Genomic DNA, 72,089 nt, shown 5'->3' on the forward strand with positions numbered 1-72,089 from the left:
TCAGAAAATAGCTCTTGACCTTTAAAATAACATTGCTTGTTTATTCATTTGGTCAAATATGCAAGGAATGCCCTCTTCATTAATGTTTCTGCTGAAATAACTGAAAGACAATCTGCTTTGCAGAGATGGTGAACTGAGCCAGATTATCCAAGGCAGATTCCACAATCTTAAAACAGAACAACATTAACGTCTTCAGTTCTCGATGGTTCAATACAGAGCAAGTTGTTTTATATATTTTAGTCCCTTCCTTTGCGACTTATATGTCCTCTTTTTTATGTGCTTTCACTTCTGATTCAAGTCTTCTTGTCCCAGGCCTTTCGAATGTTAGCTCTGAGACGCTACCCTGCGTGGAGGGAGCTATATAAGTGCAAGTTGTTATTGCTACAAGCCTCCATGTTCTGAGCCAACCCAATATGCTCATTCTTTGCACTGCTCTTTTGAAACACTTTCAGCTGTTTTGCTACTATACCTGGAAGCCCTACTTTGCTTCCACTTAATCTCACTTTCCCCCTTGAGGGGAAACCATCAAAAATCCATGGAGTCGCCTCTCCATCACCCTATAACTGAGAATACATCTTCCTTCCACATATATGTATAAATCCTGGTTATCGCATCTTCAATATATGAAACATAAAATAAACTGGAAGCGGCCAGCTGATGCTCCAATAGTTGAAGGTATTGAAGGTAGGGAGAGAGAGAGATAATGATTATTTTCTCAACTGGAGATGTCTCACAGCCATTGGTACAAGCTTTTTTGAAACAACTATACAATTTTTGGTGACCGATTCAAAATGTGCAGTTCTTAAAAGGATTGAAAACTTTCTTTCTAAACGGCACTTGAGCGCACATACAAATACGAAGCACGACAAGGTACAAGGGCTGGCGGGAGTTACCATCACTGAAAAAACAACTTTTTCCATGTTTACTGACGACTTCAGAATTAACAATGTTAAACACTGACTAACCTTGTAGTATTGATGCTCAGAATGGATTGACAACACATGCTGATCACGATCCAGCGGAACCTCAAAACGTACATGTGTGGAGAACAGGTTATTACACAATCCTGTTCTACTCTAGTGCCTCCCTCACCCCAGTTGAAATTGAATGCCAATGCTTACTGGTAAGGAGGTACAGGAAGGTTGACACTGTGGATCAGTATACCACATGATTCAGTGGCTTAAGGAAAGGAGGTGAAAGAAAGAATAGAATTGGCAAAAACAAAAGTTTGTCTCAGTTTATTGGAGGCCTCAAGCAATTGCACATGGCCCACATGGAACAATAGTAGTTCAGTGAAGCGTACACAGATACAAAACCAATTATCAGGCGTGCTTTACATTCAATACTTATGAGAAATGTGCATTGTCAGGTCAACATATATGTATATAAATAATGGATCTCATTGCTCAAGGAACACTCTTTTACAAAAAGTTTATTTTGCCAGTAATCTGGCATGAAGTTACTCTTCATTGCATGACTCCCAAGCCATGTTCTGATGCCAGTTTTGCAAGAATAATGCAATGTTTGTTGCAGTTTGAACCAAAGTCTCTCTTCGAAACCTTGACTGGGAATAGAGTGTTCAGTGTAAACAGAGTTCTGGAGCACCATTTGGTTTGGCTCTTGCACACGCGAACCACCAGTTGTATTTTTTAGAATCACAAATGTCAGACCTGGCTGATGATTTCTTAAACCATGCAGAGTATTGTTGAACGCTGAAGATTTGATTACTTGTACAATCTCCTGATCTTCCTTTCAGGTATTAGAGGGGATTAAATAGATGTGGGGGCTCGTGTGGAGTATAAACATCGATAAGGACTAGCTGGGCTGAATGGCCGTTTCTGTGCTATATCACTCTGTGTAACTCTTTGTGTAATTCCGCGATTAGGAAACAAATCGCGTAGAAAAATACATGCACTAAAATCCTGATCGGTTGACATTATGCAGCCAGTAACTAATTCATCATGTAGCATTGCTGAGCTCCACGTGAGAACATGTATTTGTTCCAGAGATGCGATTACGAATCTCCCGCCTCCCAATGTCCAGGAGGGCTAATCTAGTGACCGAGGACAGCATCTTTCTTGGCTGTAGTGAGCCTCAAGATCAAATGACCTTTTGACACTCGCCATCTCTGAGCTCAAATTGCAGTATTACCACATGGGTAAGGTAGCAGAGGTCGCCTGTGAAACTTTACCCACTGTGAGGCAGTGCCTTTGGGAGAGGAGGGTTGCAAATTGGAAGGAAAATGAAAAGCTCTCGCCATATAAATATATGCATTAAGACTCCAAAGGGCAGTTATGCGAATCCCTTGGGTTCTCCAGACATTGCAACCCATTTGAGCTTCACAATGAACAATTTCATTGGGACCTCTTCAAATCTGCAGCTGCCTCATAACTTGCTCTTAGCCTTTTATTAAAAAAAATTGTGTCTCCTGAACAGTAACCATTAGCTGTTAAAGAGTTACACCAGTTGTTCTTTGGAAAGCTTAACATTTTTGAGAGGTTTCTTGTTCCATGGAGAGCATAACAGACTGCAGGCTACCCGTGATGCTAAATTCAATTTCTGTTTGTTGCTGTCTACTCAGCACGTATCTATGGAAACAGAATTCCTCCATTTAACTTGGACGAATGCCTGGCCAAACCAAACACATCTAAATCTGCCGTGCTGTAAGGATTTTTTTCCTAAAAGAAAAAACAGAAATGTAAAATATAAAACATACAAAGTTATCTTTTTCATCAGTTTAGATATATAATGCTAATCACCAAACTATTTATAAAAAATAAACTTTGCCAGAGCTCTGTGGTGTTTGCTTAAAGGGATGTTCATAAACCTTTGTCCTAACCCTCAATCTCCGAAGCAGAGCCACTCTATAAACCGCATATGGTTTCCATTAATGTTCCTGGTATTTCACATTTCAGAACAGTGCTCAGCGCTATTTTGAAGAAAAAATTCACTCTCCCTTAATGAGAGGATGACTTGGCTGAAGAACAACTTTTTGCACCCCATGTTCAGGGAAGGCTAATCAATCAGATCTGCCAACGCAGAAGTTGGGTGTTCTTTTCCAACCCCTCATTCCTCCCAATTGTGTTCTCTCATCCCTTCCTCTTGTGCAATTGATCCACTCCTTTTACTTTCCATGGCCACTTGTTCTCGAGTATACTACCCAAACCGCTGTTCTTTATGTCACTCTTGTGTGGTTATAGGATAATTATAAGTAGGCATCATTGCCAAGATCGATTCAGTGACATGTATCTGCGCAGAATCCAACAAAAGGTGGACAGATGGGGTGGAACCTGATCAGAGACCAGGAATTGCACAACCCAAGGAGTAACTGATAAGAAGATACCGAACTTCATTTTAGCCAAAATGCCAACAAAATATAGAGCAAAGTTATCAATCTGTTGCAAATGAAGGGATTGAGGATGCCACCACAGATATATTGGAAAAGCATTCAAAAAACACACAAGAATGACAAGCATTTGTGATAGACAGGAAGGAGCGGACTGCGAATGGAGATTAGAATGAAAAAACAAAGAAGTGTTTGTAAGAGTAAAGGAGTGTTGATTGGAGGAGGCTGAGTTCCTGGAACAGCCTGCTCGAAAACCTTTGCACCCGGCCAGTCACGTTAGCTGGTGGAGCGAGGCTTGCAATGTGTGCATTTGAAATTCAACATTAGAATTCGCAGCATGGCAATTAGTGCTTGTGCAATGATGTAACCACATTCATTCTCGGAGCTCTACTCCCTTAACAAACCTATTATGTTAGTTGCAGGGCTCGTTGCAACTAATAAGCAAATTGCACGTTGCTGTGTGCAATTTGACTGATGTGTTCACCTACAAATATAGTCAGTAGACTTTAAGTAATTCCTGTGAAGAGCTTTGAGACATCATAATGAGAAAAGGCACTGTATAAAATTTAAGTAGTATTATTATTTTTAAAATTACAAATGAGGATTACTTCTCCTACTAAATGCTCTCCTTGAGACAGTTAGCTACTTGAAACACACTAGGCAAGTCCAAGGCACCTACCAGTGCAAAGATACAATTCTATACATAAAGGCCAGCCTCCAGTATCACATTTAGGCTGAACTTGGGTACTTAAGCACTGGCAGGCTCTTCGGTCATGATGGTTATGGTGGCCCCTGTCATGACCAAGTCTGATGCTGTCTTCACCTGATGCCTAGTTAATGTAAGAAGGAGCAGAATTGTGGAAAATTCTTCCATTCACTCTGAATTCGGAAGTCAACAGAAAATCATCTTCCAAATTAAAATGGAATTTAAGATTTTTTTCACAGCTCTGCACAGTCTTACATCTTAATACAAGATAGTCCTACAGCCTGAGATGAGAATTTCAGACTTCAAATGTCCATAGAGGCAGTTGTCAACAGAGGTGATTGGATATGGGATCAGGACAGGGAATTCTGGCAGATATTCCCTTCCCTCGACTTGGATACAAAAGTTAAAAGCAACAATTCAGCTGACTATCCATGTTGGGGGTGGGTGAAGGTGATGTAAGTGGGTCTGTGGTTTGATATGTTTTGGCAATGGTATGTCAGAATCGAGTCAACCCTCTGTGGGGGTCTGTGCTGTCCAGTTCCTGATCCAGGTGGGTCTGCAGTACTCCAGGGCACTGCTGATGACAGCACAGTAAGACTTGGCTCATCAGTAAGACTTGGAAGGGCAGACGTCACTGGGGGCAGGAAATCTTCCCACTCAGCTCCTGTTAACCCTGCAAGCCAAAGCCCTAATGGGTAGGTTGGTCCTAGCTGAACAAGCAACGGGAAAGCTTGCCCGATGGTGCTATCAAAGGCAAGCTGTGGGGTTTTAGCTAGTTACACTCCGGTAGTATCCCAACGCACACTCTGGAGTCCCTAAGCCTTGGCTCCTGCCAACCTGCGCCTAATACTTTCCAGAATTAAGTAAGTAGGATAGGTCCCTCCAGGGACCCTTCCATTCCAATAATCTATCTCTGAAATTTCCATGTGTAGGTAGGATGCATGGAATTCTCGGCTTGGTTTGGATACTCTTAAGCACGGTGATGAGTTTCCGCATGTGTCAGACACCTGGCTGACCAAAAAAAAATAACAGTTCAGCTAATTCAGCGCAGACCTGAATTTAATTTTGGATCCTTCTGGAATGTTTTACCCGGTGCTATAACAGGCTGTGTATATTTTTTAAAAAACGACTCAGCCATCAGGCTTATAAGTGGAGCAAAAATAGTTGCAATAAAATCTATTAATTGAATCAAACCAAGTGCTCAACTTAGGCTCCATACAGAATATTTTGCACAGACTCTGATGGAATTCAAATACTTTGAAAAATTTTGGCATCAACCAGCATGAAGAAAAACCTTGTGCTTATGGAATGCATTAACTTATCTCTGTTTGTGTGAAAGTTCAAGGTGGCTCTGAAATGAAGTCTCAGAAGACAGATGTGTCAAAGTCACTCATTGATTTTATGCCTGAATTTACTCATTTTTCTCAACCCTTGCAGCTTGACTGGCAGATGGGAGTGAGCTATAGGTTATCAAAGGGTTTTGAATCCTTTGCCGACACTCTGTGGGCCTGACAAGAGGAATGCTGGCTTCAAGCTTTGTTTGAAGCATAAGGACTTGAGAATAATAATAATAATTGCGTTTGATATAGCGTCATATCACGTTGTTGAGACGACTCAAAGCGATTCACGGAATGTGCTGTAGAGTGAATAGACTGTATATTTCATGGGCAAAACGTTATACTCACTTAAATTGAAGGGCTGCCTGACACTGAAATGGTGGTGGCTGTGTTGTGGGCTGCGGTGAGGAAATAATTAACCTACACCAATAAACTCCGCCACTTTTGCTGCTCTTTGTGAATGATGCCTCCTCTCTTGGAGGTGCTGATCTTTTGCTAGAGTACAGTTATGTAGGAGTAATGCACCTCACCTAACAGGTCATTCTTCATGGTGATCGAGCCCTTTAAGTATTTGAGAAGGTGCAAGACCATAGATCTTTTCCTCCCCTGAATTTTCTATCAGGGATCAGACTGGATAGCAAATTAGGAGCAGAAAGTCTGGCTGAAATTTCCTAATATTCGTCTCAGCATAGGACATAGAAGCCACAATAGCCCGCTGGCTGAAATAACTCAGCACAAACCAAGGATCAAAACTAAATTTTCCCTGGTCCATTTGCCTAGGTTTCACACTGTCCAGCAGTGCAACAACCAAGTTACCAGGGTGCACTGTGAAAAGTTCTATACATTGGATATCATCACTTCAAAGAGAAAATTACTGAGAATCTGCATACGAGACATCTTTAACAATGACAGAAAGTTTAATTACCATCAGACAATGAGGCTTCCCATTTGGAGAGGCTGAAAAAAATCTGCAGCTTGTAACACTTCATGTTTATTCCTCCTTTGATCTTTTTCACCTTCCTCACCACGTTTCTTCCTCTTCTAAATGGCCAGGCCTCCTTGCATTTCAAAGGGTATGTTTCATTTCCATCAGTTATGAAGTTCCAAAGGCAAACCATTTTATAAAAAGTTACATTCTCAGGGTTTTAAAAAGAAATGCATTACTTTGCAAAGCATGTGTAACTCAATATGTTTCAGCAACAGGCCTACAGAATTCTTCAAAGTGCTTTAATGAACCCCGAATTGTACTTGCAAAGTTTTGGAGAGCTTTGTGAAATGTGATATATAAAAAAGAGAGCATTTTTGTTAGTGAGCAACTCAGCATGACCAGTAGGAGATTGCCACAAGTATGTATTCAATTCATGTTGCAGTTATGTGGAGCTGAAGATCTATTAAAAAACATGTGTTCTAGGTTGTGGAATTATGAAATAATTGCTACTCTTTTTGAGCTAATGGAGCAATACATTGAACCTCACATTATATTGATAAAGAACAGACAATCTCCCAAATGATACCGTACTTACTTGTCTTGGGGTATTGAAAAGAGCACTGTACTTGTGCTATTGTGCTGAGTTTCACTAACCAGCGCAAGATGCTAGTTTTAAACGTTTATTACAAAGAAGCAGTGCCACGATCTCCTAACTTTAAAAGCTTAAGACTCTCCACAAGCGGTTTCAGGAGGAGGGCTCAAAATAAATAATGCAGAAACCACATCAAATTGACATTGACTGTGCAGCATAAATGGGCATATCACTATTGTGATACACTCCTTACCGTTTATATAGGAGTACGTTTGTGATAGCCAGATAGTGGCTCCATTATGAAATTATTGTATTCACAACCTGAGTTTTGGAGAGCTTTGTGAAATGAACTTTTTTTTTCCAGTTCTTCTTAGTTCCAGGGACCAGCCAGTCTTCTATGGGATGTGAATAATTTGATGGCATTGAAGCACCATCTGATTATTCCAAAACATACTCCTTTATAAACAACAAGGAGCTAATCACAGTAGGCATATTGTTCATTTGTACTACTTACTCAATATTGATTTGAAATGGCTTCTGTAGTATTACTACTCCAGGGCAATTCCATTACAAGACACTTCACTAGAGTACGAGTTTGCTTATAAAATGGATTTCCTGTGAACTTGTGATTACTGGAAGTCCAGGATGCTTCCGGTGGGCATGTTCAGATAGTCAGCCGGTCACCAGAAATAATTGTGAAAGCAGCAACAACTAATTGACTGACTTCCTGAATGCAAGAGCAGAAAGCCAGTTAGCTCGCTCTTGAAGCGATCAATGGTGACCTAATCACGCAGAATCCAGACTGACCATCTTTTCCACTGCAAATAGGCCCTTTTGTCCCCACAGACCGGTTAAAACACAATGTTATTTTTACAGACAGGAAATACTGTGTTATAACAAGAGTCGCTGTGGGTTCATTTCTACTTTTTGTCTTTTGGCTGCTTTTTTCAGGAGAACATGAGTTGGACTTGGGATTCCCCCTCGTTTAGGGTATGGGGGGAGGGAGGGGAGGGAAGTATATTTCCACTCTATATCATTAGCCAGTCAGGCTGACTGAAAAGTGCAAACATGGAGACAAAAGGTGAGGACAGAATTGGACTTCGCTACGATGCTGCATCCTTTAATGGTTGAAAAGCTTTGGCAAAAGCAAAGCAGGGCACAATCAGCTATGACTGGTTAACAGATTACATTCCAGAAAAGACTGTGGATGCGGGGTGCGAGAACGGAAGAACTGTTTGCCAAATGGGCAATGTCTTTTAGCATAATATGGGCCCATTGGAAGATTGAGATGCTTTGAATTTAAGAAATATTAAAACTCGGTAGAAGGTTTGAAACATTTAGCTACAGAGTTGGTTCTTGGGAAACTGAAGATGAAAAGAATCAAGCACTTGAATGCACTGCGTTTGTAGCTTTCCAGGAGGCTTTCAACGGACAATTCTTTGGAACCAGAAGTATTTTTAACATTGAAATAAATTGGAGCAAAATTCGGACTTTCAGAATGCAGTGATCTGGGTGAGGATGCATTGTTACAAAAGAAGTATAAGGCAAGATCATCTGGTGGTTCTTGGATGAATGTAGATTGGTTTAGCACAAATCTGCAAACTGACTTGAAATGACTGACTCTCTCTTTCCCCACCACATACATATGCAGCACCTGATTTTATGGGTGTGGTAGATGAATATTGGATAGGTTGGTTTATTCAATGTTGTAGGTGATTATCGTGAGTCACCCACAAGCAAATTATTTATCCAAAGTCAGCTGCTTTCCAGACATATGACGCAAACTACTGGTATCATCGAATGATTGATGATTTCCTTTATGCTTATTTTGAAGAATTCCATCATTTTTAGTCACTTCTCTCAAAAGACTTGTTTGGTATAATACAATACCTCAGATTGCATCCCATTCTTGAAAATGAGACATTATCCACTAATCTAAGCTAATAATCAGTCAGGACCCATTTTTTACTTCAAACGCATAAACCAGTGCTTCTCAATCTTATTCAGTTAGAGTCTACCTATCTCATTTAATTGATCTTCGCCAGGCTATGAGACTACCTAAATACTGTTTCTCAGGATGCAAATGTCATTGATTTATCTCGACTTTATTCATACACTGTCTTTTGTGTTAATCAGAAACTCAGTCATTGTGACACAATTCGCTGGCTTGAAATCAACACAAATGCTATAATAAATGAGAAGTAAAAACTAAACAGAAACATAACGTGCAGAATAAGCAGAATCTCCACTGGGTGAAACACAAGAGAGTGGCTGGCACAGGGAGCAATATGGTAAGACGGCAACTCCTTCAGTAGGTCTGCATGGTATTCAATCAAATACCATCTCAGCAGGCAGCAACCACAGACTTGCAAAAGCTGCATATTAGGAATGACCTCATCCAGCACTGAAACAAACATAATGAACCACATTTTATCTGTGGAACTGAATGCCAGCAAGAGCCACTTTCAGGTCCCTCCCTCCCTCGTGAGACTGCGTTTCAAAAACACCCAATTCATGACCCACTTTTCAGTGGGAGTTGATTTTGTTTTGAGGCCATAATTAACAGCAGGGAGGGTCGTGATAGTTGCTTACTGGTATGTTTCTCACTAGCTTTATTATTCTCAAAGACAGTAGGTAAATACTACTGTACATTGAGCCTATGAACTAAGCAGGTAATTTAGTCAAGTGGTGCTGCGAGCAAGTGAACCTGGCAGTGCTTTGGAAGTTACACCATTTCTGAATCATACTGATGATTAATCATAGATCAAATGCCACAGGGACACATGAAGGACAAAGAGAAATGCGTTTGTTAATATCTTGATCGTGCTCAGGTTCGTAGCTAAAGTTAAAGCCATTTGGAACTTTATAAAAAAAAATGAAAAAAAATTGCCCTATCAAGGCAACTCATTCCTTCCACACCCACTTTCGTAGAGATATTTCTTGAACACCAAAAGATATTTAAGCAAAAACTCCAGAATATTGTTCCGTTCTTACACAGGGTCAAATCTCATCTTCTTTCCTGAAGACACATTTTTCCACTTTCCTGACATCCCCGCTTTAGCAGAGAAGAAATCATTGCGGCCAGTGGAGTAATTGTTCATTTTAGTCCATGTTATTTTTGGTCTGAAACATGCTGGAACCATCAACGTGCTTTAAAAATATCCAAACAGAATTCTGCATATTCCATCTATGCAATCTATAAATTCAGTTATTGTCTATCCCTAAATCCCTCAACATCATTCAGAAACAGAATCTTATCCTGTTTCAGGTAAACAAGATTTTTATAGGACCTCATCAAATTTCAAAGCACTCAATAGGTGATTACAATTAACTGCAGTATTTTTTTGATCAGCCGGGTGACTGACACATATGGAAACTCATCACCATGCTTAAGAGTATCCAAACTAAACTGAGAATTTCATTCCTACCTATACATGGAAATTCCAGAGATATATTGTACGGAATGGAATGTGCACTCTCTCCCTCGAGGGACGCATCATGATTACCCAATTCCAGAAAGTATTAGGCGCAGGTTGGCAAAAGCCAAGACTTGGGGACCCCAGAGTTTGAGTTGAGGTACTGCTGGAAGTCTAACCAGCTAAAACTGCATAGCTTTCCAGTGAGAGCACTGTCTGGCAAGCTGGATAGATGAATACTGGATTGTTCAGCTCAGAATAACATACCGGTTAGGAGCTGAGTGTGAAGATTACCTGTTCCCAGTGACTGGTCTGCCCTTCCAAGTCCTGCCGATGAGCTAGGCGGGCTGTGCTGTCATCAGCGATGCCTTGGAGTTGTAGACAAATGCAGCAGCAAAGAGTTGAATGAATAATGCTGCTAGAACTTTGCGACTCAGAACTTGGGGACATCTGACAATGCAAAATTACCCTGGTACTGCACTTGAATGTCAGCCCAGGTTATTTATTTAGGGAGTTCATTGATACCACGTCAACTAATTGTTGGGAGTCTGTTTTACACATATTCTGTTGTCCAGATTTAGAACATAAGAGCATCATGCGGGCAATAAATATAGTGCATCTTAGCATGTGAAGAATTGGTGGGATATGGTACTTGTCTGAGCTGCTCAGGGTGGTCCCTGTAAAGGAGTATGGTGGTCAAAGACATTTATGTGTGGGGAAATATTTTTCCAGATGCTGCCAACACAAACAACACAGCGATACAGATTGCATCATTAAGCGATGCAAATGTTTCATGCAAATATTTGTAGAATCTCATTGCCATGAAATCAACATGCTTCTCCGTGGCGACAACACAAACTATTCTACCCGTGGGCTACATTGACGTCGATAAATTTCAATGCAGTTTTCCGTATCCAACTTCGTAATTATATCGAGTGCAAGGATTATTATTTATAATGCAATGTTACTTACACGTCAAAATTTGAGGACAGAAACGCACAGAGACATATTCGCAAGTCACGAGTGAAGTAACTGTTAACCCACTATCCACAAGTTCACTTCTTGGAGCTGATAAGACCACAACAATGGCAATGACCATCTCTCTGGGAGGATTAGGGCTGTCAACTTGTTGGAAGGCAGGATTCAGAGCGAGATTGAAATCTTTCCACATCAAGTGATTTAGCACCATCCTCTGGTACATTTAAGTATTGCGACAATGTACAGTACAAACTTCTTTTTCCCAGAACAATGATTCATTACTAATACATGTGCGGTATGTAAAAAAAACAAGTTGAAGCAACACTGTTTCACCAGCAGTCGGTGATATTAATTAACCATGAACCCCCTTCCAGCAATGAATGGCTCAGTGGCTTGGATTTTCTGAGCCTTTGCACCCATTTTCCAAGTCATAACCAGTGTCTGTTGGCATTCATCTCAGTGTTAATTCCATTGCAGCACTCTTAATAAAAATAATAACAATAATAACACTTACATTTCCAAATAAATGAAGGATGTCTCCCAAAAAGTTACAGGTATTTTTTTAATCGGGTTTGTTTAATCTGATGATGTTTAATCTGGCTATTCTTTGATGTCTTTTTTTCCCTCCAATTTTCTTTCTTGAAGGCATTGACATCGGCTGGGATTTGGTGACCATCAGAACCCCAATGACAACTGTTACTGTAACAAGATCATAGTCACAGACATCTCCTACAACAGAGAACACGTCATCTACAAATAGTCCTGGTGATGATGACTATTCATAACTTTTGGTTGACCAAATCTGTAATGTTTCACTACTGCCGAAGGACTTGGATTACATTGGGTCCTTTTGCTTAATGGAACCCCATGTAAACATTCAAAATTGCAGGGTTTATTGAATACGTTATGGGGAAAAATCCCCCCAAAAGGAACTCTACACTCATTCATTTGGTTTAGTGCCCTCTGCTGTTCAACATGTTAATGAACTTCTAGAAAAAGAATGTTCTGTTGGGCCTCCTTGTGACGTTCACTAGCGATTGAATGACTGATGTTGCTCTGTGATGTCCAAGTCTAGTCAGGAGTAACTACTATAGACCTTTAATGATGAAAATGCTGAGATTGATTCATGACTGACCTCTTTACAAACCTATTTCTCATCCCTCAGTATCACAAACGTTGCCCCTTAATTACTCCATCATCCAAACGTTTATACGTCAGGATTATAACACAAATGAGTCATTTTGCCCATTAGTGAGATCATGAACTACTGAAAGACACAGTAATAAGTTTTGATTTTTAATGTGTCATAGAAGATACTCTATTCAAGTGAAAGGTCACCTTTACCTGCTGACAATTATTATCCAGGCTTCAATGGAAATAATTACCACTCGAGGGAACTTGTGGAATTATGCACCATTCCAAGTCAGAGCTTTGAGGGAAATCATAATTTCCAGTTACCTAATGAATGTTCCACTTGTACAACAAATAGTTTTTCGAAACTTAAAATTAACATACAGAGCTATTCATTTGCCAGGAATTGAGTTCTCCCCAGCTGTATCAGTAAACTTAACCTTGCACCGAGGACATCAACACCTGAAAAACCTGGCATATCAACCATGACATCTACTGCCAGGAACGTAACCTTTTATTCAGTGAAAAATTAGACATAGCAACCAATGTATGAATGAATTAAAAATGGATAGCAGGATCGAGAATAGGAAAGCTGAAGCNAAAAAAATTTAACCTCCCATGCACGACTTTTTAATCTTGAAGCAAATTCTCCCCATCCACTTACACCATATGATTTTGTGCTGGAACGCTCCCTGTGCTCTCTTCCGATTCCTCCCAGTAATCATGATTTTCCAGTTAACCTGACAAATTGATGAGCCAGTCAAACAGACACAATATAAGATTACTCAGAGAATAAGGAAGACTTAGAGTGGCATTCCATCCTGAGACACTCTACATTTGGTTATACCTCGCTCAGTAAAACCAAATCACAAATAGACATTTGCACCTGAGCTCTTTACACTCAGAGCATCTCCTGACAAACAGTCGAACAATGTGCAATCAAAGCAAAGAGAAGCAAGAATCAAACCACAAAAGTATCACTGTGCACGAATCCTCCCATGTTATTAAAGTCTATAGGAAAAGTGTCTGGGAATGCTGTGCTTCAAGTACATAATACCAGTGTAGACACCGCAGCATCCTATGAATCAATATATGGCTACATTTTTCAAAGCACCTTGAAAGTACATGTCTCTGAATGATTCAGAAATCCTTATCTGCCCCAACTGCAATTACCCGTTTATCTCACCTTTTTTTAAAAAAAGTGCATTGGTTTCAGTTCCTCAATCTTATCTTCAAAAAAGTTATTCCAAATTCTGAATTAAATCCGACATCTGATTCAAGATAAGATCCACCTCTGAACCATCAGACAACGGAGCAGGTCCCACTTAGCAGCAATCACCACCGAGCATCTCAGCTGAATGACCCCCTTCCACCTCATTTTTTAATTAATGATTTCAATTGTTCAATTCAAACCAACCTTTGCTCCTGAATCCTGATTAAATCTCTCAGGAACTCTAGGCCATTCGTTATCTGACACTTCTTAGCTCACATTCGTTCCAGTCTCTGCTTCCTTCATAATATCAACCTCCCTCTCTTCCTCAGAGAAGCTGATTTGCACCCAAAGAAATAGTGGGTCAATCACAACACACAAGTAAAAAATAAACAACAAAATGGTTACTTGCTGTTGACAAACAGTTGAAGCTAATTAATTTTACTAAAATTTTACTGCAAACGGTTGTGTAGTATGTACTCTCAACTGTTTGTTGTATTAAAAGCAATACGTTTACTGCTATAAGTCATCTTTACTTTAACAAAACGCATCTGTTTGCTGGATTATACTTGGTTAACATATCTGAAATTTGGAACAGAACTGCTCAGATCTGAATACAATAGTGCTGCTGGTCTGAAGCTTTAATTTATTCTCAAGTGGCAAGGAGAAATTTCCCAGAGCTGGTCTTCAATCTTTGCTCGTGGTTAATACTTCCTTCGGGAGATGATACAGGTTGTCCCATTGCGGTCAAATGGACTTGATGTGCCATTTACCCTTTTCTTTTCCTTTCGTACTTTACTTTAGGTTCTGAGAATAATTCTTGACGTCGTAATTGATAAAAGAATCAATGTTTACCACCGGGGAACACTCGTGTTAAACCTCTTATTATTTGATGGTTCTGAGGAGTGGATCAGTTTGACAATATTGCGGTGTGATGCCGTCTTTCCGGTTTATTGGGATCTGAGGTTGGCCGACCCCATTGCTGAGGGGGGCTGGGGTATTGGGGGGTGAGGGTGGGGTATTGTGCGGGGGGCGGGAGGGTATTAGGGTGGGTGGGGTATTGGGGGGATATAAGGTTGGGGTGTTGTGGGGGGATGTTAGGGTGAGGGAGGGTGGGGGGTATTGGGGGGTGAGGGAGGCTGTTGGGGGGTATTGGGGGTGAGGGAGGGTGGGGGGGTATTGGGGGTGAGGGAGGCTGTTGGGGGGGTATTGGGGGTGAGGGTGGGGGGGGATTGGGGGGTGAGGGAGGCTGTTGGGGGGGTATGGGGGTGAGGGTGGGGGGTATTGGGGGGTGAGGGAGGGTGGAGGGGGTATGGGGGTGAGGGTGGGGGGGATTGGGGGGTGAGGGAGGGTGGAGGGGGTATTGGGGGTGAGGGAGGCTGTTGGGGGGTATTGGGGGTGAGGGAGGGTGGGGGGGTATTGGGGGTGAGGGAGGGTGGGGGGGTATGGGGGTGAGGGTGGGGGGGGATTGGGGGGTGAGGGAGGCTGTTGGGGGGGTATTGGGGGTGAGGGTGGGGGGGGATTGGGGGGTGAGGGAGGCTGTTGGGGGGGGTATGGGGGTGAGGGTGGGGGGTATTGGGGGGTGAGGGAGGGTGGAGGGGGTATGGGGGTGAGGGTGGGGGGGGGATTGGGTGGTGGGGATGGGGGGGGTGGAGGGGGGTTTGGGGGTGAGGGAGGGGGGGTATGGGTGAGGGTGGGGGGGTATTGGGGGTGAGGGAGGCTGTTGGGGGGGTATGGGGGGGGTGGGGGGCATGGGGGTGAGGGAGGGGGGGTATTGGGGGTGAGGGTGGGATTGGGGGTGAGGGAGGGTGGGGGGGTATTGGGGGTGAGGGAGGGTGGGGGGGTATTGGGGAGTGAGGGTGGGGGCGGATTGGGGGGTGAGGGAGGGTGGGGGGGATATGGGGGTGAGGGTGGGGGGGGATTGGGGGGTGGGTGGGTGGATAGGGACTACATTTCCCAGGGTGCACTCGGGCGCGGGCGCAGGCGCAGTGCAGCGGGGGGAGGGGGGTGTCCCGCGCTGTGGTGATGGCGGCCCTGAAGATTGGCGCCGCGTAGTGCCCGAAAACAGCCTCCGCACAGAACAACCCGCAGCCGCCGCGGCTCTGGGTCCTGGTGCGCGGGAGGGCGGGGAGGGGTTGGCCCAGCGGCGGGAGGCGGGAGGCGAGCCCCGGGGATCAGGGCCTAGAGCCTGGGCCTGGGCCTGGCGGGGGCTGAGCTGAGCTGAGCTGCTGCCCGGGATCGTGTCGGTGTGGACCAGGTGCGGGAGAGAGGGAGACAACAGCGGAGTCTGACTCTTGTTACCGTTTAATATTATGTTTTGTTTCACACAGACTTCACAGTCGGTCCTTCTCACTCACTCTCTCTCTCTCTCACTCACTCACTCACACACACACACAGAGACCCTTAGAGCTCGGCTCCACCAGTCTGTGCTGGTGTTTATACCCCCATGTGAGCCCCCACCCCTCCCAATTAATCCCCCCTCCCCTCCCCCCCCCTTCTACTTATTCCTTTTCCCTTACGGTCTCTCATTAAGTCATTCTTATCAAATACGTCTGTCCGCTTCACCCACTGCTTCCGTCCGTCCGTCACTCAGTTCCACATTTCTCACCAACCTCTGCGTCAACAACAACAACAACAATAACAGGATTGTATTTACAGAGCGCCTTTCACGTCGGGAGGACGTCCCGAGGCGCTGGACAGTTGGGTCGGGACCCGAGCATTGGGGGGGGGAAATGGTCAGGGTGAGGGGAGGGAGGGAGCGAGGAGGGGGTAGAGAGTCGAGAGCGGAGCTGAAGGCTGAAGGTCAAAGAGAAAGGTCTTGAGACCGGCCTTGAAGGAGGAAAGGGAGGAGGCGGTGAAGGCACTGGGGATGGAGTTCCAGAGCCTCGGGGCTGAGAGGCTGAAGGCGCGGACACCGATGGTAGGGCGGTTGGGGCGGGGGATGTGGAGCAGACCGGAGCCAGAGGAATGGAGGGTACGGGCAGGCAGGTAGGGGGATAGTAGGTCGGAGAGGTAGGAGGGAGCGAGGCCGTGAATGGCCTTGTAGGTGAGGAATGGCCATGTCGGTGTAGGTAAAGAAGTCTTAACCCCCCACTTCCACCCCCCCCCCACCACCCACTCCCTTACCCTTTTTATATCTGTTACTGTCTTATGTTTATGTGCTTTAATGTACGGCACAGCAATTTTTTTGTGTTTGTTTTCCGTACTGTACACGTAGTTCGCTCCACGCCTGTTCAGCGTTGCGTTGCTGTGCGCACACTGACCTGCCACGTTCACCCACAAAATACAGTCAATCCATTTTACAGCATATCCCGCGAAGCGCTTTGAGATGCCTCGACACCCGTGATCGGGTGCGATATCAGATGCAAGCATTGTTATTGTTATGTTCCCCCACGGTCTGGATTCCTTGTGGAAAAGCTGGAGGCTGTATCGCCTCGAAACTGGCCATTCCGCCCCTCTTCTCTGTGGAGATGTTTATGCTCCTCTTGAGACTCCACCCCTCCACTCGAGAGAGAAATGAGCTTTCTTCCTCAGTGTCATTGTATTCGCCCTTTCATTTTCAGTGTAAATCTTCATTTTCAGTGTAAATCTGGAATCCATATTCTGTCTGTAACCTAAGCCTCCAGCTACAGGTGCCGCCTTGTGACCTGTTTTGTGCTCACTTCCTGCTCATCTATCAGGGTTGTGGGCTTTGTTTGGTTTACAGGAGTCACAATGGCACAGCGTGAGATGACAAGTGTAAAGTGAGAATAATGGACAGCAGTCAAGTGTAATTCGGTCACAGAGCTTCGTCATTGTTTCTGATCAGAAACAGAATTCCATCTGTTTTCATCATAACTCTGTTCACTACTTTTTATCATTCCCCACTCCACCTGCCTTGTATTCTTTTCATGCTTCCAAGTCTCACTCTATTACCAGGCTGAGAGCAGCAGAAAATCTAAACTTTTTCACTCTGCTCTTGCTTGAGATTACCCTTCGCCTAATGGCAGAGCAGAAACTTTCTGTGAACGGATTGAACCACAATCGTGGATCTACTTTGTGACATTCTTTGCCATAGGGAGCTGATTCTTCATTCACTGCGTCAATGTTTTATTTGTTAATTTACAAAACAAAGCTTACAATTTTGTATCACCTCTTCAGGCACACTTGGTAGGGTTGTGAGGCGTAGTGATGTAGGTAAAAAGGAAATAAAGCGTATTGTGACAGTCAAGCTGAAAGTATAACTTCATATTTCTAGCAATGTCATACAAATGCTGTTTCTTCTGATTTTTGTGTTGTGCGCATCTTTTTTCTTAGGCTTTAGTTTATTTTTTTTGTGTCTGTTTAGTTTCTTGTTCTATAATTTGTTTTAGCATCAGCAGATCATTTTGACCGCTTCTTCAATATGTATTATTTGAGGTAAAGAATGACAAAATATTTTGAATTTGGGAATAACCTGAAGCTTTTATCTATCATAGCAATGTTCAAACTGTTGGTAAACATTGTCAGAGCTCCTCTGATGGCTCAGTTTTAAGGATACCTGCTAATGTGAAACTGAGCTTTGACGATTTGATGTGTTCTATGTTAGTGGTTGTCAGTGTTACCTGTGCCGGACCTAAGTTCCCTTGGCAAGGGAAGGGAAAAAAATCAGCAAATAGTTATTGGTATCTTGAAAGCTGTTTAAGGAACCAGAAATGTTTTATGTTATATGTTGTGGATGTCAAAAGATACTCTGATGTCTCCCACGATTGCATATCTTAGCAGCATTAGCAGCATTGAGGAGAAAAAAAATTGTTCGGACAAGTGTTTGCCTGGAAATTGTTTGTTCATCACGCAAGATAAATGTTTTTGTTTCTGGATGCTGGACCTTTTGGGGGATTTGATTGTTTTGTGTGGATATTTGGCATTAGGAAGTTACCTAGCCTGCTAAAAGTGGTTCTCTGTTACCTGTTTTTCACATGTGGACTCGAGCTCTGGCTAATATTGCTGTTTTTCACACCATTTTTAGTCCCCCCCCCCCCCACCTTATCCCCGACACTGATGTCCATTTTGTTGCCTCCAAGATCATCAACACTGTGGTACATTTGGCATAAGCTTGGCAGATATCAAATGATCCAGGGTCCATGCTCCTAATCAAGACTATGCGATTCTTGTATAAAATTCATCTTTATGTGGAGATAATCATTCTTGCTTTTGATATAGCACCTTATCACGTCTTCAACAGTCTCAAAGCGTGACACAGCATATACTGTAAATATATTCTATATAATATATTTATAATATAAAGATGCTAGACAAAGACTAGATCAAGCTGTTTATTTCCATAACTGCATATCCTGCTGCCACTCACTGACTAGTATTGAATGTGAAGAATTGTTGCTTGGGCGAAGTGCTTGTGAAATGATACCTTTAGGAGGGGATGGGGGGAAACAAAATATGGTCCGTGAAACAGATTGCAGCCTCCAGCCACAGTTGGCAAAAATTGAGCTTGAATTCCTGAGTGTGCAAAGCCCCATTTTGTCTCTGGTAAATGGTCTGTTGCATATTTGTATGAACAACTCAGTGTGATACTTTATTTATTAAATCACTGTGGATTCCATCTCATGAACTCAGTTATCCCAGCAGTTTCAGTCTGTTTGTGAGCTGGTGCAGAACATTGACTTTAGGATTTTGTTTTATATCCTCTGCATAATGCGCTGTCCACTGCTGGTCTGAATTTCTTGCGCATAGTTTAAACTCCTGCATGGCGGTGGCTGTTGAGCTCTACAGTTAAGGTTTACATAATTTGTAGAATTTGAATGTTTTAAGAGATTATTGTTTTCAGTTATTTTTTAAAAAAACAATAACCTACTGACAATCCCCACCTTCATGTATTTTGTTTTAACAGTTGTGCTGTGGTGGGGAATGGAGGCTTTACTGGAAGCAATGCAGAATCATGTACACGGAGGGTAAGTAAAATGACTGGCTTGTCTTCTGTCAGTAATTTGTTCATTTGTGCCAATTAATAAATACTGATTCTGGTGTGCAGTTTGCACATTAATGTGTTGTAAGTGTTTTAGTGATATTGATGAAATATGATTGCACCTGATGGAGAATATAAAAGGAAACATTAAAGTTAAATTTACTTGCCAGATTTGGAAGTCGTATATAATTTTTTTTTAAAAAGCTAGGGGAGAGAGAGTATGTGTGTGAGGCAGGAAAGAAAATGGAAGTGAGAGAGTTTTGCTGACATTCACCATATTTAATTTGTAGCAATACCCTCACTGGCTGTGAGGCTGAGTTACAAGAGTTGATGAGACAGATTGATATCATGGTGGCTAACAAGAAATCCGAATGGGAAACTCAGTTGCAGGCTGTGGAAAACACCCTGGATGTCAGAGAACGGGAGCTCACTGCGACTCAAGCTTTACTGGACCAGAAATGCAAAGAGGTAGCTTTCATGTGCCCTCCTGGTAAACCTTATGCACTCATATTTCCTCATTGGTAACTTCCACAAGTTGTCATTTAATCCACAAATATAGGTGTGGATTAAGGGAATAGGAAGGGAGGGGGCTTGTGTGGAGGATGAACACTCACAAGGGTCAGGTGGGGAAAATGGCCTGTTTCCTTGCTGTATCGTCTAATGTAAAAATATTTTTCTCTCTAGCACTGAACTGTCGTCTTTAGCAAATGTTTTTGCCATAAGGTTAGGACTGGACTGTACAAGGAAATTACTGCTGCTTGCAGCATATCCAATAACTTGTGCAAAACCTAAATATTTTTCATCTTTGAAGTATTTTTTGAAGTTGGACAGAGGAAAGTTTTCTGAGTGTTGTATGTAAAGAGAGTGTGAATGATATCATATACAAATATGTTTTTGTGAAAAGGACTCCTACCCTGTGAATTTTGCATTGCTACAGGTATGGCTTCCATGATACAAACTTATTGCAGGCAACATAGCGCCATTGTTGGAACATTGCATAAAATGGGCTTGTCAGAAAACCCCCCATTGAGACGACGCCACTCTTTACAGGAGAAAGTAAGTGCGGGGGGAGGAACTTTCAGTCTGAAGTACTCCACCCATCTAGTGAACAAAAAACATCAGTTTCAGTACAGAGTTCTGTAACTAATATCTCCAAAGTGCAGGGTGACTGGCATCCTTTTCATATCCCGATTACCTATTGGGAGGTTTCAGAGAGTGGAAAATTAATTTCATGGGGAACTGAACAGCAGTTACATTAATGTCCAGGTAGTTGATGTTTTCTATTTGCTGCAGAAGGAACCTGCTGTATAATGATTCCTCGGTAATTTGAGGTCTGAAACAATAGGGTGGGGAACAGAGGAGTCGAGGAAAAGAGATTCAAAATCAAATTCTTCCTGTGATAACTGGATGGGTGCAGTAATTTCCATCGGAAGTACTTTCTCCTACATTTACCTTTTCCTTTAAACATGCAACTGAACAGTCTCTCGCAGCCTACTACTACATTGTGTTCAATGCTAATTCGGGCCTCTAGATGGCATTACTGCTTTGCAATGTCTGATCTAATTTGAAAAGTTTGCACTAAATATTCCGACTTTCAAGTTTGTCTTCAAAGCAAGAGATTTTTTTTGCATCAATTATTTTCCCTTTGCTATTTTTTCCCTTTCTACCCCTTAAAGATATTTTGCTCCTCGTTTGCCTCCTCTATTGTGTGATTCTACAAGTGTTGGATACCCTCCAGTATGTTGCCTAAGTTTGTTTATTGTTTAACAGATGGGGATTCTGCAACACCAGTTGCTCAAAATGGAAAAGGTTCAGCAGGGCATGGTGGTGCAGTATGAAAGCCAGCTGAAGAATTTTCAGGAAGAGGTAGAGTAAAATGTCAAATATGTTTTATCAAAAATCTCAGCCGTGGATCTATGACTGAAGATCCCATAAGTGGAGCTTGGGCTCCAATAGGAACCATCTTTTATCACTTGACCGACCGAGTTATGAGCCTGTCATGATGTGTGTCTATTTTATTTGGGTGGGAAGAGGGGAGGTGATAACTGGCTGTGAATTAGTTAAATGACTGATGTTAAGGAAATTGCAAAATTGCCTTATTTATGATCTCCAAAGTCTGCAATTGGGCTACAACCCGAAAAAAACTCAGCAAATTTGTTTAATGCTTTACTAAAAGGTTTCATTCAGTTTTCCTTCTAGTGTACAGTTTCATGGTAATGTAGTGTTTTAGAGCTCCAAAACAGTTTGCTATGGAGAAGCAGAATTCAGCTTATTACAAAAAGATAATGTTGTCTTCTGGTTTGTAACTGATGTATATTGAGGAAATGAGATGGGATTAGAGCAAAAAAGCTTCTCTTGAAAACCATATTTTCTCCAATTTTATTTTGTAATCAGTCTTACCTGTTTTCAGCTTGGGGAGTTGATGAAAAGCTACAAGAAGTTGCAGAAACGACAGTTGAAGGAAGAGAGGGAGGAAATCAAGAGCAGGGAAGGAAATAAAGAAAGCAAATCTGAACTCACCAGGTTGAACAAGAAGATTGAGGTAAACAAACTCATAAAGATTTTATAAATGGTGTGAAGGCCGATTTTAAAAATCTCAAATGTACAGCCATTTGAATAATATCTGAAAGAGGAAGGTAGAGTGATGTTAAGTAGAGTCCTGATTGAAGGTCATACTTGATGACAGTATGAAATTTGATTGGTTTGGGTTCAGTGTTTGAATGTAATGGTTTGAAAACTTTCTGTAATTTCAAAGGTTGTTTTAAGCTCTCCTGAAGGCTTAGTCGAAGTCATGACTGAAACTGAACTGTGCAAACCAAAAAGATGCTGAAATTTTGTTCATAATTCTTTACCCACTCTTCTTCCTTGCCATTCAAAAGAGATCATCTCTAGAAACGTGGATCATTTTTTGTGATGAAGAGCTGGAATCCTGGCTTGTTTTCTTTTACAACTGCTTCCAAATTGATTTCAGGAATTCCGACAGAAGTCGCTGGATTGGGACAAGCAGAGACTTCAGTATCATCAGCAGGTGGCTTCTCTGGAAGAGCAAAGAAAGTTGCTGTTGGAGCAGTGCAAAGTCGTGCAGGTACAGCACTTTCTACAAAAGGGTCTGGTTACAGGGAATGTGTCAAATGTGTTAGGATCGACTTTTTATTTTTGACTATTGCTCTCTTTAATTTTTTTTTTACGGCTTTTATACAGAAAAATGTAAACTGCTGAATGATTTTTTGGTAATAATCTCATCAAAGTGTTTGGATGATCTAAACTGCAGTGGCAAAGCTTGAGAGGTTAACAATTGCCCCAATTATCTCAACCACTATATGCGGCTGCCATACACCTGATATCTGTTCTTGAACTTTTATTTTTGTTGTTCCTGTTGGTATTTTTGCTTATTTGCTACGAGATGGTGTTTTAATGAAGATGGTGAGTGTGACCAGGTGATGGAAGCTTGTGGACATCGGTGCCAAATCTGTTCTCTGTTGATGCCTGCTTTTGTTCTACAGGGGTACAAACTATTTCCAATTGAAGCACGGTTGGAGGCATACAGTGTTTCAGAGTGGTGCAGATGTGTAATGCAGTTCAGGGTTTCAGCAACCGCCTTTGCCCTGTTAAATGTCTGAGAACATCTGTTGTCTGTTAGTTATAGTTTTGTAGGAGCTGAGCAGCTAAGTGGGCCGATGTTGTGCAATATAATGGTAGAAATTCCACAACAGCGGTGGTTCAGGTTGTTATCGGAACTCGGTATTTGAACTTTCACGAAAAACACTGGACCGATTAAACAACTGTTTTACAATTGTTTTGAGACTTTTAACAGCCCAATTTCATCCATTGATCACATAAATGTGAAAAACGAAATAACTTTAGTTCAGTTTACATGGTCTTAACTTCGAATTTTAAGTGAATGCAGCACTGTATCGTGCACACCTGGCTGAGATTAAGAAAAAGAATATGTTATAATTTGTTTTGTCTCATACCAGCTGGAATTTGTCACCGGTTCTTGCTGTCTGTTATGTTAGATCTTAGAGTTGCTGCAGGCTTCATGCAGCTTATATTTAAAGGAATATGCCAGGAATGGAGCTTTGTGATTACCTCCTCAAGTATAAAAAATACCCACTTTTGAAAGAAAAAGCTTGCCACTTGATGCCTCACTTCCTAAAATTTTTTGGTGGTTATGGGGCTGAGGCACAGAAAGTCTTTATGGGTTAACCCCAACTCTCACCATCCCCTGTCTTTTTGAAGGTAATAATTAGGCTTCCCACCCGCAAAGAGTCATTTACTTTCGTTAATTGAGTTATTTGCAAGGTGGTGCAATTAGTGGCTGAATTTTGTGGAAGATACTATATTACAATGCTGATGAATTGATTTAAAAATTCAGTTTCAAAGCAGTTGCTTTCTCTTACTGAGCAGTTAGCAGCCTTTTGTTAGTAAATGACAGTGTTGTGTTGCTTACGACCACTGGATTTGAAGCATGGGGATATGTGTGGGAGGATCAATACCAAGAGCCTTTTTAAATTGCTTTTTATTATAAGGGACTTGCAAGTGATTAAGCTGAAGTGCATTTTTTCTGTGGCTCTTTTGTTGTGCCGAAAAAATGAAATGTATGCCCTATTTATAATGTAGGACACTTCAGAATATCACTTGTACACGTGCAATTGAGTCATGAGTTGCACCTATTAGTTTCTGGCTGCAAAACCTTCACAGAGACGAGCGATGCCAGCGGTGCATTGTTGGCCTGTCAGGGTGGGCTTCCTGTTGGCTTCCTGTTTAGCCCACGGTGGTCAGCACACTCAGTGACAGCAGGGTGCACTGTTTTTATTGTTTCAGCTGCTGTTGCCTCTGCATGTGGAATGCGTATGCACATCGGGACAAGATAGAAAGTGCCAGCAGCAGGATACTTGTCGTATAAATGTCGTATTGTTGTTTAACATGCAGAGCGTCTCGGTTTTAGTTTATAGACAGCAATAAATGGTGAGACATTCAGTGACGGGCTGCTGGCTGGTCCATGTTTCCTCTTTTATTTGGCTTCAGAGAAAAGCTGCAGGTGTAGTAGATCAGTAATTAAAGCCTAAAATTAAAAGAAGTGTCAAAAATAAATATTAAAAGTTCAGGAGTGGAGAGGTAAATTTTAGTGCTTCTGTCCTGTTTTTCTGCCTTTGAATTAAATATTGTATGGGGTGGAAAAGGTCCTTTTGAGTAGAAAATCTTTTCAATAAATGCATTCCTTTTCCCATATGTTCCCATTGAATAGAGAAAAATCTAATTGAAATGATTTGGCTGGCTGAATTGTGAGCATCGTTATGGTATGATTTGACCTGTATGGAGTGATTCGTTTTAATTGGCAAGGTGGTTTGATTTCAGCCTTTTCTGTAGAGTTTTGTGTTTTTATTTGCTCTTAAGCCTTGTTTCTTTGTTTGTGCTTCCCTTCTGTTTTGTCCTCCCCATCAGCAACAGACTGTAAAGTATCAGACTCAGCTCAGTAGTCAGAAACAGCTCATTGAACAGAAGGAACGACTCAGTCAATCAGAAATTCAGCATTTGAAGAACCAGTTGGAGCGAGCCAATGACACAATCTGTGCAAATGACATGTCCTCAGAGCGCCTGGACATGAGCATAGACAAATTAAAAGGAGCGAACCAACATCTTAAAGAGGATCAGTGTCAGCTCCAGGAAGAACTGCGACAATTGAAAAAACTTGTACAGGTTGGAGGAGACCGCTTTCCTGATTGAGATTTATTTCCTTTTGTGAAAAAGGGCCCATTTAAGATTATTTGACAAAATGGGCACGATTCCTACTTTCACAAACCGGAAATAAAAACAGAGGGAGGGGGAGGGGTGATGATCCATGATTAGATAATGAATGGAATTGGTGTGGTGCATGTGAAGAAATGATTTGTGCCAGCAAATTAGGAAATCTGAATACAAATTGAAGAAGCAAAGAGTGAGGAATAGCTTTGTGTTGACTTATGCAATAAACAGCAATCTAGTGCTATTATACTGACTTGAGCTATTGCAATTGAATTGCAGTTTGAGTTTGTGGGACTTGGGGGGGAAAAAACAGTAAATGGTTGTGGCCTGAAACAAGATCTAGACAGTGAGACACTCTAGGTCTCATTTTTTTTGATTCACTCTTTTGAGTTGATAGTTTTCTTATTTACAAAATAATAATCCTGATCCTTTCATTTGATATAGCATCGTACCACATTGTGAAGATGTCTCAAAGCACTTTACAGAATGTTACTGTGAAGTGTAGCAACTGTGTATTTGTAGGCAAACCTTCACATTTGATCCAATGAGCCTTTGCTGATGTGAGATCCTTCACTTGTGTGCATTAATCTCAATTCATGAAATAATAGACATCCAATCTCATTGAATCAGAGAGACTAGAGGAACGAAATCTACGTGTATTCTGTTCATAAAGATGTAAATGTGGGTCTGGGAGAAGAGAAGATGGTGCAATCAGAGCTTTTGAACATGTGAAAGGAATCGTTGCATCTGGAAGTTCTGCTGAATTTTAGAGAATAACCAAAAAAAGTGACCTTGAGTGCTGGTAACTCGTAGGGAAGACTGCCCGTGAAGCCATTCATTAAAAAAGGAAATAAATAGATTCCTGACTTAACCCATGAACAGAGGGATACAAGCTTAATCATAATAGACGTAGACGAAAATGATCTGATCTGGTCATGGATGTATTTAAATAGAGTAAGCAAGGTGGAACTGAATGGCCTTTACATATGTCTAGATCTTGTGGTATTTTATGCAACACCTATGTTTTTATATCTCAAACTTATTTCTCTTCATACATTTTGATGAAAGGCACTGATGTACTTCATTTAACAAAAGTGTCATCTTCAAATGCTATTTACAACCTTAATGTGTACTCTTCATGCTTTGACTATTACAAAGTAGTCAGCAGTTTGCAGGGGGTCGATTGTTCATTGTTGTGCCAGTTTCCATAATGTTAAATCTGCTAAGGCTGTAAATAGTTTTATTCTCAGCTGACACTTCACTGAGTTGTCTGGTGATGGACCAAAAGACATGAAAGTTCTTTTGTTGAGATTTGTAGATTAGCTGAAAAAGCAATCTTCGATGGAACTGTGTCAAACTGGGATTGCTTTGTGAAAATAAAGGGCAATTTTCCATGACTTCATTTCAATGTTTTCCATTTAAAATATTTCCATGTTACAGGCAGCAGGAATTTACAATTGCAAGCAGTATACATAGAGCCTCAAATTAAATTATATTAAATATCAGTGATAATTGAAGAGATAAATGTGGAAACTTTGCAAAACTATCATAATATAGTATATCTATCTCAGGTTTGATATGATCTAAAAGATTGTGTTGGAACTCTCAAGGTCAAGTTTGGTACAATTAACTATTGTTTTTCATTCTGGTGCATTAATGTATAAATGCATCAGCTGTTGTAGTACTGAATCATACAGATCAGTATGATCTTGATCTGTACTGAGTTAACAGATCTCAGAATGATTGTGGGGCACTGCAATTATTTTCTGCCCCCTGGTCTGGAGAGATGAAAATTAGCCAGGGTTCCCACTCCTGATGGTGAAACATGCAACCCTTTTTGGAAAGTGGTGAATTGTTTTGTGCCACGTTATGTTTATGTGAAGAGCTGCGCTAATACAGCCTTGGGACGCAACAGATTGTTAACTGCGCATATGCAGTTTAAATATTGCAAGTTTTTTCTCTTTTCCTCTCAGTTTAGCAATCACTAACCACACCATTCAGTTAAAATGACTACGTCTCTTTGCAATTTTATGTATAGGACCTGGAAAATTAAGTGTTTTCAAAAGTGAAATCCTGCCCAGTACAAGAAGTATGTTTTTTCATTTTAGAAAGGAAAGATTCCATTTTTCATGTTAGGGCTGTTTAAGGTTTGAATGACCCTGGTGAAAACTACTCTGTTGGAATTATTTTGAAAATGTCCTTACTTAACAGACATTAACACAGGAAAATAAGGAACTGAACACCATGCTCCGGTCACAAGAGGACATCATTCAGAATGCAGAACATCAACAGCAGCAATTGCACAAGGAGCTGGCAAGGACCAATGAGCTCCTTAATGCCATGGAGATAGCTGCCAGGTAAATGGTTGATAGAATGATACAAAGTTAGGTAGGGTAGTAAATAGTGAGGAGGACTGTAACCAACTGCAAGCCGACATACACAGAAGGGTGGAATGGACTGACATGTGGCAGATGGATTTCAATGTGGATAAGTGTGAGGTGATACACTTAGGTAGGAAGAATGATAGAAGGCAATATAGGTTTGGTAGCTCAATCTTAAGGGGGGTGAACGTACAGAGAGATCTGGGTGTTCAAGTAAGCGAATCATTAAAGGTAGCGGGGCAGGTAGATAAGGCAGTAAAAAAGGCATTTGGTGTACTGAGGTTTATTAGTAGGGGCATAGAGTATAAGAGTAGGGAGGCTATACAAAACATTGGTTAGGCCTCAGCTGGAGTACTGCGTCCAGTTCTGGGCACCTTACTTCAGGAAGGACCTTAAGGCACTGGAAAGGGTGCAGAGGAGATTCACGAGAATGATACCAGGAATGGGGAACCTTAGCTATGAGGACAGGCTGGAGAAGTTAGGACTTTTCCCATTAGAGCAGAGAAGGTTACGCGGGGACCTGATAGAGGTCTTCAAGATCATGAAAGGTTTCGACAGGTGAGATAGGGACAAGCTGTTTCCGCTGGTAGGTGTGTCTGTGACCCATGGTCACATTCTTAAGATATCTACCAAAAGAAGCAGAGGGGAGGTTAGAAGAAATTTTTTCACTCAGCGAGTTGTTCGAATTTGGAATGATCTGCCTGAAAGGGTAGTGAAGTCCGATTCGATAACAGCTTTTAAGAGAGAACTGGATAGGTATCTGGGGAAGACAGGTTTGCAGGGTTATGGGGAGAAAGCTGGTGATTGGGGTTAGTGAAAGTGACTTGCTCTGTCAAAGAGCCGCACAGACTCGATGGGCCGAATGGCCTCCTTCTGTGCCGTAACATTCTATGAATGGTGGTGTCCAGTTACTGCTTGTCAGTTTAAGTGGTTTGGGTAATGCAACAACCTACTGTACATCAGTGGTTGAATACTTAATGCTTTTGTAGAGCCTTCAAATCTCTGGAAATTCCCAGAAAGCTTTTGATTTTTAAAAATATAAGCTTCCACTTCCCAGGCACTCATCACCTCATATCATCTCTCCCCCACCACTCGCCATCCCCCCCCCCCCCCCCCCCGCCAACAATGTCATGAGTCATCGCAACCGTGTAAGACTGCTTGCTACAAGGATTGGACAACTGCAGCAATAAAGGCAGATGTTCCAAATACCGTTTTCATAATCTCAACAGCGAAAAAAGAGATGGGAGTTTCTCCTGGTGTCCCCCTGTCTTTTGAAGCTGATAGTATTTTTCAAAAGAAATCTTGTACTCTATGTCTTAGGAAATCATTGGAGGAAAGCTTGCTGCTTCATCAGTCCAGTGATGTCACCCATAGCCAGACTGAGTTACAGCGTGTGCAAGTGCAACTCCAGGCAAGCCTAAAGGGTGAGGAGATCCTAAAGGCTGAAGTTACACATCTTCAGAAAAGGTAAATGCTTGGCCATTTTCAAAGATGGAACATGACCTGAATGAAAACTAGGAAAGCTGAATTACTTTGTTTGCTTTCTGCTCTTTGTTAGCCATGTAATGAAGAAACTTTGAGCATCATTAATATTAGTGTTTTGAACTGAGCTTTGTGTCTGGGAACAATATTATTCATTGGGTAGTACATTTTGGCATGGTTTGGAAAGAATTGCATTCCTATACGTTTACTACAGGATTTTGAGTTTGGTCTGGGCTGATACTCCAGTGCTGCATTGTTGGAGATACTGTCCTTTGAATGAAACATGACATCAAGTTCTTGTGTCCCTGTTCAGATGGAATGTGAAAGTTCCGATTTCACTATTTTAAAGAGTAAGCGTCTCTCTTGATGTGTTGGTCAAGCATTCCCCAGATAAAATTAGTTATTAGTTGCATGGCTGTTTGTGGGACTTTACTGTGTGTAAATTGGTTGCCACTTTCACCGACAAAATGCAGTCACTACACCTTATAGTAAACTTTGTGAAGCACTTTGAAACGTTTCAGCGTAAATCACTATATCAGATGCTTGAATTATTTTTAAGTATCTCAGCATTAACAGTACTTGCTTTGACACAAATAAACATTTAGTATGGATGTAATCATTGAATCATATACTGACTAATCAATAACTGTGTTTAGCTATTGAATTAACACTGTTCCTATTTTGTTATAAGAAATGATCTGTGTACTTCATAGCTATAAAATATTATGAATTTTAGAATCAAACAACAATGGACTCCCAATAATGTCAGGTAAACTGTATCTATGAGTTGAATATGCAGTTAGTTTTTTTTCATTTTGAAAGCCATTTCAAAAATGTTTTTAGTTTAGAATCATCAAATGCTCAATGCATACGATTAACTGAAGAAATTACCAGGAGACATGATGAAATGCGACAAATTGAAGAAGATCACAGGAAATGCAAGCAGGACATTAAAAAGGTAGTATGTCAATGTGAAGGATGTTGCATTATCTTTATTCCTCAATGGGAATGCTATACATCCAGTGTGTCAATTGCCTGATTTATTTGGGGGTAAAAATAAAACGTTTCTCTGACTGTTGTATAATGTCCCCATTCATATCTCCTACCTGGCCCCAAATGTTTCAGATCTGTTCTAAATTGCATTCCCTCTCTCCTTGTTTTCACTGTTTGATCCTGTTTGTTATGTGCTATGAAACAAATATGATTTACACTTATTGAAAGGATTTTCTACTCAAAATTACCTTTTCCACCACCATTCAATATTTAATTCAAAAGCAGGAAAAGTAAATTACATTGGCTTCAGCCAAATTCTAAATATCACTTTGTTATTCCTCAGATTGAAATTGCACTTTATCACTTCGTGGTACAACTTGTCATTTCACCAGAATAGTACCTGCAAAGCAGTGAAATTTTGATGCCTCTCCCTTACCTTAAAGAGACAAAATTATCAGTTTGAAAAAGTCCTTTGTTTAATTGGAATCATTTCTTTTGAAAAGCTAAGAGACCAGCTGAATCATGGTGAGCAAAGTCGTCGCTCTGAGATGGAGGGAATGAAGGCGGAGGTGTCTCAGTTGACGACAGAATTGCACCAGCGTGACATTACGATAGCGACTATAAGCACAACCACCTCCAACATGGAAAGGCAGCTTCGAAGTGAAATGGAGAAAGCCGAGAGGAGTGCAACAGGATATAACGTGGTAATTTACTTTGCTCCTTAGCTTATGTGTTCCAATCAATGCCTTTTAACTATTTTTGGTGAATTGTTACGCTCCTTAGAATCTCAAAGTGAGGGATAGCAATACTAGATAACTGAACTTCACTACTTTATTTTTATCAAGTGTTTGCATAGAGAGTTTCCTGGTGAACAGAACAAAGTTCCCTCTATTCTGCAAATGACGTATCTCCTTGCTGCACTTCTGTCATGTTTTTTTTCCTTCAATGAGAATAGTTACAATTTGTTCCAGTAATAGACACCAGCTCTGTGGCCTACGCCTTCCAAGACTTGATTTGAGATTCAGTGAGCTAATTTGACTTTCAGACAGCAGATATCGGGTATACTCATTGGAACAGTGCAAGTTCAGTTCAAGTCATAAAAGTGACAGGAAGCTCAATGCATCTATTGTTCCATCTATAATCTTATTTTGTTCCTCTGAATTATTCTTTTTGTTAGCACAGCACAATACACAAAAGGCTGACTACCAATAGTTCAGAGTTGTGTGAATCAAATTTGCACTGGCATTACCCTTCAAGTTTATAATTTGATTACAGCATTTTTCTTAAAAACTGTACTTTCTGAGGGTGCAGTTAAAAATTTACACCACTATATTGGAAGGATTGAATTGAAAATAAGGTGAACCCAATTGGATTATTTTATGATTTCATCAAAGTTCATGAGTAGGATTTAATTCATGTGATTGCTTATGAATCAATATGGTGTTGAGCTTCAGTATTCCAATGCTCAGCATTAGAAAAGTTTTCTCTCTCGTATGTGTTGTGAAAAGGAATAAGGCCGTGAGTTTTCAACCAATTCATGGTGTTCACATGTGGAGGGTGTGGATTCAATAATGTTATAGGTTTGCTGGGAGCTCCTAATGGTTGGGTTGAGAAGACATTTATGCGTGACATTGTGTGTGCATTTAGAATAAACTATATCAATTTCCCTATAGAAATCTGATGCTTCATTCACTGATCTGCATGACAGCTATTCTGTGTCACTGAGGAGCTTGGAACAAGAGAACCAGCAACTCCAACAAGAACTGTCTGAAATGAAAACCAAACTGGAGGCTTCAGCCAAGGCGTCTCAAGACAGATATGAGATGGTTCTGCAACAAATACAGAACAAGTTGACAGATATCAGACAGACAGAGGACAGGTATGTAGGCTTCTTATCAAAGATGCTGCAATAAAATCTCAGAACACCTTTAGGACATTTTATGTTAAGCAAAATATGTTTGTTCTCCGTGTTCCCTCTTTCACTATACTTATGATTGCAAAAGATCACAAAATAAGTGTCTTGCCTCATCCTGTTAATTTGAGAGGAGAACAGCATTCCTGATGTGTAACATTATGATCATTGAAATGATCTGGTGTGTGTTGAAAGAGAGTGAGGTCACTAGTTCACTTTGCGCATCAACCATCTGAATATAATCCCATGTGTACGCGTTATCTGTAAAGTTTTCATTAGCCACAAATTGTTGGGGTGAATAATGCTCACAAAACTATGCAACAAATTTAGTTTTATATTTCCCAGGAGCTTTGCAGGTCAGGGACTCGGATTATCAAATTTTGCAGCTGTTTTGACGTTCTGCTTCATGCACTGCATGGAAAGCCTGAATTGTAAAAACTTTGCTTCATCTTTTCTTGCAGACGGATGCAAGATCTGCAGCACAAGCATGAGGAGCAGCTCCAGAAGCTTCAGACCAGGCTCGAGGAGACGATCAAGCACTATGAAACATGCAAACACAACTCCAAGCAGCAACACGCATTGCCTAAGCCTGGCTCCCCTTCTTACTTACCAGATGGACCGATTCAAAGCAACTCTTATGATTGTTCTCCTCATGGATCTCCACACAGGGCTATCTCGCCCTCCTCACGTATCAGTCTGACTGCTGATGGGAATGAAGCTGACTTTTCCGATGATACTTCAGTAAAATCTGCCCATTCAGTACATCGTGAACTATTTGCACCTTTGGTAAGTGAAGTTTTGTTTTTAAAATGTGAAGCACCTCCTGCTGAATTAGTAGGCAAGGAACTTTTGCCCTTAAACTTTTCCCTTAAACTGAATTATTTTGTATTTTTAAAATCCACTGTTGTCCCCATAAAATGATGCAAGTTTTGCTTATCTAAGAAACACTAGCGTCTTATGAAGAAACTATGTATACCTGATTGAAATTTTTCTCCCCACACTTTGCTTAAAGTGCTTGTGGGCATCAATGAAAACTGAATAGAGCTTTATGTTTTTTTCCCTGAACCCATAATACAGAGGCCAATTGTATCACCCCAAGTCGTCCACTGGCTGAGATCAGTCAATTTAGCACAAACTAGGAATTGTGTATGGCTCAGCTAGTTGATGATGATAATCCTTGCATTTGATATTGCTCTTTATCATGTCATTGAGATGTCTCGAAGTGCTTCACAGAATATATTGTAAAGTGAATTGTCTATGTATCTTGTGGGTGAAACAATTGATGAATAATAGCTTGATCTGGAAAGCCCATAAATGTATACGTGATTATTGCAAGCTTAAGAACGTGATCATCAATCTTTGTAAGCTTCATATACACATGAAGGAAATTTAGATGAAATTTTTAAGAGACGCTGCAAAGTGGTTAGATCTGAGAACTGAACCATCCATTCTTTTGCTTCCTCCTCCAGCTTGACTGTTTTTCCGTTGATTTTATTTCAGAGTCCATCTGTTATGTCTCCAACAACATCAGTTGCTGCACAGTTTCTTCAAGAGGAGGAGAAGCGGTCACAAAAGCTCTTAAAACGTTTAGACAGACATATTGAGGATCTCAAAAATGAAAGTGAAAGTACAGTGATTAGATACTTACAATCCTCTGCATCCACACAGCAGTTCTCAGCTTCCAATTAGTTGAAGCTGCTACTGAACACAATGGGATTGTTGTGTCTGGTTGTTGGGCTTTATTGCTACCATTTCGGTTGCTATCAAACTGAAACTGTACATAAAGTAGGGACTCTTTTTAAAAAAAATCAATGTCATCCTTGCTTGTCTCAGTTTCTTTCTCATCCCCATCTCACTTAGTTCTTTGCAACCATGTTTTACATCAGCGGGATGGAACTTACAGCTCTAAAGGACATTGTTGACCCTGACTCCTTGGAGGCACTTTGGTGCCCTCCTTCAAAATGAATTTTCTCCTCAGAGCCAGATTTTCAGTTCGCAAAATGTGACCAAGGCACAGTTCAGCCCCCTGGAGAAGCTGAAGCACAAAATGTAGTTCAGGCCAAGTTTTGAACTCCAGTAGTCCATTGTCTGACCTGCAGCATGTTATATTAAGCACACTGTGCTTCGAGACACAAATGTTAGCATTTGAGGCCTGGCTGCAAATAGTGGAACAATTTGGTGCAAATGGAACAATGCGAATGAGATCAAGTATTGCTTTTGATGTTTCATCCAATGATGGCACACACTTTCTGATGTTTGGACATTGTCTTGTTGAAAACTAAACTGCTTTATCAAGTTTTTCTCCCCCGCACACACCCATCTCTTGAAGATACTGTCTCTTGGGGCACTTGTCTATGGATGTTGGCAGCTCCCTGATGTCTTGCCCAAGTTTCCCATGCAACCAATATTGGCCATCGATGCCACTGCAGTCAAGCTGATTGTGTTTTTACCTGAGATTTTTTAATATATAATACAAATAAATATATACACAATATATTACATATATTATATACTGTATATTTATATACTGTCTATAATGTATGTATTCAGGAATCACTGGATAGAAATTTGAGAGTTTATTTTGGGGGGTGCTTGAGATCAATTTCAGTTTTCCACAAGCTGCTGAGATTTAATTAAATCAGAAAAGATGAGAATCAAACCTTAGACCTTGGCACTGTGTGACTTGGTGCTGACCCTCAAAGCCATTGGGACAACCTGAACACATTTGTTAAGGATCTTCCTCAAAAGAGTCAGTATTTTTAGAAATATTCTAAGCTATTTTTATGTACATAAGATTTATAAATAAACTTTTTTAAATTCGATTACAGACGAGTGTAGCTTCAAATATCATTGAAGCATTTCTTTCTGCATGTGTGGATATTGGACTTGTATGCAGCTGCTAAAAGTACCCAATTACTTTGATCTTTAAGACTTGAAACTTTTACTCTTAATACCCAGTGAGATGCTCCAAGCTGTCTGCTGACCACAAACACACAACTTTCCATGGACAGATGTGTTAAGTCGGGTATGCTGATGTGGAAATAAAGATAAGGATAAGCTCATGTCTGCAAACTATACAGAGTGTGTATTGTGAGAAACTAATTTGAGGGAAGTTATCTAGTTTAGTAAAGGCTTCCGAGAGGTGTGAAATAATAATAATAATAATCACTGAGGCTGTCATTCAGTTTCCATACCCCAGTTAACGTTTGGTGTGATTTGTGTTTTGCGATTTCTATTTTTCCTGAATCTGATTTTGAACGTTACTCTCTTAATGTTATCTTAAGATATTAATGGATGGCAGCTGCGTGGTGCTGGGTCGGTGCGGAAAGCCTTGCATTTTGTCAAAATAATTCTATGAGAAAGTAATTTTGTACTGGTATTCATGGATGGGCTACTCAGCATCACACAAATTATACATAAAACCCATTCAGTAATTTGTGACAGACTTGCGAGAGAATGGTGCACGCTTTCTTGCAGTTTTGAAAGCACTTTTATTCCTGGCAGTTTCCTTTTGGCAAATATTGAATGACAATCAGTATTGATCGTGTTGATCACTTTGAGGCTACATCATATTGCAAAGCAAACGTGTACTTCGTATCAGAAATTTTTTCTGAAACACCAATATTGAGGTTTTTGGCATCTAATGTATTACATGTTCCCTCCCAGTATCCGTCACTTGAGAGTGTAAGTGGACAGCCTTCTTTGCCATACACTTGTACCTTTTTCACATGAGGAATTTTAAACTTAAATGCCACTACAGTGTTTGGTGGCAGAATACCGGAAAGGGGTTCGAATAATTCACATTCTTCAGTCCAGGAAGTATACACTTTAGGGAAAGTAGCCAGGTGCACGTCCTCATTTGTACATGAGATTAAATATTCGCACAGGTGAGAAAATGTTGAACTGCGGGACGACTTTTCTTTTGAGAATATAGTAAAAACGTATAACCCTGAGCTGGGGAGCTGGATTTTGAATTCCACCGAATTGTCCTTTTGAGTTTTAAACACATGATTTCTCATGACATCATCTGGAATATCCAGTTCATCACACGTTAACTTGCTAGTGAAACTGAGCTCTTTGTCCAAGAAGAACTTAATGGAACATTGACCATCTGAGCAGTAGATGAGAGGCTCTGGATGCGAGGGCTCAATAATTCCCTTTATCTCTGTATACCAACTGGGACCCAGAGGATTGTGTACTGCTTTTGGCATTTTGAAGCTGTCGTCGACTTCATTACATTTAATCATATATGCGCATATAAATGAATACATCTTTTCATCAGTATTCAGTAATTTAGCGTAGATCTTCAACTTGTATTCCCCGACCTTTGGGGGAAGGACTTCCAGCTTCATACCGTAAGTTGTCAAATTGATAAGAGCGCAATCTTTTCTGCCGTCCAGGTTATACATGAATAATGTTGGTGAATTGCCTCCCATGTTGATGATAGCTCTTCCGTTCACTGTTTTCAGATATGGAGACGATTAAAATTCAGTTAACCATATAAAATAGCGTAATATTAATTAACTTAATAGCACATTAAGGCTGAATTTTAGTACATCTCCAAACAAACTTCACCAAGCAAAGGTGAACCTGCTACCCAGGTCTACATCCCATTTGCCTTTCTAGACATTGGTGGTGGCATTTATTTTGCATTGGGCCACTTGGATCAAGGAATTTCAATAAAGAAAAAGTCCTTTTGACCTATCTTATTTATGCCATTCCAACTCTTCCACTTAAACTCTCCAATCCGATACACTTACTCTTACCCAATTCTCCTTTGTTTTTTTTATCTAATTTCCCTCTAAATGCCATAATTTACTCTTCAGTAGCTATGATTGGTCACTCAATCCACAACTATTTATGGGACACTTGTGCACAATTGGCTGCTGTTTCACCCACAACTTTTACAGTCAATTCACTTTGTAGCATATTCTGTGAAGCGCTTTGAGACATCTCAAAGACGTGATAAGGTGCTATTATTAATGCTTTCATTACAACGAGGCTTGACAGCAAACTCATTGCTTGCCAGCCCAACTCCTCCCTCCACAGGCATCCAGAACTCTGCAGCCCGTGTCTTCTCCCGCATTAGGCTCCGCGACCCTATCACCCCCATCCTTGCCCAACTCCACTGGCTTTCCATCACACAGAGGATACAGTTCAAGATCCTGGTCCTCACCTTCAAACCCTCCAGGCTCCCTCTGTGACCTCCTAACCCCCTACCATCCTGTTCGCTCCCTCCACTCAGCAGGCTCTGGGCTGCTTCATGTCCCCCGCCTCGCTCACACCATCATTGGCGGGCCTTCCGCCACTCTGCCCCCATCCTCTGGAACTCCATCCCACAGTCCCTCCGCCTCGCCCCCTCCCTCGCCACTTTCAAGACCCTCCTCTTCGACCGTGCTTTCGATCTTCTTGTTTCTCCCCCCTGCCCTCCAGCCTCCCCCACCATGATCCCCAGCTCGGATCCGTAACTGTCCAGCACCTTGGGACGTCCTCCTGACGTGAAAGGCACTATACAAATGTAATTTTGTTGTTGTATATCAAATGCAAGTATTATTATGATGATTAGTTCCACACCCTAATAATTGCTTTCATGTAAAAGTTTTTTTTTAATCTCCTGCTTTTCCCCTTTTATACTTCTGGTAGTTATTATAAATTCATGTCACTTAGGCTATTTCATTAACCATTGGAAAAAAAATCTCACTTTTATTTGCTTAAACTTAATGCATGAACCAGTCTCACACTACTATTTGAAAAAGTGATACAAAGACCAGCCTCTAAATGAATCAAAAGCATCTGCCATTATTAATATTTACGACCACTAACGTGGAATTTCAGTTTATGTCCATGAGTGCTGTTAACTTGCCTGCTTCTCACAGTGGTAGAAAGGAATCTAAAACCCGATTGTAACACTTATCATTGCTATCAGCAGAGAATGATGAACATGCATGTGACTTCTCCACAGATTGTTTGCTCAGCCACAGAATGGTGATACGATCATTTACCCATAATACAAGTTTTCAAGATACATTTACCTGTATTCACCACTTGTACATCAGGATGAATGTATGTCAACCCAATGTTAAAAAATTCTCCGGTCCTGAAAACCATATTTTCAAATGCCTTAATAGAAATCCTTGGAGAAATCAGCTGCCAGTTTTCATCCATTGGAAAATGGTTATTGATAAAGAGAGTAGGATGTGTGAAGAAATAAAATTCAACATACCTGCAATACAAAGATGGAATATTTTAGGATGTGGTTTATGAAATTAAATCCCTATGGGCTAGCTTTGCAGACTTTAAAAATGATACAAAACTACAAGAATTGCACTTATTCTATAGATGGTTATATTATTCTATATAATGTTTTCTTTGCTTTATAGTATTATTCTGTGAAGCGCTTTGAGACGTCTCGACGATGTGATAAGGCGCTACATAAAATGCAAGAATTATTATTATTATGGCTGGTAATGTTCTGTTGGACATTGCTGTTGGACTATTTCAATTATTTTGACTAATTCACGTAAAGAAATCTTGATTCCATACTCTTCAGTTCGCACTTAATTATTAGGAGTATATAAGGTAATTGCATAATAGTAAAAACAGTTATCTGGTGTTTTTGTGACTATGGCACATTTTGCATTGTGCTGGCACAGCTGTAGAAGTGTATTTTAAGGAATGTAATATTTGTCTTAAGTTTTGGAAGAAATTATTGGAGTAGCTCTACATTGCTTGAACATTACTCTAGCTGGAGTATTAATGATGGGTTGTCCCACAGTATACAGAGGTGAGATATGGGAAAGACTTCTATTAGAAATGAAACATACAGTGCTACAAACTATAAACATACCTAGAGTAAGTGGCCTGGTATAAAGTTGGACATTGAGGTGAAGAAACAGTGTGCTCTTGACTCTGGTTCTCTGCATTCCATCTACTCTCCCTCACTTTGTCCAACCGTCAATTAGTTCAGGAAAACTTTTGCCTACCTTGATATCAACATGATCTCTGAATCTATTTTTAGCTTTCACTTACCAGTCTAAATGTAAATTAAATCGCTCTTTAATAAGTATAGTTAGAACTGCAGCTGTTAACATCTGGGAACTGTGAGAACTGAGTTACAATGAAAAGGATGATCACAAACACTTAAGATTGAGTTGCATTAAAATGAACGTAATTTTTACTTTGAAATTGGGAAGTCTTACTCTGAATGACCTCTTGTTAGAAAAGGATAAATGTATCGACATGATCGAGGTCTGAATAAATGGATAAGTGAAAAATTATATTAAAAATATAACTTTTCTCCTGTATCCTTCAGAACCAACAAGTATAGGTGCAAGAAGTAAATGATGCACAGCACTGCAAAATAAGTGAACACTTACTTGAAAGTAAATTTTGAACAGTTCTCGTTCACGTGGCCTGCTCCCCAAGTGGTATCCAGGAGATGCCATTTCCCTTCTAAATACACTGCATTCCAGTCATGATCAGGGTCTCCTTTGAATGTCTTTCCAATTTCATAATTGTAGCCTTTGGAATAACCTCCTATTGCAGTGCACTTTATACCTGCAATGCTGAAAATTAGTTGGTATTTAACAGTCATCAGCTTCACAGTTAAACATTGTTAAAGGGCAGGACACTAAATACTTGATTGTCCTTGGTCCCCTTCCTTTCCTTATTTACCTGCTCCCTCTTGGTAATGTCATTCGCAGACATGGAGTAAAGTTCCAAATCTACTTCTCCTGCAGCTGTGACTCCAGATTTGCTAATATTATGTCAGTCATTGAGACATTCTCACTGCTCTAGGCACAATACCATATGCCAGGATAATTATTAATTAGAAATGTTTTTGTTTAAAGAAAAAATGAATGCTGAAATTCTGAAATGGAAATATCAAAAGCTGCAAACTGGCATCAGAAAGAGAGATGACCATTTTTTGCAGAACCCTAATTTCTCTTGAAATTTCCATTATTGCTCTCCAGGCTTCAAATGTAGTACCATACAGTACTCTGAAAAAACTCACTGCACTGATTCATGGTCTAACTCTCTGAAACCTCTGACTATTTTTACTCTCTCTATCATGCAATCTATAGGCTTTCAAAACTCAATCTTTATATTCTCTTAAGTATTTCTCGTATTTCACTTCAGCTAAGTTTTGCATTTTAAACAAAATCAGAACTATTGTCTGAGGAAGGTCTGACTCGGATTATTAATCTGTCTTTCTCTTTCGGGTGCTGATTGACTGCTGTGCATTTTCAGTTTTGGTTTCTTAATCGGACACTTATTTTTGACTTTAGGGATTGCAAAGTGAAACCCAAGTGTTCGTTGTGCTGTAAGTGGTATAATTTAAGGCAGAGACAGAAAGACTGCCTTTAAAACTTAATTGGTAATTGGATCAAGTGCTTGAAGTGTTTGTGAAGGATTGATATAAAATAAGGTGGATGTGCTGGAGAGACTCGCTTGGGAAAAACAATTGGAGGGGAATATTGAATTCAATAAGAGCTGTATGAGAGAGTAACTAGGAAATGAATGAAATGTTACCTGCACATTTCACAAAAGAGGCCTGAATATCCAGAACATACTGCTTTTCCAGTCATCAGTGCTTCTTCTGGTGTCTTGCCCTTTAGGTCCTTGCTATGATACCCCTTCACATCATATTCTGCAAATGTGTCAAAGTTGCTCAGCATAAACAATTGGCTAATATAGTGGAATTATCTGTCTGTACATTCAGCTTGCTCTAGATTAAATAAAACATGAACAAGAGAACTAAAAGCTAGAATTGGCAGACAGTCTCTTCCATTGTTTGTGTGAAGAAAAAGACAGAGGTGCCACATTTGGATCCTTTACCTATGTGGTGACAGATCCAAATCCAGATGGCTCTAATTTTTTCCAGATCAGTTTGGGAATATAGCAGTACCTCTTTCACCAAGGCAGGGATGCTAGCCTTCGGAAGAACCTGTTGAGGGTAAAACATGTCAGCGATTTTTCTTGCTGTAAACGGCATAAAGATTGTCTTAAAGTCGCATTGAATAAACCATGTGAAACTGCTTGTTGTTTCAAAGATATTAAAGTGTGCTTAAAGAGGGGAAAGCTGAACTGTCTCCCTGAGAGCATAATATCTTGTGTTTTCTGGCAAATCCCTAATATTCTGAGATTGTCTCACTCAGCAGTTGGGGTTTTACTCGAATGTACCAATGTATGGGCTCCACCAAGATCCTTCTGTAATTTCAGGTCATTTGACAGGCCAGTGAAAAGAGTGAACTGTCTTTGGTGTACTCCCACCCACTTGCCGTTCCAAGTAATATTGTTATTTCAAGTACTATTTTAGGCCTCAGTAAGAAAAATCCTCACGCCCATATACAACTTCTGTTCCAGGTTTCAATTTATTTATGTTAAAAAAAAGCAATATCCTGTGTATGTTGCTATGCACAATAGATATATGTACCAGTTCTTTTTTGCAGCTGCGCTGTACAATACTGCACAGTGTACATTGTAATAATAAATTTGGTGCATTCTAAATTTCAATTACTCATTCACACGTATAGATTTAGCATGATGTAACTTTCTGAAAATACACAAAGCCACTATTTTCAGCAGTTCCACTTGTTTGTGCAATCCACATCCTGTTACTGAACCACTCAGGCATGCTGTGAAAATAACATTTCTATACTGCATTCACTGCAGTGAGAGGCCAAATGTATCATTACCATTTTTAAATTGGAAACGTCTGCTTAGACCAGGGCAATCTGGTGTTCCCTTTCCCCCAAATAAATAATCAAAATGTAAAATCACCCTTCAGGAATATAATGTGAGAACACTGCAAGCATCAAATTTCTAAAACTGATTTTCTTTTGCACGTGTTTTCTTCTAACCCTTTTGAGGTAAATGTTGGAATTGTGGCAGACCCATAACAAGCAGTGAACAAGAAAAAGCTTAGTTGCTATATTGAGCCCCAATCTTCCACAGATCATGCCAAAAACTACCCTTATGTGTGCTCCACCCCACCCGATCTACCTCCTGGGGGAATGGTTCTTCATAGTTGCTCCCTGATCTTGAAAGTTAATAGTCAAAATTCAAAAAAGAAATCACTCACACCTCAAGATTCAATCCTGACTCTCTCAAGACTTTGTTCCTGCGACAAAAACTTTCTGGAATTACTTAAGCAGGGTGTGGCCCTCTGGGAAGAGAGTGCACACTTTATTTCAGAGAAAAAGAAATTTCCATGCTTTAATGGAACTCTGTCTGGTATGGATTCTCTTAGACAAGTTTCCTTACTCCACACAGAGCCTAATAATAATCTCTCCATCAACCAAAAACAATAATAAATTGGTCATTTTCAATCTACGACTGTTTGTGGGACATTGCTGTGCGCAATTGGCTGCCGTGTTCGCCCACAAATATACAGTCAATTCACTTTACAGTGTATTCTGTTAAGCGCTTTGGGACGTCCTCCCAATGTGAAAAGCGCTATATCAAATGCAAGGATTATTATTATTATTATGCGCGGTGATGGTGTTCGTGTGTATGAATTACCCAGCTGAATAAAACCAAAGCACACTGTGTTTAGCAAATAAGTACACTTAGATTATGGAATGAGAAAACCTAGTTGAGCCACACAAGCACATTATTTCTAATAGATCGAATGCAATTTTCCTCATCACGGACCCAATTTATTTAATTTTATGACGAAACCTCCATGACATTTCTTCACTGGAAGTTTAATCCAGTCCAGGGTCCGAGGTATCAATGAAAGTTATTATAAACTTTGCCGTTCAATCCTGACCCTAACCCTGTTTGAATTAATAATTCAGTGGCTTATTGATCAGGTATATAAATATATATATGTAGGTGGTAACTGCCCACAAATGTTACAATCCTTCAATCCTGTTTCCAAACCAAAATTGGGGACCAAGAGATTGAATGCATTTATTTCCCCTGTGCCCTGTGTGTGCTCTCTTTAGGGCATCTTGTTGGCCAACTTTCGGCAAAATAAACGACACAACTTTCCGCCACAAAAAAAATGCTCAATCACATTGTGAGCCCATAGCCTATAGTCAAGAGCTCTTGTCAATAGAAGATTGTAATCAGTTAATCAGAAACCTGAACAAACTTGTGTTTTGTTGTTAAATTGATGCTAAATTGAAAATCTAATTTAGAAACGTGCCTGTTCCATATGCTACAGATTCTACACAATCGTGGTCTAATCACAGAAAGTAAAATGGCCTTCTGTAGGTAGTAATAAATTAGGTTTTAAAAATCTGAATTATGTTTTCTTTTTCCAAACTCATCACAACCTTTTCAATGGTTGCTAATAAAATTATCCAAAACAGATCAGAGTTAGTCCGTGCTGATCAATCTCAGATTACTGAGCAGCAATCAAACCTTTGGATANTTTTTGAATAGATTTAATTTAGGTTCGTTTTAAATTACCACCCAGATAACCTATCTAAATGAACTGTTTCTTCTACATTACAGGAGTAAAATAACTAGAAGTATTTACAAAAAGGGCTCTTGTAAAGGTGTCTTTCAAGGTAATGACCTCTGTATTGCAGATGTTTATTGCCTGCTTTTGATTCATTTTTCCTTCATATCATGTTTATTTGAATAGAATCACAGAATCATAGAATCGTACAGCACACAAAGAGGCCATTCGGCCCATCAAGTTTGTGCGGCTCTTTGAATAGAGCAATGTAATGTCAATCCCACTCCCTAGCCCTTTCCCCATAACCCTGCAAACCTGTCGTCCTCAAATACCCGTCACCCGCTTTTAAAAGTCGTTATCGAATCAGCCTTGACCACCCTTTCGGCCAATGCGTCCCAGATTCGAACAACTCGTTGCGTGAAAAAAATGTCTCCTCACCTCCCCTCTGCTTCTTTTAGATACTATTTTGAATCTGTGACCTTGAGTCGCCGACACAACCACCAGTGGAAACAGTTTTTCCCCTTCTAACCTATCAAATCCCCTCATGATTTTAAAGACCTCTATTGGGTCTCCTCGTAACCTTCTCTACTCCAATGAGGATAATCCCAGCCTCTCTAGCCTTTCCTCATAATCAAGGTCCCTCATTCCTGGTACCAGGTCCCTCATTCCTCATAGATTTGAGGACATGAGCTCTATAGTATCTTTGCCAAATTGTGAAGTAATGCAGCAACACAACTAAATGTTCTATCATTTTTTTAAAGGGTGACAAGTTTGGAGTGGAAAAAAAACTATTTCCTTTAGTTGGAGAATTGGTGACAAGGGGATATTATCTCAGAATTGTTTGCAGAAAAATTGGAGTTGAGGTTTAGAAGAATGCCTTCATTCAGATGGTTATCTGATAGCCAAAGTTATCCCATGCGCCGGCTGACAATAATGATTCAGACAACTGAATGTAGGTTGGGAAGGATGTCTGCAGAAAATGTCTGCATGGACATTGGATAGTACAGCAATTGGAAAGTCAAGCCCAATGCTATTTTGCCTTTGTCTTTATGTACAGGATATTGCGAGGAGGGGAGCTCTGGCCATGAATTTGTCCCTGTTACTAATCTAAACCTGAAGTTGTATCACACTGCTTTACAGCTGGTATAACTTAATACCACACTGAACGCTTTGCAGGGGATGCAGTTTCTCCACAGTACTATGCAGTGTTACAGCACCATTGACCAAAAACACATTTGGAGGATGTAGACATTTTTGGAATGGTTGAAAGAAATGGTTTATGGTTGGCCTTATTTCAGAATGCTGATGAAGTTCAGGACCAGATGGAATGCTTTTCTGAGCCTGGTTATTGCAACATTTTAATGGTCACTTGGTACTATGGCAGGGAATGATGATCTTTCCACTGGAATTGTTCGTCTTCCAGCCACGTTGGTGAAAGTCTAATTTTGCATGTGTGACTGCATTGTAACAGTGTTGAAGTTGGACACCTGGAACTGTTCAGCATAGAGATTTGCCTAAATTTTTCCAAGTTTATTTTATTTTCAACACTTACTTTTGTTAAACCCAGCAGACTTTCAACCCAGCAATCTATAGTAGCACGGCAAACTCTAGATATGGTAGCGGAATGTTCTCACCCTCAGTAGTACCCTATCAGTACATTTGATTAATTTTTAGTAATTTTTAGTACTCAGAGATGTGTCATTGAGAAATAAACCACTCATTGAATAGAAATAATAGAGTGTTTCCCAGTACTGGAAAGTTATGTGCCTTCTCCACTCTGTAGGTTAGCAATTGGTTCTTTTTCTGCCAAAATAATAACTCGTTTTTCTTTAAACAATACATGGTTGGAAGTGAATTTATTAATTTGTTGGTTTGTTTGGTTTCTAGTTCAGAAAAGCTTATCAAGAAAATCCAGATTTTGGCCACAAAATACTCAGTCAATCCACTTCAGTATGTCCTGTGAAGCGCTTTGAGATGTCTCGACGACATGATTAGGCGTGGATTATTATTTCTGTACTGCACAAGCCACACTAATTTAGGATAGGTACGTTTTACTATCACAAATGATCCCAAAGAGTGGGATGCACGCTTCTTCTGTAAACTGTTTGATTTCTAGTTCAGAAACTATCTTATGAAGAAAATCCAGATTTTTGCATGTTACCTGAGCAGCGTATTCATCAATCTGCTGAAACGCTCTCAAATCCATCTTCATGGATTTTAGGTTGAAAATATCATCTGGAGAATAAAATTATAGGTGAGAAATTCATTGTCCTTAAAAATCTTAAAGGAGCATTGTATCCTGAGAAACAACTACCCCTCCAATTTTTCTCTCCATTGGTGCTTGTTGAGATAGAAATCAGTGGGCACAAATCCCCCTCTGGTAATTGCCCTAGTGACCATTCACCAAATATGAACTCAGAAAATGAGTGTTGGTAGGCTATCCATGTGGGTGGGGAGCCTAACCTGATCTTATCCTCACCAGATATCTGCATGTGTGCACTTTCAAGCAGCAATAACTGGGCCACAGTGTGGAGTGAGTCTTGTTTCACATTCCCTCTCCTAATCCAGAGGATTAATCCAGTTTTAAAGGGCCATCACAAGAGCAGAATAGTTATTAAGCACTGTTGAGAACTGCAAGCAGGAAAACAAAAAACAATGTATACCAAGCATAACAAATGGATTAAGGAAATTTCACAAGTCCATGAATACTTGAATAAATTACTTTTGTGACAAACTGGTCTTTGTTTGTGTCTCAAAATAGATTAAAATAACTAAGTTACTGTTCTTGTTGGAAGTTTCATTTGGATTTGTGAAAATCCAAAGCAGAAAATACTTTTTCTTGAAAGCCTACCTTCAATTTCTTTAAGCTTGAATTTTTGACTAGTGGTAGTCTCTGTAACAAGAAAATGTATTTCAGATATTTGTGTCTAGGATTGTTGACAGATTTCTTAAAGCTCCTCATTACATTTTCCAGAAAGTATAAATATTTTTCACTGCCATATAATAAAACTGATGTTACTGAACATGAAACCTCTGATGTTTGCTGGAAGAGCAGTCTACAAGGATGAATCAATGGAGCGCAACGTCAAATTGGAAATCAAACCGGATCTCCAGGGAAACCTTTTAAAATTAAAACGCCTGCAGTGGGCGAGAGGCTAGAAGACTCACCTCGCTTTCTGTCACAGTTTGGCAGACCCTGTAACAGCTGGGATGGTTTAATAAAGTATGCCGTTTCTTATAATAGTTCATCATAATCTTATTTATTTGAGACAGTACATAAAATAAAATACAGCAAACCTAAATCTCTGTAGTCTAAGGAAGCATCCTGATCTAATGGTTGTTTTCCTGTAAAGATTTAATCATCAATTCAGATTAAGAATTCCTTTGAAATAACACTAATAATGCTGTGGAAGGGCAGGAGATACCACATATGATACAATAATTGACATCATATTTTCATCTGGAAGTCCATAAGGTAATACCCAAACCAGCAATAGTTAGGCATGGTTTTGATTTTTTTTTAAAAACACAAGAAAACATTTCCTTGCTATTTGCTCCCCCTAATGCAGAGTGGGATTGTCTCCACCCTATTCTTTGAGGTGGGTGTTCTTCATGTGTGAGACGAAATGTGGACAGTGGGGTGTCACAGTTGAGCCTGATTGTCGACACAAGTGCATTTTTTCAGGGGGCTCCAATTGGTCGCTGGAGAGCAATTGAGAGTTGGCCTCTTGCTAATTTTGTTCCCTCCTTCCTTAACCCACTGACGCTGAAGCCAATTAGAGTGGCTCATTATTGCCCAAGTGAATATCCAGCTCAGCTCAGCCTGGGAACTTCCTGGGCAGTGGCTGTACCCAACTTGCTTGAGATTTTAATTTATAGTCAAAAGGCCACAACTTGAAAAAGTTTGACAGTTGAAAATAGGGAATCTCGATTACCTTTTTTTCCAGGCAATCTATCATTAGTCAAGTCTTTTTTTATTGTTGGACTACAACAATCTTCTAACAATCACCATTTTTCTTGGTGCTTTGATTTGAACAAGGTTTGAACTTCTCATGTGACTATATTGGGATATTTTGTGTAAGACAATTTGTGTAACAGGTCTTTCAGGATTAGTGGTGTCTGTTATTGTATAATGTAGTTGACTTCAAACATTTTATGTTAAGAAAATTCAGCAAACCTCTTTTTACCTGGAATGGAAGGTTCACGTTCTCTCTGCTGTTTTTCTGCGAAGAGTTTTAAATGTTACTTCCAGCTCGGAAGCTCTGCAAAATACTCAATACTTAATAGAAACATTTTATGCAACAAAACTTCAGCAAACCTCTTTACCTGGAATAGAAAGTACACGGTCTCGTTGCTGTGTTGGTTGTTCTGTGATTTTTTTTAATGTCGCCTCCAGCTTTGAAACTCTACAAAGTTTCAACAAACTCTGCAAAGTTACCATGCCTCTCCTCCCTCATCCACCTCAGTGGGACCGCACTTGCATGGTTCGAGTCCAGGGCTTAAAAGGTTATAGTATGAGAGGTTGCATAAACTTTGCCTTGTATTCCCTTGATTTAAGAAGGTTGAGGGGTGATCTAATTAAAATGATAAATTAATTTAATAGCATAAATACAGAGAAACTATTTCCTCTGGTGGGGGAATCCAGAACAAGGGGCATAATCTTAAAATCAAAGCTAAACCAGTTAGGAGTGAAATTAGAAAGTACTTTTTTACACAAAGGAGAGTGTAATCTGGAACTCTGTCCCCCAAAAAGGCTGTGGATGCTGGATCACTTGAAATGTTCAAGATTGAGTTTGAAAGAATTTTGTTGAGGTAAGAGTCTCAAGGGATATAGAGCAATGACGGGTAAATGGAGCTGAAGTACAGATCAGCCATGATCTAATAAAAGGACGAAACAGGCTTTAGGGATTGAATGGCCTGCTTCCTGTTCCTATGTTCCTAAACTTCTTTTTATCTGGAATGTAAGGTTTAACTTCTCTTTGCTGTGGTTGTTTGTCTGTGAAGTGAAGAGTTTTATATGTTACTTCCAGCCCTGAAACTGCAAAATGCTCAATACAATCGATATAATGAAAACCTCTTTTTACCTGGAATAGAAGGTTCACGTTCTCGTTGCTGTTGTTTTTCTGTGAAAAGTTTTAAATGTTATTTCCAACTCTGAAACTGCAAAATACTCATTAAAATACGTTGCAGATATAACCCCTTTCCCATCGAGACACCTGATCTTGGGTGGCAACTGTTTTGAAACTGTCTTGTTTGTCAGTCCAAAATATTGAGGTACGTTTCATAGGAAGGCTTCGTTGCTTGGCTTGTAGGGCTGAGGTCATCAATTGCATTGATCAGCTGCATAAGATGATCAAGAAAGGTTTAGACTATTGTGGACCAGCCCAGATTGAGACAGAGAAATATTTATTTACCCAGAGAGTAATTAACAACTGAAATGGGTTGCTAGGACTGGTGGTTGAAGCCACAATGCTGGGCTTGCTTTGAAAGCAGCTTGATACTGTCCTGGGAAGATGATGGGGTGATATTTTGGAATGCTAAGATCCAATGTCCCAAAGGGCCATCCAAACCGATCTCGTGCGAATGCCCTTGGAGACAATTCAACTCTAGAAAGACCTGACCTTCATGCTCTCTCCCCTCTGTAAGAGGATAATTGGAGATGGGACACTTTATCAACCTCAAAAGACTGCATGGTCTCTGTAATACCATTATGGTTCTAAGTGTGTGATCACATGATGGTGTCATAAATTATGTTTTCTATATTCCTACTGTTGCAACTGGACAAATGAATTATCTAGCGAGTAGTTTTATTATTAGGGATTCGATATTAATGAAATTTAAGCTCCTGAAATGACAACTGTTTAATGGAGCTTCAGTCAGGGAAATTATATTTTTTATATTGGACATTGAACATTTGTTATATTTGTTATGTTTTTTGTATCGAGTGTTCCAGGATTCAGTGTTTTTCTTTTTGTCTACGGTTTTGTAATGAGAGATGGTTGTATAGTCAAACCACATTATTCAAAAAGTTTCTATCGAAAGTCAATGCAGCAAGTTTCTGTTTCTCTTAATGCCGATTGAGCCTTTGTGTTCTCTCTGCTTTGATTGTTTTCCTGAAAAAAAATGTTATCAGGTCTAGTTATGAAATAGTTGCTGTCTCCTATAATCCTACAATTTGTGATGCAAGAACTACATCAGTGATTCTGCAATTCAGTAATCCAGCGATATACTGTAATGGAAGCTGACTGTTTGCTCAAACTACATGGTTGGAAAATTCAGTTGAAAGGGAATGCAGCAAAACTCTCTTACCTATACTCTCAATGGAGCTTTCACTTTCCCTTTGAGACGGTTGTTTTTCTGTAAAGGAATACAATGATCAGGTTTAGATATTCTTGTTTTCATCATGCTACAAAGTGTGTTGCAACAGCTGCCCCAGTGATTCCACAACCAAATAATCCAGTGTGGTATTATTATGTAATGGGACCTGACTGTTAACTCAAGCTCATTGTTGAACAAATCCATTCCATGTACGTTAATGTAATGTTTTCCATGTCGGGAGTTTGTCTTGAAGCAGTTGACACTGCTGGCTGGGCACCTGTGATGGAAGGGAGAGTCGAAGATGGTGAGGAGGTGGAAGATGATCGAAAGAGCAAGCAAACAAGTCAGTGGTAATTTGAGATGGAATTCCAGAGACTGAGGGCAGAGCAGCTGAAAGCCCACCTGCCAATGATGGGGCAGATAGGGTGGCAGACATGAAGCAGAACAGTATCACTGAGCACCAGGGAGGGATAGGGTTGAAGGAGGTCATAGAAGTAGGGTGAAATGAGACTGTGGAGATATTGAAAGTGAATGCAGCATTCCTTTCTTACCTATACTGTCGATGGAGCTTTCACTTTCTTGTTTTGTTTGTTTTCCTTTAAAGGAATGCAATGATCTGTTGTAATTATTCCAGTCTTCTATAATCAATACAAGTATTGCAACTACTGCACCAGTGATTCTACAACGGAATAATCCAGTATCATATAGTAATCTGAGTCTAAATTAACCTAATTGTGGGAAAATTCCATCAAATGTCAACGCAACAAAACTGTAACCTTTTGGTCAAGGGAGGGTAGATGTTCTCGCTGCAGTGATAGTTTTCCTGTAAAAGATTTGATGAACTGGTTCTAGTTATAAAATTCTAGTGAATAAAACTGGGAAATAATCATAATATGATTTAATAGTTTGTTTGTTTATGTGTGTAGGTGTGTGTATGTTGGTTTGTTTTGAACCAGATATCTGTGCCCTCAGGGCAGTAAGAGAAGCACTCAATAGGAGAGGATTAGGAGAGGTTAGATAGGGGGGAACCAGTCGATGTAGTGTACTTAGATTTTAAAAAGGCATTTGACAAAGTGCCACACAAAAGGCTATTGCACAAAAGGCTCACGGGATTAATGGGAACATATTAGCATGGATTGAAGAGTGGCTAACGGGTAGAAAACAGAGAGTAGGGATAAACAGGTCATTTTCGAATTGGCAGGATGTGACTAGTGGAGTGCCACCAGGATCAGTGCTTGGGCCTCAGCTATTTACAATTTACATCAATGATCTAGACGAGGACATTGAATGTAACGTATCTAAATTCGCGGATGACACTAAATTAGGTGGAAGAGTAAGCTCTGAGGATGATGCAAAAAGATTGCAACGGGATATAGATAGGCTCGAGGAGTGGGCGAGTAGGTGGCAGATGGAATTCAATGTGGGGAAGTGTGAAGTTATTCGCCAAGGTAGAAAAAATAGAAAAACAGATTATTTTCTAGAGGGGGAGAGATTAGATAGTGTTAGTGTTCAGAGGGATTTGGGTGTCCTTGTACACCAGTCTCAAAAAGTTAGTTTGCAGGTGCAGCAAGCAACTAAGAAGGCGAACGGCAGTTAGCGTTCATTGCAAAAGGTTTAGAGTACAAGAGTAGGGAAGTCTTGCTGCAACTGTATACGGCCTTGGTGAGACCGCACCTAGAGTATTGTGTGCAGTTTTGGTCTCCTTATTTAAAAAAGGACATACTTGCCCTGGAGGGGGTGCAGCGTAGATTCACTCGGTTAGTTCCTCGGATGAGGAGACTGACTTATGAGGATAGGCTGAATAAACTAGGGCTATATTTTCTAGAGTACAGAAGAATTAGGGGAGATCTTATTGAAACATATAAGATTCTTAAAGGGCTGGATAAAGTAGACACTGAGGGACTGTTTCCCCTGGTAGGAGAATCTATAACCAGGGGTCACAGTCTTAAAATTAGGGGTCAGCCTTTTAGAACAGAGTTGAGGAAACATTTCTTCACTTAGAGGGTAGTGAATTTATGGAATTCACTACCCCAGAAGGCTGTAGATGCTCAGTCCTTGAATATCTTCAAGGCTAAGACTGATAGATTTTTTTAAAAATAGAGGAATTAGGGGATATGGGGATAGGGCAGGTAATTAGAGTTAGGTCTGAAGATCAGCCATGATTTTATCGAATGGCGGGGCAGGCTCGAGGGGCCAAATGGCCTATTCCTGCTCCTAATTCTTATGTTCTTATGTTCTTATTAAACGGTCTTCAGGAATCATGAAATTTGTATTCCGTGCTGTTTAGTTCCAGGAAGAAGGTCCAAATTTCAAAGTGTTTTTTCCTTTTAACTCCACCATACTGTAAAATTATATTCAACCTACACTGTTATAAAGTCAACACAGTAAACCTTTGGAACTTGGTTGGTCAAGGAACTTAACACGATTTAAGTTTGTGAAGTGACATTACTTGAACTTCACTTGAAATGGAATCTATATTTGGAATTTTCCCGCAATTACTGTTCGTTGTTTCTGTGAAACTATGTATATAATATAACTATATTGTTTTAAAACTTGTTAGTGAAAGTTAAAGGAGCAAATCTGTTACCTTTCGGTTCGATGGAGCTTTGACGTTCCCTCTGTGATGGTTGCTTTCCTGGAAAAAAAAGTAAACATTTGTTCAAGTCTAAAAAGCAAAACGTTGCAAGTTCTATCCTGCAATTTGGGTGGCAAAAGCTGCACCAGTGAATCCGCAACAACAACAAAATTACATTTATAGAGCGCCTTTCACATCGGGAGGATGTCCCAAGGCGCTGGACAGTCGGGTCAGGAGTGGTGAGGTAGGGGTGAGGGAAGGCAGAGAGATGGGAGTGCGACTGAAAGCACGATCGAAGCGGAGGGTCTCAACCTACGGTCTTGAGACCGGCCTTGAAGGAGGCGAAGGGACTGTGGGATGGAGTTCCAGAGTGTGGGGGCAGAGAGGCTGAAAGCCCAGCCACCGATGGTTGGGCGAGTCGGGCGGGAGTCATGGAGCAGGCCGGAGCCCGCTGAACAGAGGGAGCGGGCAGATTGGTAGGGAGACAGCAAGTCAGAAGATTAGGAGGGGCAAGGCCATGGATGGCCTTGAAAGTGAGAATGAGCATCTTGAATTCGATTCTCTAAGGTATGGGGAGTCAGTGGAGCCGGGCGAGGGTGGGAGTGATGGGGTCATGGAGCCTGGTGCGTGAGAGTACACGAGCTGCAGAGTTTTGGATGAACTGCAGCTTGTGAAGGGAAGAGTTGGAAAGGCCGATGAAGAGGGAGTTTCCAGCATCAACCTCCATGGTTGCACACTTCAACTCACCAAGCCAGTCAGGAACCTAGGTGTCTTCAACCCTCAACTGTCTTTTCTTCCCCATATTCAAGCCATGACACACTCTGCCTTCCCTCACCTCCGTAACATCGCCTGATTCCGCCACTACCTCACCCCTCAGGCCGCTGAAACTTTTCATCACCTCCAGGCTCGACTATGCAAACGACTTGCTTGTCAGCCTTTCCAACTCCTTCCTCCATTCTGGGATAATCCAGAACTCTGCAGCCCGTGTCTTCTCCCGCACCAAACTCCGTGACCCCATCTCCCTCACTCTCGCCCGACTCCATTGGCGCCCTGTCCTTCAGAGGATCCAGTTCAAGATCCTGGTACTCACATACAAAGCCCTCCATGGCCTCGCCCCACCTTACCTCTGCGACCTCCTAAGCCCCTACCAACCCGCCCGTTCCCTCTGCTCAGCTGGCTCTGGCCTGCTCCACCGACCCTCCCGCCCCACCATTGGCGGGAGAGCCTTCAGCCACTCTGCCCCCAACCTCTGGAATTCCATCCTCCAGTCACTCCGCCTCGCCCCCTCCTTAGCCTCCTTCAAGTCTCGCCTCAAGACCCTCCTCTTCGACCATGCCATTGGTGTCATCCGCATACGTATGGAAATTTACCCCATGTCTGCAGTTGATGTCACCAACGGGGAGCATGTAGAGGGTGAAGAGAAGCGGACTAAGGACAGAGCCCTGAGAAATGCAGCACGAGACGGTGCGGGGGCTGGAGGAGTAGCTGTTTGCAGAGAAACAGATGAATAGTCCCATAGAATGCTTTAATTGCAGTTCACTGTATGCTCAACCTACAGTGTTGAAAAATCCTTTTAAAGTCACTGCAGAAAATCTTAGTTACTTTTATTGTCAATGAAACCTTCATGTTGTCTTTGAGTTGTTTTTTTCCTGTAAAGAAGCTTAATAATCAGTCTTAGTTATGAAATTCTAGGAAATAAACCTGGACATTTATATGCATCACAGTAAATAGCATGTTTTTGTGTGTGCTTATTTGTTAATTTAATGTTGAAACAGAATCAAAGAAATGTGTGGAACTGCAATACGACTTTGTCTATTTTATAATTTCCAAGCAATCCTGTTCAGCCCCACTTGTTTAAAAGAAATGCACAAAATGAGAATATATAGCAAACCTGTTTGGTCAATGGGAAGTTCACGTTCTTTCTGTGATGGTTTTTCTGTAAAGAGTTTCAATCATCAGTTCTGGTTATGTAATTCTGGACATTATTTGTTAAGCCAATTAGCAAGATTTCAAGTACAATGGTTTTCTTTTGAGCTTGATGTCTGCACCACATGTGAATAAAACAAATACACAAAATGGGAATACAGCAAACTTGTTACTTATTTGGTCAATGGAAAGTTCTCTTTGTGATGATGGTTTTCTTGTAAACAGTTCAAATGATCAGCTCTACTATGCAATTCTGGGGAGTACTGATAAGATAACATTACAACACAAGTATTGTCTGGTATGTGTGCATGTCTTAGAAAAAACAAAATATATTTCAGCCCAAATATTAACATGATTATGGTTGGAAGGATGTCACTAATTAGAATGGTTGTAAGTACTCCTAGTAATCTTCATACATTTTATATGGAGTTCATTATCTCTAATTTTGTATAAATTGGTAATGCAAAATATATTGGAGTATATCAGGTCTAAATCAAGACGGTTTCCCCTCAGTATCAACTTTTGTGGAGCTTTGCCATGTATTCCATATACTCTGAATACATTATTGGTTAGTTAAATCTTTATCCATCCAAATTTTCCTTTGGCATTTAGCTGCCCAGTGGCAGATAGACTGCACTGTTTGTGTTAAAGGAGCAGTGTCTTCATGAGAAAATATTTGGCAAACTTTTATTTCAATTCATTGGAAATAAATTGTTTTGAATGACGTGATCATGTCACGTGAATGCTATCAGGCTGAAAGCAATGTGGGGCTTCTCTTGCATTTTTTCCTTTCTCAAGCAAAGTTTACTGAAAGCTTTCACAGGAAAGTAATGTCACTTTAATGAAGGGGGAAGTGATTTCAAGAACTGCATGGAACAGCCGAGAACATTTTTTGTCAAGAATTTAATCGTGAGGCTTGAGTTTCCCAATGGATTATAGTACAACTTGAGTTGGGCTGTTTGTTGCAATGAGAGGATTGGTACAAGGAGTCTGGTACAATAAGATCTGATTGGAAGTTCAAACTACTTTATCAAAAACATCCATAAAAGGTGAAATCTCAAACCTTTGTCGATGGAAGGTTCACGCTCTCTGTACAGTGGTTTTCCTGTGAAGAGTTTCAATCATTAGTCCTCGTTTTGCTTTCTGACCTGTGATGACTTTGGCTTTCAAAGTAATGCACGTCAACACTTTGATATCTCATGGTGAGATCCACCATCAGCTGTAACTTGGATAGTTCGGGACCTGCCAGGGTTCACTGGGCCAGATCAATCCTAGTTTGCACAGAGGACAGTGAACAACTAGAACAGGTTACTGGTAATTGTGGTGAAAGCCAGGACACTGGATTCGCTTACAAAACAATTTCATTTCATAATGAAAAGAAGCTAGAGTGCACATTTTAATTAAATGACTGAAAGGCTTTCTTTTTTCAAACCTCTCTTGTGATCTTGTAAAGTTTTCTTTTTTTAAAAAAAACAAAGCGTCTCTAATGGTCCAGTGGGCAATAGCACGACGCAATGAAGACAAAAGATATAAGGTTTGAACTATTTTTCACCAGGCAAGTGTTGAGTTGCTCTATAGTTTGTCTCAGCATCCCTGGATTGACAATAAGACAACATTTCTATCCTTGACAGCTGAGCAAGTGTAGATTTCAGGTGTGGACTGTATTAGGCTTGGCTTTGTTGCCTCCCTGTCAACACTCGCATGACTTATCATCACTTGGATAAGTTATTGAAGGTCGGCAGGTAGCCAAGAAACCATAGCTTGTTAGCATGAGAGAGAGTCAAAAAGAATTCAGGAGAAAGGGAGGGAGGAGAAGAGAAGAAAATTGCAGAAAATAAGCTTAATATATTTTCAGAAAGTTAATACATCAAGCCTCCGTTACCTTTTTGGTCAATGGAAGTCTCTCTCTGTAGTTGTTCTCCTTTTGAGAGATTCAATAATCGGTTTTAGTTGTCAAATACTAGAAAATACTACTGGGAATATTCATAATTGATACACCTACCCTTCTTTGTTAAAACATTCTAATTAAAGCTAATTAAACCACCCTATCCTCCCTCGATACTCAATGGGTAATGGCATCACTTGGTGAAGCTTTAGGCCATACAGACCGGAAAGACCCAGGTTCTGGCCCTGTGCTGAGTTTGCTGATCTCAGCCATAATAGCAACTAGAATGCTACAATCACCCTCAGTATCCCTGGGCTAGGAAGGGGGAAACATCAGTCGGGGATCTTCCTTTTGTTAATTTTGTTCCTGCCAAAGTAGGCAAATCTTGCCATCAAAGCTCAGCTTTGTTCTCTGCCTCACCCCACGCTCATTGCCAAAAGCTCTCTTAGCCGAGAACTCAAAGTGAAATATTCTCCGGCGGAAGCAAAATACATTTAAGATAAAAGCTTCTGGGAAGGGAAGAGGAGTAGAAAGAAAAATGTTTAATGAAACAAAATTGTTATGGAAGCAAACCTTTGCTACTTCTTTGACCGGTGGCAGGTTCGCGTTCTCTTTTTCCTGTGAAGATTTTCAATCATCCGTTATGAAATTCCTGGAAATATTCATAATCTGACGCACCAATTAGTGAGCTTTACTGTCTATGTTTTTCTTTCGAGCATTAACATTGCTCTAATCGAACAACTACAGCCTTCAATATTTGTACAAATTGTGTTTCAATTGCCACAGCACTGGTTTCTATAAATTGATAATCAGGAATGTGGTTATAAATCAGAATCAAAGAATCATTTTGCTGTTTCAGAATCAAAGGATCGTTTTCTGTTTCAATAATTGAAAGTTTTGCCATTTCAAAACTGAAGTTTGAATTGACACACTTTCACTCATTTTTGCTCACTGTTAATAGTTACAACCTGAAACCTCTATATTTGGTATAAACGGCATGGGTTATTTGGCATAACATGTTTATTGAATTTTCATTTATTTTAACTCGCCCACCTCCCTGCTGCTTTTCTCCGGTACGAGAATCATCCTTAAAGGTAAACAAATTGACCAATCTTCATTTCAATTGTTTACAAATGCATGACTTGATGACATGAATCACTCACACCATTGAAGTGTAGTTAAATTATATGACTGTAAATGACGCATGTGTTTTTTCTCTGGCTCTTGCTCTGCCTCTCATCAAAATGTTTTTTTTTAATTTCTTTATACTTAAGGCAACATCTGTTTATGCAAAGCAGATAATCTCTTTACTGTAATTACAGTTCAGGAACCAAACTGTATTTTTCAATTAGGGATCTAATCTGAACAAGGTTTTTGCTCTTGAAGTAACTATATTGTAGTGTTTGTTACAATTCAAATTATGTTTTCCAGCATTCTGCATTTTTCTTTTTGCGTCTGTTATACTATAATGGGTGTCCAACTCAATGGTGACTCTATTTTTCATCTGCTTTTTTAAAAAGTTCTATTTAAGGTTAATACAATATAGCACCGGTTAGGTTAATATATCTGTTACCTTTTTGGTCAACGAAAGGTTCCCCTTCTCCTTGTTTAGCTGTAAAACATCAGGTTTACTTCTAAATTCTGCTTAATATTTAGAAGGGCACAAAGGTAATAATAAGCAAGGCAAGCAGGATTCTGGATTACTTTACAAAATCATTGGAGGTCATATTGTCAAGTCTTGCTCAAGCTCTACAATAGTATGATCAAACCTTACTAGGACGCAGATTGCTGTGACATAAGGCAAACACAGAAGCACTGCAGAGCGCAGAAATGTGGCAGATCCCAGGTTTATCATGAAAAACAGATGAATAGAGACATTTTTTTTGTAGCTTTGGAAAGACATCTCATAGGATGGAAAAAATGAACCTGGAGTAAATAATTTAGATTCACCAAAGCAACAGGACAAGTGAGAGAGGTTCAGGGTTGGGAAGGATGATTTTAGTACAGATGCAGTATCTCTTTCCAGCTCAAATTGATTATCAGGGAGTTTGACTGAAGCCAAGACACTAAGTAACTTAAGAAACCACTTGATGGAAAGCCTTTCTTTGGGATGGATGGAATCAAATGGCTCCAAAACCCTTCTTAATTTGAACCCTTTCATCAAAACAATGTTTCTCTAAGAAAGGTAAATTGAAATCCTATTTTGTACCGTCTTGCATGCAACATTTTTCCATTTTAAGAATTTAATCTTAACGGTTAGAGTTCGCAGACTACTTATACTGCAATAAACGCCTGTTTCAATGAGAAACGTTTGAACATTTAATGTACTTGTCCTAAATATATTCATAAAAGATGAATACACTACCACTTTGTTCAATGGAGGGTTCATGTCCTCTCTGTGATGTTGGTTTTCCGGTAGGAATGTTAATCATCTTTTATCGCTGGGACATTTTAGAAATATTCATGTATTCATGACATAATATTGCAATCGACAGCATTGAGCATATGCATTATTGGACTGACGTTTTATCAATCTCAATCTCACTGACCAACCTGGATTCAAACCTGGGCCCTTTGCTTCATCCCCGTTGCAAAGGAACTGTTCAGTAGGATAAAGTTTTGCATCATTTGCCATCTACTATATGTCTATAAATTTGGTTGCAACACCAATGATCAGTAATTTCTAAAAACTAATAATCGAAAAAGTAGTGTCAATAGACTTGACCTTCAAGAAATTTGACCTTCTAAAGACCTCCTGAATGGAACCTCGGTCGAGTTATTGAAATTTTACAAACAGTTATCCAACTTCCAGAGTGTTTCTTTTCATCTCTATTATAACTGCAAAGGGAACTGACTGAATGGCCGACCTAAAATGTTAAAAAAAACAATTCTATTTAAAGTTAATACAGCAAAGCTGTTACCTCTTTGAGGGAAAGAAGGTTCACGTTCTCTTTGTGATGTTTTTCCTGTGAAGAATTACATAGAATGTCACAGCATGGAAGCAGGCCATTCAGGCTAACTAGTCCATCCCAGGACTTATATGTCACATGAGCCTCCACCCTTCTCTCTTATATCCTTCCATTCCCTTCTCCCTCTCACGTACACACCATTAATCACCATTTCTAGTTATAATAATATAATCTTTGTAGTCGATATAGTACCTTATGTTGTTGAGACATCTCAAAGCTCTTCACAGGATATACCGTAAAGTGGATTGACTGTATTTTATGAGTGAAATGCAGCAGCCAGTTGCACACAGCAATGCCCCACAAACAGCTATACATTGAGTGGCCAATTTTATTTGGTTATGAAATTCTGGGAAAAACTCAGACATTAACTTTGCTATTAAGTTCTATTTTGCTTGGACATAACTGAGAAATCTTTCCAGAATAATATTAATGTTATTGTGGTATAGCTCTTGACATATGATGAGATCTTTAATGGAATATTAGGGGATTCATCAGTCGTGCAGTGTGTGAACTCCATTGTCAAAAGCCTGACTGGCCCAATGGGCAATGTATTCTGTGTACTTGTCCACAGCTAAAAGCCTGAATTGATCACCAATGCTGGTTACTTTTTGCAAAGAACGGTTTGCAATGATTTGTACACCTAGGATGGCAATAGTGGTGCTTCAGTCAGGATCTTTGTAACAATTGGAACTTTGCAACAACTGCCTTTTAGCATTTTCTTTTCACCTCCAATGTATGACAATGGGATGTGACTACATGATCAACCTAATTTGTTAAAACAATTGGATTTAAAGTTAATACGCAAACCTCTGTTACCTCTCTGGTCGTCGAAAGATTCACGTTCTTTCTGTGGTGCTGGTTTTCCTGTAAAGAATTTTCAGCATCACTGCCAGTTATGAAATCCTGGGAAATACATCTGGGAAATATTCACAGGTAACCAAGCAACCAACAAGGCTTAGTGTGTGCAAGTTGTTTTCTTCTAGGCCAATCTCTGAATCAGCAGAACTGCAACGGAACCACTAATTAGATTTCCACAATCTGGATCATAAATACTGCAGCACTGATACTGTATCAATTAGAATTATGGACGCTTGAAAAGCATAATTGAAAAATGGATGAAAAGAAGAGAATGTTTCGTAAGAAGCAGTATTCTAACGTGATCTTGTTTCGCCCACAAGATATGCAGTCAATGCACTTTACAGCATATTCTGTGAAGCACTTTGAGGTGTCTCGAATACGTGATAAGCTGTATCAAATGAAAGGATTATTAGTATTTTGTTGTACAGTATTTCCATTGTTGCAGATTTACTGCTTAGAGCGTCTGTAATAGGAGGCAGATGGAATAATGAGCTGAACCCTGGATATAAACTCTGTATTGTGAAGGTCAAAGATAGCTAAGATTAGAGATAAATAATTGGTGGTTAATGGATTACTGAAGTTTAGATGCAATACATGAATATGGTTATTTACCAGTATTAATGTTCCCTTTCTTGGAATTTCAGTGTGTGGATGCAGAAGTAGTTGAAGCAGCCAACTGAGTTCCAATTTCAAAATTAAATTGGCACAAGTAAGAAGAATTTGTGAATGGAATGTGCTAATCGGATTACTTTTTGTAAACCGATACTGTGCTGTCCAGCAATAAAGTAACTCAGTGCTCAACAACTTATGCACTGCCATTCAAAGAATCAAACATTAAAACATCAACAGAGAATCAAGTGTCCCATTATGTTTTTGTATATGAAGAAAATGTTGTGCATAATGTTGAAAGGGCACGATCTTCATGCTTGTCAAAACTTTATTTCATGCGGTTACAAATAGACGAAGTGATGTGGAATATCACTCACCAGTTCATCAACACAAGTAAAAATATATAGGGTCCTTCTGTCTCTCCTTCCAACCCAAACAATAATTTTGACACTGGCCCTCAAACGTACTGAAGAAAGGCAGATGACCCTCTTTATTGCAAAGTTGCAAGAGCATCAACACAGATTTTCTTGTTTGAAGTTGAGCTTAATGAAATTTGAGCAACTGAACTGACTTCAATGGAACTCCAGAATAATTTTTTTACAATGGGACCTTTTAATGGGAGAATCGATTTTGATGTGGTTCCTACCTGCTTCAAACAAAACGTACGTAAAAGATGAATCTAGCAAACCTCTTTTACCTGTTTGATCAGAGAAACCTTTCTGTTCTCTCCTATGTGGTTCTTTACCTGCAAAAAGTTCAAATTTTGAAATTCCATTATTCAAGTAAATTTGTTGGATCTCGTACAACAAAATCAAAGAAATGTGCGAAAGGCAACAAAATAGTTCTAAATTTGCATTGACCCAACGATTCGTGTTATTTTACATTTGTTTTAATTTGCTGCTCTGATTGTGAGTGATTGGAATGTGTTTGGAGGTAGGAAATTATTCTTTCTAATACGTTTGGAATATGTTATGTGAGCTACAGTCTTAAAAGACTGACTGGCAGAGAATTTATGGAACTGTATGCAGTTGAAGGTCTGAATTTCTAATCTGACAGTTTTGGAAATTCAGTCTTTTTTTTACACTGGGCAGTTCGTAACTAACAAAGTCAATTAATGGTGACTGACTGCACATTCTATCTACTTTACCAAGATGTATACAGCAATCCTCCTTTACCTCTTTTTTCAATGGAAGAATCACGTTCTCTTTGTGATGGTTGTTTTCCTGCAAATAGTTTTTTCTAGTTATTGCATTCTGGATAATACTTATAAGGTAACATTGCAACCAACAGTATTTAAAGTGTGTGCTTGTGGGAGAATAGGATTGTCTTTTACTCTGATTTCTGTTATCACCTGAAGTGGAAAATCAGAATCAGAAGAGAATAGAATATTCCTTGTAGTCTTTAACATTGCCACATTTTGTATAAAGTCAACTAAATTATGTGTAATTGTATCATCTGAATTTCCACAAACTCGTAATTGATTAAATTTCACTTTTGGTGACATTATCAGGGTAAAGATCACACATGTTCCTTCTAAAATTTTCTCCATTAACAGACGAGAAAATTGTTTAAGACTCTCTCATGAAAAACAGGAGAGGAAATATGATAAACAGTGAGTGCTCAACCCACTTTGTTAAAATTATCTGTTTACATTAAGTACAGCCAACATGTTACCTCTTTGTTCAAAGGAAGTTTCACATTTTTTTTACTAGGCTGGCTTTCCTGTAAAGAGCTATAAGATCGCTTTTTAGTGATCAGTGTAAGTAGGTTCTAATGTGTTGGGGATATAATTTCTGGTTATGGTTCCTGATAGAAGGAAAAGTAGCATCAAAGCTAAATCTGAATTAACATTATTTCTATTATCCTCAGCACTTGGTCTTGTGAAAACTACTCGGATATTATTATAGATGTCACATAAGTTTTGGGCTGACACTTTGTATAATTTTTATTTCTCCAAGTTCACTTTTTTCAATCATCGTTGCTAACTTAGCAAAGGATAGTTGTACCATCTGAATTTCTATAAAGTAATAAATGTAATTACCATATGAATGAGGTCACTAGGGTGAAAATCACATGTGTTTCTTTTGGCTTTCTCCCTCACTGTGCAAGATAAAAATGCTGGAGCAAAAAAATTTAAAGTGGGATTGATCTTAACATCATCTGATGATGATGGAGCTTCAGTCAGGATGCTTATCACAATATCAGAGGCTTTTATGATTAGAGTTACCACGTTACATTGCTAAAGGAAATCTGGAAAGCTAGTAGAGCAAACCTCTTTTATCTCTTTGGTCTACGGAACCTTCTGCTTCTCTTCTTGTTGGTTGCATTCCTGCAAAAAGTTTTCATCATTATTTATAAACCTTTACATTTGATACAGCGCCATTCACAAAGGAGGACATCACAAAACACTTTACAGGACGTACCATAAAGAGGAGCGATCAGGTATTTTGTAGGCAAATTTGTAGGCGATTTGTGCAGCTCATGGCCGTTTGTAGGACATTGAAGTGAATGACCGATTTTATTTGGGGGGCTGTTGGCCAGGATTGTGGGAGAAACTCCGCTCTCTTTTTGAATAATGCCATGGGATCTTTAACATTTAACATCTTTAACAACAAGTGGACAGAGCTTCGGTTTAAGGTCTCATTTGAAAAATGGCACCACCAACAATTGCATTGGAGTATCAGCTTAAACTATATGAGTACTCAGGGTGCTTGCTCCCACAACCTTCTGATTCAGACGCAGGAATTCTACTAACTGAACCAGGCTGACACCATTCCAAGATGGTCTAGGTTATGAAAACGATGGTTAAAAATCCCTCTCGCAAAGATGAATAAGGCCCATCATATGCTGAACTATTTTCAATTCAATTTCCTGAAATCTAATGCCTAATTAATTTTAGTCCTTTAGCAAAACATTAACATAACAGTAGTAAAGCTACTGCTGAGAATTGTGGAACACTAATAATGAAAATAGTGGTGGGCTGATTTTTTTCAAGAAAAATGTTCCTGGGATGTGTTAGAATGGGAAATGTATAATAGTAACAGACTGTGCGTTCAACTAACTTCTTTATAGAATAAGAATCCTTACATTTGATATAACGCCTTGCCATGGCATTGAAAGTCTCAAAGCACCTGAGAGGAATTACTGTATAGTGTAGTAACTATATTTGTAGGCTAACACAGACGCCAATTTGTGCACCTCAATATCCCATAAATAGCCATGAAGTGAAGTCAATTTATCTGAGGGTTTGTTGACTAAGACGCTGGAAGAAACTCTTCTCTTTCTGAATACTGCAATGGGATTTTTATTGTCCACCTGCTCGGGCAGACAGGACAGGACGTCTGTTTATCAAAAGCCTTATGTGAAGGATAGCACCTCTGACAATCGAACATTTCCCCGGCACTGGAGTGTCTGCTTTGACTAACAGGCTCAAAGTCCCAATTTAAAATCGATCCAGCAAACCTTTGGGTTCGTGGGAAGTGTCATGATCTTTCTTCATCGGTTGTTTTTCTGTAAAAGAAAAAAAATTCCAAATAACAGTTATGAAATTCTGGAAGTGGAAACTGCAAAATATAGATAAGTTGCCGTGTGTGTGTTTATTTGACCATTTTAAGCCACATCTCTTCATCACCGTAGTAGGAAGATTATCACTGACTGGAGGAGAGCTATGCTCCCCTTGCAGGGATTAATAGTCCCACAGGTTATATTTTAACAATTGCAGAATTGCTTTAAAAAAATAAATTCATTTTATATATTTTATGGAGAATTAAAAGTGTTGAATCAAAGCTAGATGCTTCTTAATGTTCCAAAGCTTCATAATGATCAGTTGTTCCAGTCAAGACACTTAATAATAAATAAAATGTGCATGTAAGGAGAATATCGCAAATATGTTCCTCTCTTGCCTCAGAAAACATCATCATCTCCATCAGTTGTTTATGTGCCCAAATTGAGTTCTAATTTGGTTAAATAAAACTTGGTGAAAGGCACTACAAATGTAATTTTCTTGTTTTTATTAGCGCACATCAGGAGTGTTGTGTTGCCAGGAGTGTGCAGAGCAACTCATTGCATTATCATTTGCAAATCCCAATCTGTAGCAAAACGAAAAGCCCTGAATATTCTGCTCAGGCTTCATATCACCACAAGTGGAGCAGGCTTGATGCCTGAATGACCTTTTCTTGTTCCTTGGCTTCCTTTATTCTCATTCAAACAAAGCACCTAGGACATCGGGACTACACTTGAACTAAAATTTTACTTTATGCTTGTTAGCATCTGTGATGCTGAATGGTTTATTTCTGAGCAAACCAGTGCTCACCGCAATTTGTCTTCCTAATGTCTTGTGCTTTATTGGCTTATATTTCAATCCTACCTGGACCTCTGGCTTGCTCACTAGTTTGTTTTCCGTGCCATTCCTTTGGTACAGAATAAACACCTTAAAAAGATAATATTGTACATTTTATTTCAGATATCTTACTGATTTGGATTCAGGAATAGGTGTGATTTAAATATTTACAGGTGACATCAAACTAAGGGAACATGGTAAGCAGTGAATGGGATTGCAGAAGAATGCAGGAAGGCTTAAACAGGCTAGCAGAATAGGCAGATAGATGGCAAATTAAATTTAATATAGGAAAATGTGAAGTAATTAATAATAATAATCCTTGAATTTGATATAGCGCTTTTCATGTCTTCTAGACGTCTCAAAGCACTTCACAGAATAGACTGTAAAGTGAATTGACTGCATTTTTGTGGGCGAAAAATTCACATGGAGAGGAATAAAAAAGGAGAGATGTTTTGAGTTCCTTACATTTATCCTGCTTGCCGTCCTTGTCCTGTGCAAAGTGTTTTTTACGTCTTTTACTCTTGCTTTCAGCTTCTGCAAAGTAAACAACACTGTCAAAATGCAGTAGGTGTGGCAGAGCATTGAACTGTCTGCATCCCAGAAAACAAGAAAAGTACAGTCTTTCCAAAGAGGCAGCGAAAAATCTGCAATCCATACCTAATCCTGGTCATGATATAAAACCAGGCTTCATCATGACATTCAATAATATTGTGTACTCAGGTGTTGTGCTTTTCTTTTATTTTCTATTTCTGTCAGGTAACTTATAGAAATATTGAAATAATCCCTTTTTCCGTTTGGCCCACAAAATACAGTCGTTTCACTTTACAGTATATTCTGTGAAGCGCTTTGTGACGTCTCGAAGACGTGATAAAGCGCTATATCAAATGCACAGATTATATGTATAATTTTATGGTTCCTCAAACCTTGTTTATCGTGATAGATTTCAACCAGGGAAAGAATTTAAGCCAGGGAACAAGAACATCATTGATACCCAACACTGGCAAATTGTTTTAACATCCTCTGTTGCTCAGGAATGCTAAGAGCAATTGTAGTTCCTTCAGCTGTATTTATACATTCAATTCTGGTGCTGCTGTGTTTCACTGCATATATTTTGCTCTATAGCATCCTTTAGTATAGGATGTGAATATTTTGATAGATCAATTAGTTGGTTGTGTATTTCTCCACTAAAATATCTATTTTTTCCTCTTTACAGTGGACTTGCTGAAGTCACAGAGGAATATGATACAGAGTTGTCTGGAACCTTGTCCTGTCCCTCTGGGATTTGGGGTTTAAATTAGATTTCACCTCTTTACTGGTTTCAGGACCCTGCACAGGTTTGTGTACATATAATTCACAGGGTTTGAAGGAGCCAGGAATAAATAACTCTTGTGTAGGGGTCAATGCAGACAACCCTGCCTGCTTCAGGAATCAGCCCAGAAAGCTTTGAAGACTGATGCTAAAATCATGAGCTAGGAGCTGCTGCTTCACTTATGTTTTAATGGCTCAGTCCTACTCCGCAATGCACTCTGATGAAGATACTCTGTTCAAGCAGGAATCTGTTTGAGAAGCAAGTCACTGTAGGAATCTACAAAAAACAGGCTGTGAGTGTCGTAGTTCGTGTTTAACATTACCAGACCCAGTAACCAGCCTTACAAGTAGCATAAAACAAATGGCTGGAAGACAAATACATGTTGTCTTCCAGCCATTTTTTTTCATAGCATGAAACATATAAGGTTTAAAAAGAAGAGACAACGGCAATTTTCATTATTCCACACTTACCATATTTCTAGCCTGAGCATTGATCATCCATAAAAGGGATGGCTTTATACTCACTTCACAAAAGATTTATATCAACTTGAAAGGCTCTCACTGCATTGGAAAAAGATCAAAAAGTAGATTCCTAGAATTGGTAATCAAATTCTGTTGAGTTCTTGGAGTTCTCCCATGGTTTTCCTTCTTACATTGATCATAATTGAACCATCATGTCATTGGTTGTTAGTAGTAATACTGTGGCCTGACTTTACCCACACACTTGGCATGCACTGAAGAATAAAGAGCAGCAGAATCAAGATGGATTCTTACTGTAAGGTATTTTCCCACTCATTTCCAGTCTAAAAAGTAGTGCTGTGGTATGTCTGACCCAATCCCTTTGGCGACTCATTTGGTTCAGTTATTGGAACATCCAAGAAAGTACCTTTGAAAATGTCTGGAGAATAATGAGTTGTCAGTATCAACAGAGCTAGTGATATATGGTAGGTTGGGTGGCATACTGAGATATGCCCTTCATTTCACCTTTGAGACCTGCGATGGAGTGTAATTCAGGAGGATATATTGACCGTCTCTCCTCTCAGTCAGCTGGAGTGAATATGCTGAATGTAAATAAGCACCATGAAAATGAGCACAGATCAAAACAGAATGACATTAAATTGGCATTCTCAAAGCGATTATAAAGATAATTATTGTGGAGAAATATCTCAATGGTATAATGGTTTGGGAGAGGCTGCTTTTATTATATCGAAGAGGGGGAGTAAAGACATTAAGCCAGATGAAGATTTGCCCAGCAAAATACCTATGTAACTATCTCGGAGCACTTGAATGGTACCTTTGGGTACAAGAAATGAAAAAAAACACTGTATTCTCCTGCACTGAAACCCTCATCTTGTGAAGATCAAAAAGCCATCAAAATTAAATGTATGATCATCAAAAAGAAAGAAAAGCATCGAGGAAGGCTTGGAACAGATTCAGGTAATGTAATATCTTGATGCACTGCAGGATGAGGCAGATGATGTTATAATGCCAAACAAAATTGTTTGAAATAGGTTTTAGGCATTTAGACAAGGAGCCTTCTCACAGCACGTAGAGTATCGTGATCAAGAAAAAAACTGGTATCTTTTTAAAAAAATTTCCTAATGTTAATACAATAATGGTTTCATACCCTCTTTTCCAATGGATGGCATAGCAGAGTATCCTGCAGAAACAGTCAGAACATTCAGTTAGTTGTGTATTTATGGCTTTTACATCAACATACAGAATATTTTTTGATTTACCAATTTGCCATAGTTAATTCTCTTGGGAAGTTTCATATTTTTGCTGATTAGCCAGAAAATTAGCATCAAAACTGTTTTCAGATGAGGCAATTGACCTTTGTGGTAGCTCTGTCCTAGATGTGATGCTTCGTTACTATAGCAGTCGGGTCCGGTTTGGGACATGTTGCTTTTGGACTTTTTTTTACAGTTAAAAAATAATGCTTGAAAAATCCATAAAGCAAACTTTTTTTGGCCCCTTTTAATCTCAAAATTAGGAATCTGAATTTGCATGCAATGCAACAAATCTGGTTTACAAATATCAAATTTTAGATCAAGTAGAATATCAAACCACCAATGAAACAGGAGTCTAACATCTGTTTATTTGAGGAAAGGGGATAAAGTGACGAGGTTCAAATATTTAAAGAAATCTCTAAAGGAATTAATTGTAATATTTCTTTGTATACTATAGAGATATTTCAAGGTTCTGATGGACCTTATTAATTTGAAAGCTTTAATGAATCTTTTTTCTACATTATAAATGCCAACAAGAAATTATCCATTTTTAGATTTAGGTGGGAAAGGTAGCTGGAACAAAAATACAGCATTTTCATGTTCCAAGTATTTTGTGTACAAAACTCAGCTTTGCCATATCCATCAGACTGACTTGTCCCCATAGCAATGTTTTATGGGGAAGGTTTGAGAGTCTCTGAATGCCAACCCAACTCCTGTCAATGATCTCCAATGCTTGTCATTGAGATAAGGGCAAAAGGCTACCTTTTGAGTGTAACTGTGATTACTACCTTCTGCAGATGCTGAATAGTTGACATTAAATTGAAAATGTTGCATAATTCAAGAACAATTAGGAGCTGGAGAAATTAGAATAACTTTAGAAGTGAAAATGAAAACTCAAGAGATCAAGCCTTCCATGGATTAACATTGCCAAGAGAAAGTATTTAATCTTCATCCTGTGATACTTCTGCGTTGACCTCGTCTTTCTCACTTGCAGAAGCAAGGTTATGTAGGAAAGTTGTCTTTCAGATTGTCTAAGAGATTGGCGGCATTGACCAGCAGTCATAATATGTATCAAGCAATTGGGGTGGTCTGGATTCCAGTATTTTTGTAGTAAATACCAGTGGCTGAGCCTGCAATAAGTAACATTTTGACTGAAATGAATGAAGAATTCTCATCATTTTGGTATACAGGTTCTTGTATCCTTTCATCATGCAGACCACAACGCTTGATTTTTGCTATTAATAACTTCACAGAAGTGGAGCTCACAAAATCTCCTCTGAGTCCTTCCTGAGCTTTATCTGGCATTAAGCTATGACACATTGTTACTGTCATTTTAATCCAGTTCTACATTGTACTTTGTTGAGGCCTTAAATTCGAATTGGCTTTCACATTTAAATGATACGAACAAACAATTGTATATTGGGATGGTGTGTTTGTGTGTATGCGTGTGGTTATCATTGAATAACAGCATTCACATACCATTACATAGAATTGTATAGAATATACAGCACAGAAACAGGCCATTTGGCACAACTAGTCTATGCCGGTGTTTACGCTCCCAATGAGCCTCCTCTATCCCTTCCTCAACTAAGATTATCAGGATTACAATATATGTGAACATCAGTGTTGTTCTCCATTTCAGAAATCTGGTAGAAAGTTAGGTCCCAGAGAAAGGTGCTCAATCAGTTTGCTTTAGGAGTTGAAAGCTGGGTCCTCAATGCAATCCTTCAGGGTTTTTTTTTAAGAAAATGTACTTTCGGCCACGAATGCTTCAATAGATTCTTAGTTCAAGCATCTCTGTTGAAATGAAAGACGGTGACTTTTTTTTCCACAAATATTGGACTGAGGCAAGGTAATTGTGAAACAGAGTGCATTAGAGCTATTGTATGTGGTCACCAGTAACGGATGAAGTGGATGAAGTCAATGAATTTGACGCCTGGCAGAAGATTACAAACTTCTGATTAAAAATGTTTGGAAAATAATAAATAATACCATAGGAAGAATGTTGGTTAAAAATCACTTGCATTCTTAGTAATGCAGATGAAATTCAACACAGCAATGTATCAATAATATGAGAAAATCATAATTCGTCATTCTGAAGCACCATTATGTGGTGCAGTAAGGTAAAGATTGCCTAATGTATCCCACACTTTTCTGGACATTTTCCACCTTGCAGTTGATTAGACAACTTACCCATGGTATATAATATACAACGACTGAACAGTCTTGACTATATCCTGAGACTAATAAATTGAAAAATACAATAATTTCTTACCCTCCTCATTTGCTTCTATAAATCGTTGTATATCTAAAAAAAACATTTAATTAGTTATCTGTTTAACAGTTACAAATCAACACACAAATCTACTTTTATCATCTATACATTTACCATATTATTCTTCAAACAAGTTATTTTATACACTTCCTGCTTCCTGAAAAATTAACACTAAATTAAAACAGGCAATGCGACTTATGTGGTACAATGACCAATCCAATCTAAAAGGGTTCAGCTGTGATTGGTAGCGTTGGTTGCAGTGTAAACTGTTCCTCTTTGTTCTTCTGACTTGCTTTTACTTTATTTGCTAATTATACTGCAAAATTAGACAAAGTCCTTGATTTAAACAAATGGTTGAAATATGAACCAACTTTTAAAATTCCGCTGAAAGCAATACTTACACACAAAGCAAAACCATAAAGGAAGGAACGGCAGACAGACGATAGCCAAGACAATTCTAAGGATCCTCTGCAAGGAATTTTCCAATGGCATTTTGTCTGTGCTTTGCAACCTGAAATCAAACATTAAATCAAATGTATAACCGCTGGTTGTCATTTGAATAATGTAATTTTCATGATAAGGATGGTAAGACTGTAATTGAAACACTGTGCGCTCTTTGATTGAGGGCTGCTCTCACTGATGACCTCCAGATCTTAAAGGATGGAGGTGAAGTTGCCTCAAACTCTGAAGGAGCGGGTGAATAGACGGGTTGAAACATTTTACAATGGAGGTGGATAGTGTGAGTGATTGGGCAGATTTTTTTGTGACACAGAATCAGTGGATATGTGAGATGGGGAAAATGGAAGTGATCATGGAGGAGGATAGCTGGGCAAGGGCACAGCAGCTAGCTCTTTAATGACTTACTGACTCCAGGAGCAAATTTTTATACATTTTCAAACCAAAACTATGCTGGAACATTAAATGTATTGATCTGCACCAAAGTGATGATATGATATAAAAAAAAGGAAATGACAGTCTAACTTGGCTATTACTGTGCAGAGGTTCTACTGCAAATGTGAGTTGTAGAATGCAAAAGGAGTCATTTTCAGAGTAAAGTTTCACTTGTACTAAGCTTGTTTCACTTGTTTCACTCGTGATACAGCAATAGCAAGAATCTTCTTGTATCTCCCAATTGGGCAGACTATTAGCTGAATCACATTCATCTTTTAACTTGGTGCAATGATGCGGGATGTTGTATTATTTAGTCGAGTCATTTAGAATAGGAGAATTAGTTTCCTGGTTCACGTCTGACATAGGAATAGAATTGCAATGTGGCAAACCAGCTTAATATTCACTCACAGTCCATACAGTTGTACAATTGTTTCAAAGTTATCTAATGCATACAAAACCCGACACAGGCATGAAAGTTTCTCCCAAATGATTTTATTTCGAAGCTCAGTACATTACCTTTAAATTAGGAATTGTATTTTTAAGTGTTTTCAGATGTTTTGTTTGATTCAATTGCTGAATGAAAGATTAAATGCACGTTGATATTAATGGTTCTCAAATTGATTATTTTAATCAGGAATACATAAGAATACTGATTACCATAGAATTTCTGGGCTAGTAAATTATTAATTTGCAATAAGTAAGTTGCAATATTAGAGTAATGTAATATAATTCTCAAAATTTAAGAGTTATAGAAAATATTGAGCCTGAACACTATTTAAAATGTGTTTTTTTTACTCCCCACAAGTGGTCTATCTGAAAACATGGCTTTCGGAATATATGGTCCCAGATTGGAGCAAAATCCAGTGAGTAGCAGGGCCAAACTGGTCCAAACTTC

The 72,089-nt window shown here is 39.6% G+C and overlaps 2 protein-coding genes across 6 annotated transcripts; one reads left to right on the forward strand and one right to left on the reverse strand.

The window, feature by feature from the left end:
• Positions 1-15,770: 15,770 nt before the first annotated feature.
• cep63 (centrosomal protein 63) lies at positions 15,771-34,912 on the forward strand. 5 transcript variants are annotated; one of them, XM_042339082.1, is made up of 14 exons: positions 15,771-15,901; positions 19,511-19,571; positions 19,876-20,053; positions 21,356-21,451; positions 21,996-22,127; positions 22,557-22,670; positions 25,031-25,285; positions 27,542-27,687; positions 29,032-29,178; positions 30,037-30,151; positions 30,690-30,890; positions 31,860-32,065; positions 32,560-32,884; positions 33,599-34,912. In XM_042339082.1, the coding sequence occupies exons 2-14, from the start codon at positions 19,528-19,530 to the stop codon at positions 33,785-33,787; spliced, it is 2,148 nt and encodes a 715-aa protein (XP_042195016.1). In that variant the 5' UTR covers positions 15,771-15,901; positions 19,511-19,527; the 3' UTR covers positions 33,788-34,912. The 5 variants fall into 5 exon arrangements, with proteins under 5 accessions (XP_042195016.1, XP_042195017.1, XP_042195019.1 ...); XM_042339083.1 differs by lacking the exon at positions 19,876-20,053 and adding an exon at positions 20,523-20,641; XM_042339085.1 differs by lacking the exon at positions 25,031-25,285.
• Positions 34,913-35,602: 690 nt separating this feature from the next.
• ky (kyphoscoliosis peptidase) lies at positions 35,603-53,779 on the reverse strand. The gene is made up of 11 exons (XM_007889668.2): positions 53,775-53,779; positions 52,417-52,464; positions 50,381-50,508; positions 49,821-49,868; positions 46,363-46,404; positions 45,673-45,746; positions 40,937-41,045; positions 40,631-40,748; positions 39,475-39,663; positions 38,131-38,321; positions 35,603-36,557 (listed from the first exon to the last, which is right to left on the reverse strand). Exons 1-11 carry the CDS (start codon positions 53,777-53,779, stop codon positions 35,650-35,652), a joined length of 1,860 nt encoding a protein of 619 aa, XP_007887859.1. The 3' UTR covers positions 35,603-35,649.
• Positions 53,780-72,089: the final 18,310 nt, after the last annotated feature.

This window comes from Callorhinchus milii, unplaced genomic scaffold (assembly GCF_018977255.1).
Source record: "Callorhinchus milii isolate IMCB2004 unplaced genomic scaffold, IMCB_Cmil_1.0 Scaffold11, whole genome shotgun sequence".
Lineage (NCBI taxonomy): Eukaryota > Metazoa > Chordata > Chondrichthyes > Chimaeriformes > Callorhinchidae > Callorhinchus > Callorhinchus milii.

What these genes read in the sequence shown, in the direction of transcription:
- cep63 (XM_042339082.1), top strand. Translation starts at nt 19,528, where the DNA reads ATGGAGGCTTTACTGGAAGCAATGCAGAATCATGTACACGGAGG. An exon ending in AATTGAAAAAACTTGTACAG is followed by an intron (nt 25,286 to 27,541) that starts GTTGGAGGAGAC and finishes CTTACTTAACAG; the next exon opens with ACATTAACACAGGAAAATAA. An exon ending in GCAAGCAGGACATTAAAAAG is followed by an intron (nt 30,152 to 30,689) that starts GTAGTATGTCAA and finishes TCTTTTGAAAAG; the next exon opens with CTAAGAGACCAGCTGAATCA.
- ky (XM_007889668.2), bottom strand. An exon ending in AAGCTCCATCGAACCGAAAG is followed by an intron (nt 50,509 to 52,416) that starts GTAACAGATTTG and finishes ATTCCGTTGTAG; the next exon opens with AATCACTGGTGCAGTAGTTG. An exon ending in TTGATGAATACGCTGCTCAG is followed by an intron (nt 41,046 to 45,672) that starts GTAACATGCAAA and finishes TACCCTCAACAG; the next exon opens with GTTCTTCCGAAGGCTAGCAT.